Raw genomic sequence first — 70,134 nt, 5'->3', positions numbered from 1 at the left:
CATTGGACTCAAACATCAGTCTCTACAACCCTGAGACAGGAAGAAACAGATGGTGGCCAGCTATCACTACTAAATGTCCTGGAAAGGAAGGCATTGTAAAATCCTGGACAGAATAGGAGAACAATGTGAAACAGAACTCAAAATCATAAACGAGACCAGGCTTACTGCTCAGTCCATCTAGACTGCTGGGAATCCTTCAGGTCTGGAGCTGAACTGACCCCCCCCCCCCCCCCCCCCGCTAGAAGCATAAAGCAGTTAAGATCAAAAGGGCAGCATTCACCCAAGGATAGAGCAAGGGTCAGGGACAAAGGAAGGCGGGACCAGGGAACACAGGGAGGAAGTGGGATAAATGATGGCATGTTGAGGGGATTGCAAAGGATGAGCTGAGGCTGAATGTGTATGAATTGGTTAATGTGTTGGTCTGGGTACATTAGAGAAACAAATCCACAGAAACTCGTGTATTAGAGAGTGTTTTATACAAAGGTTAAGTGCGCATCAAGAAAACATCCCAACCCAGTAATGCCCAAGCCCACAAGTCCAACATTAACCCATATGTCCAATACCAATCCACAAAGTCCTCCTCCATCTCACAAAACACGGACGTAATGATGCCGACTGCAGGAGGAAAGCTGAATCAGTGAACGTGTAAACATCTCAGTGCTGGCAGGGGTCTCCACACGGCTGCTCCAGCACCCAGGGTAGGTCCATGCGGCTTCTCCTTGCGGATGTCTTATGGGAAATGAGCCTTTCCAGCTGAAGCAGGGAACTGGCTAAGGCAGCTGCACCCTGGTCAGACCATCAGAAAGCAAGAGACCCGAGAACTTGAAAGGCCAGGCTCACTGAGCCATTTATCCCTCCACCCTTCAATTAACCCCACATGTGTTTATCAGCCAGGTTGACACAATAAACTTTAACTATATCAGTTAATATATGACTCTGATCTGCCCTGTCAATCTTCACCTAATTAACAATAAGAATTTACAAAGGAAAAAAAAGCGATGGCTATTTTAGAGGGATGTTGTGTAATTAAGTGAGCAAATATTTATAAAGTGCTTTGGAATGGGATCAGTTCACTGTAGGTGTTCAATGAGTGGAATTTAGTAATAATTGTTATCGGGAAATGTGGTAGAGGCTGCAGATCAAGCGACACTGGGAAGAGACTCAAGAGTCTGGGGCAGATGACGTCTTGCTTTTGCCCTCCCTCAGCTCCCCCACTGATTGTGCACACACCAGGAATGCTTGTGTTACTTGTGGGTATGTCTAAGGCCTCTAAAATTGTGCCAAGACCCCCCACTACAGGCCAAAAAAAGAAAAATGGAATTCTCATGAAATCACATTGCTCTGGATTAGGCAACTGGGTGATTATTTTTCTATTGAAGAATCATTCCATGATTCTCCCGGGAGTTCTCAAAATCCTATTAGCAACTCACTGTTGATGTTTCCATCTGCCTCCTCTCAGGCTTTGGGCTTCATCTGGATCACAGAGAGCACAATAGAAATAAACAAAGCTCAGACATCCAGGCCCAGCAGTTGTCCCATGAGGTGCCTGGCTGTCTCTCATAAGTGGGACCCCTATCATTGGCTCTCCGCTCTCCTGCCTCATGGAAGCTCACTTCGACGTGTACTCCGATTTCTTCTCAAGTGGGATCATGTCACATCAGTAAAGGAAGGCCCTCAAAGCTCTGCTCAATCCAAGTCACCGAGGCCAACTCTACAGTTGTGCTTCTTCCAGTCAGGTTTTGAGAGACTTCCAATTCCGAAGGCTCATCTTCTGTTTCTCCGTCAGGCAATACCCTGCTCCAGAAGGTTTTCAGGGGATGAGTTTTCACCAGTGGACCACCTCTTCTCTCTTGCTTTCTGGAAATATCCACCGGGAGTTTCAAAGGCCCTGCTGGTCTTTGAAGTTCCAGTGGTGCATAGATAGCTTCCAGCATCACAGTAACATACTAGCTACCACCGTGTGACAAACTGACAGACAAGTAGCAATCCATAATCTCCGTAAACTTCTCCATCAACAACGACCAGACCGCGAAAGCAACAACAACTCAAAACCGCACTGCTGTCAGACACATTGCCAGTCCTTGCAACGGCGGATGGAGCCTTATTTGTAGCAATGTCCGTAATGCGCACACATATCTAGGGGAACAAAATGACAAAAGTATGTGAAACAGTTCTGGCAGACCCCACGCATTCACCACACATATTTTGAGACATTTCCAGACATGAATTTCCTCCTCATTCACTGTCATTCAATCGGCTGCAAACATCACTGTCTGTCCTATTGCGAAATCTAAAGGTAGAAGCCAGATTTAAGCAGCTGTGGGCCAAGTGTGATGGTATCCAGGGTGAGTTAGTCTGGGAAGACTAGAGAAATAAATTCATAAACACGCTTATGTAAATAAGGGAGAGCTTTATATACAAGAGGACTTGAACATTGAGAAAACATCCCCACCCAGTCCAGTTCATAAGTCTGATATTAGCCCATATGTCCGATACAATCTATAAAGTCCTCTTCAGACTCACGAAACACATGCAATGAAGCCAAATGCAGGACGATCACAAGCCAGTGGGTAGAAAGTCTTTGGGTTCAGTGGCGTTGTAAGCATCTCAGTGCTGGCAGGGGTCTCTCTGTGGCTTCTCCGGCTTCCAAGGTCTGGTTTCATCCACGTGGCTTATCTTCTGCAGTGTCTCCCAGGGAGTAGCACAGAGAGAGCGAGATGTCTTCCACCTCCAAGGAAGAAGCCCCAGATTTCCCAGAATTCTCAGGAGAAGGCCATGCCCACAGAAGTCTCACTGGCTATCTCCAGATTGACAGCCTAGACTCCACCCCTACACTCTTAGTGCTTAAATTGACACCAGATTAGATGACTACCCCACCAGGGCATTGGAAAATAAATAGTTGAAGGGATACTTGCTCTGGAGCACTTTACATTTTGGGCCGGAGACATTGTGTTTGATCCGTATGCAGCCACAGTGGGTACATGGGGTCAGAGTCTGGGGGACTTCAAAGGGTTCTCCGAGAAGTTTTTCATCCATGTAGACTAGAGAAACAAACCTAGGTAGACGCACATGTGTGCAAGAGAGAGCTTTATATAAAAGAGTAATTGTATATTAATAAAACATCCCAGGCCAGTCCAGATCAAGTCCATAAATCTGATATTAGTCCATATGTCCGATACCAGTCTATAAATTCCTCTTCAGACTCACGCAACACATGCAATGACACTGAATGCAGAAAGATCTCAGGCCAGCGGGTGGAAAGTTATGTGGATCCTGGGGCAGTGGAAACATCTCAGCGCTGGGAGGGGTCTCCTAGTGGCTGCTCCAGCTCCAGGGCTCTGGCTCCATCAGGCTTGCAAACAGGAATGTGAAGCACAGAGTGTGTGGGGCTTCCAGTGAGCTATTTATCTCGGTAGCACCTCCAAATGAGGTCATCAAGCGGCAAGCTGATGGACAGGCTAGACGCCACCCCTTCCTCAAGTTGACAGTAGATGATGTAACTGACCCAGAGATAGCCCTTCATCTCTATGGGATCCTGGTGCAGCCAAGCTGACATAAAACCAAAGCATGCCAAAGGACGAGGCAGAATAGGCTATGATACAAATGGGGACGGGTACAACTAATCCAATAGCTCAGTAGTCACTGTGAGTTCAGTGTTGCGCTGCTGGCTGCAAGGTCTGCCCTTCACACATTGTTTTTATTGCTGAATCACATAAGATGAGAAGGTATAACAAAGGAAACCTTCACTGAAATATCCGTTTACTTCTGGAGGGCAGAGTTCTGCATGTGGAGCTCGTGGATTAAAATATTGGGGCATTTTTCAGTCTCGCATATATACGCAGGGATTTCCCAAAGCTCACGGCAAAATGGAATTGGAAGAGACTGTAAATTTCCCGTGAACTTTTGAAAGCCCACACCCTTTGGATTGCCTGATTGCTCTCTATAATGTTTGCACCCTAAAAGCCAGGTATGTGGTTTAGTTTTAACATGTTTTCCAGTTTTGTACCAGGGAATCAATATAGTTTTAATGAACATTTCTTTAATCTTCCATAGGCATGCTGTTTTTATTATTTTTAAAAATGAGCATGAGGATTAATTTGCATTGTCCTAGGGTGCTTGTGTTTAGGACTTTTGTTTCTGGTTGTTGTAAAGATACATTGCCACTCTCTTGACAAGTGATTGTTCCGTGGGTTACAATGTCATTTTACACCGGCCGCTGGATTTTCTCCAGCCATGAAGGGATTTGAGGTCTTCCAGTAAACCCTTTCTTAGACTTTGGGGACTGTTTGTGGCCAATGGTATCCTGCAGCAGGATGCTTGTCAGAGTTGAGGCTTCAGACGACGGTTTATGCAGACCGCACACACACAGAAGTTTTTGGAGACACGGAGACAATCAGGGCTTGGTTATTCTGTCCAGTGAAATGGTTTCATGCAAAGGTTACATCCAGAGGAGGCAGGAAGAATCATAATAGATGTGAACAACATTAGGAGGCAGCATAGGATTAACAATCAAGTGATGAGGGACTCGTCCCATCTCAGCCTCCAAGTGGGCTGTGCTCTGATAAGAATAGTCATGTAGACTTTCAGCTTTATCCAATCTTTCTGTCAGACAGGACCAGAAAGAACAAGGAGTTTCCATTTTCCCAAGTGCTCTTGGTGTTCCACCTGCATCCTGCCACGTGCCTGAGGTCAATGGCACTGGCAGAAGGTCTTTTCCAGTCTGCTGTCAGCTTCTCATGGCAAAGCGTTGTTTTTCACTGCCTCGGGACTTTCTCTAATACCATTGGAGCTTGCTTGTTAGACTGGGTTCGCGAGAGAAGCACCGCCAGTGACTCTTACGTGCCTATGTAATAGAAAGAGAGTTATAGCAAGAAATGACTCCTACAGTTGTGGACAAGTGCAATCCGGTTCAAGTCAATAGGTCAGACTGAAACTGGAGGCCCCCTATGGCCTGAGTAACTATGGCAGCTGACGGACAGGAAGCAGGTAGATAAAGGATGAAGACCACAGGCTGGTAGATGCAGAGATAAATGAGTCCAAGGTGGGTAGTCCCCTGGTGGCTCCTGAGATCAAGAGACAATATGAGACTGATGAATCAGAGGTAAGACCCAGACCCAGCAGCTAAAGTGAAGACGGCTTCCATACACTTAAAAAAAAAAAAGCATTTTATTTTTTAAAACATTTTATTTTATTTTTAGGATTAACAAATTTATTTAATAAAATTTATCAAAATGCATCTTTAAGAATTATCTCTCCATTTGAGTTGTGTTCCTACTCCACTCCCAAAGATAATACAAAATTATCAGCACCCACAAACATTTACACTCAAACAAAAGTATGGGGACATTTTAAAAACATTTTATTGGGAGCTCTTGCAGATACTATTACCATCCATAGTTCTATTAGATCAAGCATAATTGTAAAATTGCTGTCATCATCATGTGGAAGATATTGGCCGACTCACTATGCCCAGATGATCAACCTCCCCCAAGCACAAGCAGGAGACCACCATATAGCCCAACTCCATCCAAAAGTCAACGTGCCAACAACAATGACCAAGACAACAGGACCTCAGAGGGAAAAGAAAGAAGCCCCCCACACAAACACAGCACACTGATAAGAAGGGAGGTAGGAAAACACACAAAACACAAGACATGGTACAATAATGAATCCACAGATTGTGATAATACCTCTGAATTCCAATGGACCCAATTCATATATTAAAAGAAAAAGACTTGAGGACTGGCTCAGAAAATGTAACCCAACAAGCTGTTGCCTGCAAGAGACACATCTTAAGCACACAGACCAAAATAAACAAGAATAAAAGGCTGGTGGAAAGTATACCAGGCAAATGGCAACTTAAAATAAACATGGGTGGCAATCCTAATCTCTGACAAACTGGACCTCAAGGTTCAAACCATAAAAAGAGACAAGGAGGGGCAGTATATAATGCTCCAATGATCAGTAAACCAGGAACTAGTTATCATATTGAATATTTTACTCTCCCACCAATGGAGCAGTGAATTTTGTCAAATGAACTATAAAAAGATGAAAAAAGAAATCACAGACTCAACAATCATAGTAGGTGACTTTAATACTCTACCATCAGAGAAAGATAGATCACTGGGAAAGAAGCTGAGCAAATAGGCTATAAGTTAAGCAATGCAATTAGGCAACTGGGCCTGAAAGACATTTATAGAGTTTTCCACCCAAACAAAAAAAGATCACATTCTTCTCAAGTCCACATGACTCATTTTCAAGAATAGGCCACATACTGAGACACAAGTCAAGCCTGCGTAAATTCAAACACATAGAAATTATTCAGATGTCTTTCTTTGATCACCATGCCACAGAGCTGGAGATTAATAAAAGGACAACCAGAAAAGCAAGGGCAAGCAATTTGAGGACGAACAACGATCTTCTTCAACATGAATGGGTAAAGGCCCAGATTAGAGAAGAGGTTAGGAAATTTTTAGAAACCAATGAGAATGGGAATACAACATATCAAACTTTATGGGATACTGCAGACAGTTATCAGGGGTAACTTGATATCAATAAATGCATACATGGAAAAAGAAGAGAGGCTTCTGACAGATATGTTATCACAAACCCTCCAACAACTAGAACAGAGTCAGCAGAACAACCCCTCCAATAGCAAGATAAAAAAAATAATAAAAATCAGGGCAGAGTTAAACCAGTGGGAAGACAAAAGAATGATGTAAAAGAAAATGCAAAAAGCTGGTTCTATGAAAGAACCAAAAGAATTGAAAGGTCACTGGTGAGCCTAACCAAGGAAAGGAAGGAGCAAACATCAATTGCCAGGATGAGGGATGAAACAGGGGAAATTACGTCAGACCTCAATGAGATTAAAAGGATAATCACAAAGTACTATGAAGGACTGTATTCTAATGAATTCAGAAATGTGGAAGACATGGATACATACTTGGAAAAACAGTCCCTCCCTAGATTATCTCAAACAAGGGTCATGAACCTCAACAAACCCATAGAGAAAGAAGAAATAGATAGGGTTATCAAGAAACTACCAACAAAAACAAGCGCCCAGACCAGATGGCTTCACAGCAGAAACCTAGCAAGCATTCAGGGAAGAGTTGACACCAATACTCCACAAAGTATTCCATAGCATAGAAAAGAATGGCAAACTCCCAAACTAATTCTACGAAGCCAGCATAACTTTGATACCAAAGCAGGGCAAAGACCCCACATGTATAGAAAATTATAGACCGATATCTCTAATGAACATAGATGCAAATATCCTTAATAAAATATTGTCCAATAGAATACAAAAGTACACAAAACATATCATCCACCACAACCGGGTAGGATTCATCCTAGGGATGCAGGAATGGTTTAACATCTGAAAATCCATCAATATTATATACCACATCGATAAGAAAAAGTAGATATGAATATAGGAATGGAGGGCAAATTCCTCAAGTTAATATAAGCTATCTATGAGAAGCCAACATCACAGTCAATGGAGAAAAGACACAAACAATCCCACTGAAAAAGGGTACAAGACAAAGATGCCCCTCTGCCCCCACTTTTATTCAAAATCATTCTGGAGGTTCTAGCTAACAACATAAGACAGCGGAAGGACATCAAAGGGATCCAAATGGGAAAGCTCTTTTCAGATGATATGATCTTGTACATTGAAAGCCCCCAAAGCTACACAACTTACAGCGATAGACCACTATGGAAGAGTGGCAGGATACAAGATCAACAAACGGAAGTCAACAGAATTGCTACATACATCGGACAGGACCATGGAAGAGAAGCTCAAGAAGGCAGTACCCGTCACAATAGCCAAGAACAAACTGAAATACCTAGGAATATATTTAACAACAACAAAAGAGACCCTAAAGACCTATACAAGGAAATTGAAAGTGACCTCCACAAATGGAAGAACATCCATGTTTGTGGATTGGAAGGTTCAACATAGTAAAGATGTTAATCTTACTCAAAACACTTTATAAGTTTAATGCTATTTTGATTCAAATACCAACAACATTTCTCAAAGAACTGGAAAAACTGACCACCAATTTTATATGGAGAGGGAAGAAGCCCAGAATTAGCAGAGAACCCCTCGAAAAGACGGGCAAAGTCGGAGGACTTGCTTTACCTGATTTTAACACCTACTACACAGCCATAGTGGTCAAACAGTGTGGTACTGGCATAATGACAGTTAATCAGACCAGTGGAAAGGAATAGAAAGCCCCCAAACGAAATCATCAGCATATAGCCAACTGATCTTCGATAAGGGGCCCAAAAGCTCCAAGTGGGAAGCAGATATCCTCTTTAACAAGTGGCGATGAAAACAATGGATATCCACATGTAGAACAATGAAACAAGATGCGTACCTCACCCCACGCACAGTAACAAACTCAAGGTGGATCAAAGACATGGAAGTAAAACCCCAAAACCATCAGGACTATCAAGGAAGGAATTGGGGTTAGCCTAAGATCATTGGCCCTGGGAATCCATAGACTCACTGCAATAGGGAAGGGTACACACACAGGTGAACTGGACATTGACAAATGGGACTTTATAAGAATAAAACATGTGTGCACCTCGAAAGACTTCACCAAGAGGGTGACAAGACAACCCACAGACTGTGAGAGGATTCCTAGTAATGACACATCAAAGGGCTTATTACTAAAATCTAGAACACCCTCATGGCCTGCAAAAAGAGGAAAACAGATAACCCCTTAAGGAAGTGGGCAAAAGAACTGAAAAGAAATTTCACTAGAGAGGAGACCCACATGGCCAACAAACACATGAGAAAGTTTCACGTTCCTTAGCCATAAGATAAATGCAAATTAAAACAACCACGAGATACCATCTAACACCCCTGAGGATCGCCCAAATCAGAAAATCAGAGAGCAACAAATGTTGGAGGGGTTGTGGTGAAACAGGAACCCTCCTCCACTGCTGGTGGTCATGTACATATGCACAGCCACTATGGAAAGCGACCTGACGATGCTTAAAAAAAATGGACATTGATCTATCTACTTTATGACCCAGTCATCCCTCTACTGGGCATATACTCAGAGGAGGTATGAAGTAAAACACGACCAGTCATCTGTGATCCAATATTTATTGTGGTGCAATTCACAATTGCAAAGACTTGGAAACAACCTAAATTTCCATCGATAGATGAGTGGATTAGTAAACTCTGGCACATACACACAATGGAGTAGTATGCAGCACTGAAAAGTACTGACGATCGCATAAAACACGTCGTTTCATGGGAAGAGTTGGAAGGAATCATGTTCAGCAAGGTAAGCCAATTTCAGGAAGACAAGTATAACATGCGTCCCCTGAGGGAAGTACAATCTGCAGAGCAAGGATAGAAGAATAGACACTTATCTCACAATATATGGTGGAAGCACAGGCAGTCGGGGGGAGGTCAGATCAAACCCAGGGAGGTACATGTGGATCCATCATAAAGAAGGGGAAAAGGGGAAGGAGGAGGAAGAATGGGGGTAGGGAGAAACTGAGATGATGACATGGGGCACTAACCCACCCAGGGAGAGAGTATTGGTTGTGTCTCCACAGAATTGGAGGGAGCATACAGACCCCACCATGGTGCGCCAATCCAGAGGGACAACGTAACACGTGGAGGAATACATGAAAAGACTGACTACAGGGCAGGCCCCAACCAGAACCAGCCTGACCCCCACCCTGGAAGTGTCTGCTGCAGAGAATAACACTAGACCTTCTGGTGGAGAAAAGGAACCGACCTATCATACCCAGATGGAAGCAAACCAGGAAGGAAAAAGAGAAAGGGGCAGTCGGCCTCGGCTCCATATAGGCACACCAAGCCCAGTGGATGAGGTCCCTGCATGGAGCTGCTAAGGCACAGAGAGGGCTGTGGGACTACCAGCAACTCAAGACATGCTGTCCCCTAATTGGAGCATACGGATACAGGGGGATAACGGGGACACACAACAGGGAGATAACGTGGGAATGGAGCATAACAGATCTGCAATTGGAGTAAAGCTGATCCACAGAGTCCCCGAGGATTCACAAGAATGGATTTTGGGCGAGGAGGGGCAGCCCTGGATCTCCCCCACGACCAGGGGGGAAGGACTCATGGGGACCAGCAAACAGACCTGGACTTATCTAGGATTTTTTTCTTTCTTTCTTTTTTCCTATCACCTTTTTTACTTTCCTTTTCTTTCTTCAACCGTATGCTTTCTTATTGTTCGGACTAGGACATTGATGGTTTGCCTAATGATATGGTTTGGACATGGGAGGGAAGCCTGGGGAAAAAGCAATGGGGCCAATGGCCCAGAAGGTAGAGTGGGGAGAAGGAGGTGGGGAGAAAGGTGTGGTGAGCAAATGGCGTCATGGACAGGGGAAGCAGAACCAGCATCTGGGAGAGGGTAGAGATACTGCGAGTATGAGAGCAACACCAAGCTAGTAGAGAGGAAGCACTAAGAAGCAGAAGAAGGGGGAAAGTGATGGCGGGGCAGGAGGAGGCAAAGGTAAACAGAGGCAAGCACTAGGAAGCAAAGGCATGGATACGGAGATTAGCAGAGGTGTGTATTTATGTAAATACATTAATCCATAACAATAGTAGTATTGGTCTTTGTACATATATTTATAAGACAATACCCTGAAGTTGTAGCAGTATGTTAGTCTGGGTACTTTAGAGAAACAAATCCACAGAAATTCATGTATAAGAGAGAGTTTTATGTAAAGGTTAAGTGCTCATCAAGAAAACATCCCAACCCAGTGCTGCCCAAGCACACAAGTCCAACATTAACACATTAACCCATATATTCAACACCAATCCACAAAGTCCTGCTCCATCTCACAAAACAGAGGCAATGTTGCCGACTGCAGGAGGAAAGCCGAGTCAGTGAACATGTAAATATTTCAGTGCTGACAGGGGTCTCCACGTGGGTGCTCTAGCACCCAGGGCTGCATCGGGGATAGGTCCATGTGGCTTCTGCTCAGGGATGCCTTACAGGAAGTCAGCCTTGCCAGCTAAAACAGGGAACTGGTCCTACCATCAGAAAGCAAGAGACCTGAGAACTAGAAAGGCAAGGCTCACTGAGCCACTTAGCCCTCTGCCCTTCAATCAACCCCACATGTGTTTATTGGCCAGATTGGCACAATAAACTAACTACCTCAATGGGCCTGTGCCTCAGCACTTTGTTCTAACAAATTGACATTCTGTGATGCTCAACCCCACACACACACGATTGCTGAAGACAAAGTGGGGGCATAAGCAGATGTGGTGAAGACAGAGGACAGTGACCAGCTATTAAAAGATAGAATGTCTGGGGTAGTAAAGGCTTGAAGTTAAACAAGCGGCCATCCAACAGTGAAGCAACAAGGCCACATGGAAAGCCCACCAGCTGGTGTGATTATGAGGTGTCATTGAAACAGGGCATCAGAAGACTCACAACAAACAGTAAACAAACAAACAAAAATGCATTGGTGAAAATGGAGGGGGGTTGGAGCGGAGACAAAAAGGCCATCTGTGGACAATGGACCATCCCTCCACAGAGGGGTTGCAGGGAGGGGATGAGTCAACCAGGGTGCAGAGCACTAATGGGTCACGCAATATACCTCTGATCCCTGGATGACCTCTCACCCCTCTGTCAGGAACTCAGTGCTGCTTCCCAATCTAGACTAGATGGGAGCATGTACATAGGTATAGGCAAGACATTAATAACCCAAAACATATGGAACCCAGGAACAGGAATGGGAATAGAGATACCAGAAGGGTAGGGGGAAGGGAGAAGAGGTGGGGAGGGAGGGGGACACCAAACTCAACGAATGCCACATAACCACACCCCCCATCCAGGGGGAAGAACAACAGAGACCAGAGGGAAGGGAGACAGTGGTAGATGAGAGATTTGAAAACAATTAACAATCTGTAATCAATCAAGGGGCCACGAGGGTTAGGGGGAGGGTAGGAGGGAAGGAAAAAAAGAGGAGCTGATCCCAAGGGCTCAGTGGAAAGTAAATGTCTTGAAAAGAATGATGGAATATATGTATGAATATGTCAGATACAATTGATGCATGGATTGTAACAAGGGTTGTAAGAGCCCCCAATAAAATGGTCTAAAAATAGAAACAATTCCAGGAAGAACTTTTAAAAAAGAAAATTTAAATTCAGTTTTGTATTTCTCCCCTTTTCATCAGGATTCTTCTATAAAATGTTTGATTAAAGTGTTCTCTAGTGGTAACTGGGCACCATTCTGTTCTGGTCTCATGGCAAACGAGGCAGTTGTTCAAGAAGCAGTTATTAACACATTCAATATCCTCCTTCTATTCTTGACACCCCTTCTTCTGTTGTTCCCAGCAAAGAGAGGCCAGTTGTTGTGCCCTGGATAGTCACTTACAAATGTTGGCGATCCCAGACATGGACTAGAAGGTAGACCAGAAGCAATACACGTTACTAGGGCGATTAATGAACTGTCCCATGAAACATTACCCTAAACACCTGAACTAAGAAATCACATCCCATGATGTATTTGTGCATAAGCAATCTCAGTACATAAAACTACTTTTTCCCCTTATTGGTGTCAATATATCTATCACAAAACTTTCCCATTTCAACTTTTGACTGGTGTACAGTTCATTGACAAGATTTACAGTAATTGTTGGGCAACTGAGATAGTTAGTTCATTAAGCCAACCTGACCAATAAACACATGTGGGATTAATTGAAGGGCGGAGAGATAAATGGCTCAGTGAGCCTCGCCTTTCTTGTCTCTTGCTCTATGTTCATCGGACCAGTGAGTAGCTGCCTTGCTTGTTCTGTGCCTCAATTTGCAAGCTACACTACCTGTGGGACACCTAACCCGTGGACTGTGTCATTGTAATTTGAGATTCCTTCAAGACCTGCTTCGCCACACTATTGGAATTTACATATCTTGAGCTGTGGATTGTCGGACCCTGTCATCTGGCTGACTGTTGGTGCCTTGCTGTTTGCTGCCTGTGCCCGGATAACCTGAATTGCTCCACAGAGGATTACCTGGCAGCCCTCAAGACTTGAAGAACTGCCAGTGCCTCACAACTGTCTCATGGGAGTGAGTTGCACTGAGCCATTTGTACTGCTTTATAATTTAATTAACTGTTTCTTTCTTATGTTATATAGCTATCTGTATAAATATATATGAAAGTATTAGCATTCTGGTTTTGTTTCTCTAGAGAACCCTGTCTAACACAGCAACCCTACCCTAAATCAATACAAGATTTCAATTACGGTTGATCATTAGCACAAGTGTTTTCCTTCCCAGACTCACTTTCCTTCATTCCTACCTTCTGCTTTTTGGGATCGTCTCCTACATAAATTAATTATCTGCACCCTAGTCCTTGTCCTAGGACATCATTAAAAGATAAACTTTTATATTTGAAACTAATTTAAAATGTACAGAACATTTGAAAACATAGTTCAGAGTTTTAGTATGAGGGGTCTCTTAGCCCGGGTTGACAGGAGAAACAAATCCAGTGGCACTTATATATGTATAAGAAGTAGCTTTCTATCAAGATTATATTTCAAGAAAGCATCCCACTCCAGTCCAACTCCAGCCATAATTCCAATACCACCCATAAGGCCCTCTTTAGACTCCCATGGCCCCATGCAATGATGTAGAATGCAGGAAGATTACGGTGCAGATCATGTGGGTCCAAGGTTGTCGTCAACCTGACTGGGCTCTGCCTGTGTCAGGGTCAGCTAGCAGGAAGAGAAAGGCAGGGAGAGAAAGGGAGGGCCCTAAGGTCCTCCTTATAATACGGCCATTCCCTCAAGGAGACAGCATCAGGCTTTGATCTGACTGACAATTGGACCCCCCACTAGGCCTTTCTATGTCTTCAAGTTGACAAAAATTTATGTAACTACCACAGGGGGGTGGGGGCATCTAAATGTGCATAGAAAAAGAGAATAAAAATTATAACGTAACTTTTCAACAACTTTGTTGACATGCTCTTATTTCCATCAGCCGTGTCCCCATGGGTAGCATCTTCTACGACAACAGCACATTGGTCACAATGGAAACCTACATAGGCACATGGGTTCAATTCCAGGCTTTATTGGGACTTCATTGGGCTGCTAATCGCAAGGTGAGTAGTTCAAAACCACCAGCCGCTCTGAAGGACTCCCATAAAGAGTTACAGCCTCAGAAACTCACAGGGACAGTTCTACCCTGTCCTACAGGGCTGTTGTGAAGTGGAATCTACTTGATGGCAGTGAGTTTGGAGCTTTTCCACTCACACCCTTTTTGTGTTTCAGAATCCAAACCAAGATTCTGCAGTGCCCCTTGGGGAGAATGATGAGGCCTGGCCTGGGTCTGCATTCGCAGTGCTGTATCACCTTGGAGAGAAGGACACGCGTGTCCGGATATGTAGAAGGCAGGTGCAGGGAGCATGAGGTGAGGCACGTGAGTGCGTAGCACAGTGAGAGCAATGCCCCCCTCGCTCTGTGGAGAGTTTGGAGATGAATGCCAACAAAGCACTTACCATTTTCTATTTCCTCGCCTGGCCTTGGATTTCTGTGTAAACATCAAAAGTCCCGAATGTGGACACTGGAAAGACTTCCACATCAGACCCAGCTGCACAGCTGCCTTTCAAGGAAGTGACCCCTCGAGGTTCTCTCTTTCTCTTCCTAGTAGCTTTCCGATGAGTAGCTTCCTAAAAAAACAACCCAAGTTCCCTGTCATGGAGCCAATACTGACTTACTTACAGTGATGCCATAAGTCGCCATGGGGTAGTAGTGCCCCTGTGCGTTTCCTAGACTATAACTCTTTATGGGAGTAGAAAACCCTATATTTATTGCTGTGACGTAATGTGCTCAATATATTCATTGACTCCTGGATCCACCTCTACCCACCTCTACCCATCTCGTCACCCATCTTGTGGGCAAAGTGCACTTCATACCCATTGCTACAGGACTTGCCACATGACTTGCTTTGGCCTAGTAGATGTGAACAGATGGTACATATCCATGTATGAGACGAAGGTAGCTGCTAACTGCTGGTGGACCATGACTTACCAGGAGAATGACATGCCCCACATGGAAGGTTGCCCCTCAGCCTGGGACCCATGCTGAAGAAGACATATGGAGTAGAAACCCTACAGCTTTTAAAAGTTATGCTTTTTCAAAAAGTAGAATGACAGCATTACGGTTAGCTGAGTGAGCGATCCACAGAACCTCTCGGGATTTCCTGCCATGCTTCTGAGTCTACAATTGGTTCAGAATGAAAAGTTGTTGCAATGAGGAAATGGAAGCATTGATTGGATTGAATTTTAAAGCCTCTTATTAAAAACAATGATGGTACATTAAGAAAATACAAGCTCGTGTACGTAGCTGCAAACATCCTCAAGAAAACGTTTTAACGTCAAAACTTGTTTTGCTACTTTGTAGCACATGCGCTAATTTCAAACAAAAAGAAATAGAAGAGAAAACGTTGCAAATTAAATTCAGCAGTCTGTCAAAAGAGTCACAATCAGTGACCTTGTGGGATTTATTCCAGGAATGCAAGGCTAGTGCAATATTCACAAATCGATTAATGCAAACACACGATGTAAGGAGCGAAAAATTTCCATGCCTGGCTGCAGAAAACTGGATCCAAATTTCTAAAAACACATAGATGGGCTTGAAAAGGAAATGCAAACAGGTTATCTGGAGCTTGAGCACATTATTATCTGGGGCATGGCCCAGCTCCATCCCCCAGACCCGCTGTCAGAGGACCTGCTGCTTCTTAAGCCACAGGGTGACGTCACACAGGTGGAGGCTCTACTCAATTTTATCTCTTGGCCTCCACTGGCATTTGAGATTTCACTGCCTGGGGATCAGCACTGCAGACTGGAGAGGTGAAGGAGAGACCTGGGAGCTGATGGACCTGTCCTCAGGGACAGTGAGGCTCACCAAAAGCTTCCCAAAAGTCAGCTGCTGATTGAATTTATCAAGGCATTTTGGGGCATGTCACTTGGGGCTTGGATGAACTCTTCGCTCTTTAGGAGCACTTGGCCTTAATCAGGGTACCTGGTCTGGCTCAGGCTGTGGAAGCAGGATCTCTTCTCTTGTCCGAAGCTCCAGTTGTCAGGATATGAAATCTGAGGAGGAACGCAGGTGCTCCTGGGTTCTGCTTGAACACACGTTTATCCCCCTTTTACTGATGGTATCTCAGAGAGCTTCTGAGCTGTCCTACAGGAAGGAGTATGTCAGTCCTTTTCTGGGATTAGAACCTAAGTGTTCTTGCCAGGCAGGGCTCTTCCCCGAACCACAAGTTGCCTGGTTTCCCACGGCACAGCGGCCACCCCATTGCACCCATGCCAAATTCTGGAAGCTCAGTACCATTCAGACTTTATTCAATAAGGCAAGTGGAAAGGCTGCTTGTGGGCCTCGATGGGTCAAATGCTTGGCAGAGATGTACCCTGAGCCTTGCAAAGTGATGGAGACCTTAGGTGAGCATTTAGGGAAAGGGGATGCTGTCCACTGAGGTGGGTGACTAGTTTCTTGGGAGTGGCATGTGGCCAAGCTCATTGGGCTCTCAGAGAGGTTGCCTGTCTAAAGCAGACGGTCAGGGAGGTTGGTGAAGAGCTTTTCTGACCTTTGGCCCCAGGTCTTTCTCCTCCAGGGACACCATTCAGCCTGTCACCCTGCCCAGCTCATTCTTCTCCCAAACTCCCTCTGGGGCTCCACTTGCTGCTCTCGCGCTCTCACCCCGAGACCCCTCCAATAGCCTACCGCTGGTTCTCACCTCTCCACGTGTGCATGAAGGGGTCAGTTACATCTCCTGAAACGTACCTCTGAGCGGACATTTCCCCCCTTGTTGGACCCAATGTTTCACCATCTCCTTTTGATCTACTCAGTGGAGAACTAACTTGCCGCCCTGACATTCAATTCCTGTAGTCTGTCTTCCTTCCTAAACCATGCCATCACAGACACAGACATACAGGGAGGGGGTGACCCCACCCCCCCCAATGGAATTTTTTTCCAAAGATATATATTTAATTTTTTTTACAAAACACCCTTATCACCTTCAAATTCCTCTCTATACACTTAAAACATTTGTCAAGTTTGTGATTCTATTCTTGGAAACATTTTTCGCAGTCATCTGTTTGGATGGTTAAAAGCACCTCCCTTGTTTTTTTCCTTCACTTCTTTTATATCTGTCAAATCACTGTTCTTTCATGCCCCCCTCTGCATTTGTGGAAACAAAACTAAGTCACACGGAGAAAGGTCAGCTGAGTAAGGTACGTGGGATAAGAGAGGCATGCTGGTTGTTTGTTTGTTTGTTTGTTTGTTTGTTTTTGCCCAAAACTGACTCACTGAGATGACTGTGTGAGCAGGTGCATTGTTGTGGTGGTAAAACCAGTCCCCTATCGGCCACAAATCAGGCCTTTTGGGCACATACTGTAATACAATCTTTTCAGAACCTCAAAATAGAAAGCTTAATTAGCAGTCCGACCTGGTAGAACAAACTTCAAATGCATTACCCCCCACCCCATATCAGAAAACAAAACAAATGAGCATCAGTTTTATTTGGGTGTCCCTCGTACACCTATGATTTGTTATTTGTTCTTTGATGTTCATGCCATTGTCAGTTCTACTCCCAGATGTTTCGTTTTTGATTTTTCACTGTTCTCTTTCTTTTTCTTAATGATTCTATAATTTTTCTAGAAAAAAATGAACACATATAGATTCAGGGTTTCATTAAGCCTCATCCTCTTTGTGAAACCTTAATCTAACCACGTGATCAATAGTCCTTAACTCTCTCTCTGATTCCCCAAGGCTTGTAGCATTTGTATTACTCCAGATTAGAAGATTAATTGAAGAGAGAGGGACTGGAAGACGATAACCCAGTTAGAAGGCAGATGAGAGAGATTATGGAAGAGCTAGTGAGCCAGATGTGGGGGCTGTGAGAGAACACAAAGGGGTGGGCTTGATGTTGAGTAACTTGGGTTTTTGAGATCTGGATGTCTGCTGTTGGGGACGGCAGGTATGATGGCGGGAAGGTGAACTGGGCTCGCTGATCTCCCCCCCGCGCTCAGAGGAGCCCATCCCATGAGAAGAGATAAGACCCCAGTGACATTCTTTTCCTTCGAGACCCCATCCTCGGAATCCGTGCTCCTCCTCCCTTATCACCCACCTTCACTCAGAACTTTTCATTCCCTTAAAGAAAACTCCAAAAGTCAAGTTTAGTAAGAGATTTATATTTGGTTAGGTAGTCATATAATGATATTAATTTCCATACAACACGTCTATATCTTAGAAATTAAAATTTTAAAAAGTCTTTGCATTAACGACACCAGCATCATTAATCCAAAATCCCCATAATGTCCCGGTAGAATCTGGGTTCACAGAGAGGAAGTAATTTAAAGAAGATGAGATCAAAACATCAGTCATATAAAGAAGACAGCATTTACTTAAGGAATCGTATTTCATATCAGTAAGCAAAATTTATATTCCACAAAATTATAACCGTATATCAGAGAATGTAAAGAAAGATGGAGAAAATGAAATTAGCCACAGGTCGTTGGATCAGAGTCAGTTAGTTCTTGGGTCGTTGTAGCTTCTTGAGCTGTGGCTTACGGCCTTGCTGGGTGAGGGTTCCTGTCAAGGGAGGCGATGGAGTCCTTGACCCACTTCAGGGTGGGGTCAGCGCAGACCGCTCTGCCCTGTACAGTCTTGAAGCTGTGGAAGTGAGAGGCCAGAGTTCAATGGAGCTCTTTTGAGGTTTCACCCTAAGAGGGTCAGCCTGTCCAACCCAACGGGCTTCCATGGGAACTGGAAGGGGAGGGGACCTGGAGTGGTTCTCCAACGACTGTCTCAGATGAGGATATTCTGACTTCAGACTGGAGAACCTGGCATGCTCTGAATGAACACCCAGAAGGGCACCACTGCCCCCTCTTGAACTCAACTCTCCCTTTGGGAATAGTTGGCCGTCCAGGAAGATGGTATAAGACTCTGACTCTCTGACTATAAGTGTGTGGGGATTGTCCCCTGCTCCCCAAGAAGAAATTTGGGCCAACTCACATGACAGCTTCTTTGGGGCAATCACTGTGGCTGGTTCTCTCATAGCTCACCAGCATCAACACAGGAATCTTCTGGCGGATAAAGGAGTAGCAACAGATGACTGGGCGGGGCGTGGGGGGGGCGGGACAAAGAAAACATTTTTAAATGGGTGAGATTTTTATCTTAGGGCAGAACAGCGAAGAGCAGGTTGAGATCATCATTATAGTGGACAATGTCTAGTCAACCCTGACTCATGGCCACCCAGGTGTGCCGCGTAGAACTGAGCCTCGTAGAGTTTTCAGGACTGTGATCTTTCAGAGGTATTTGTTGTGCTTCTCTTTGGAGGCACCTCTGGGTGTGTTCCAACTGGTCATTTTCCCTCCTCACAGTTGAATGTTTAGCCATTTGCTCCACTGGTGACTTTCAGAGTGTAGGGGTAGAACCAATGAATAGCCAATACTCTGCATATCCCCGTGGGCTCAGTGTGATCTGCGACATGTGGGCTCTGTTTTATACTCTGTAAAATGGCTTTAAAACCTTGATAAAGACTAGAGGGAACGGTAGGGAAACTTTAAAACTAGACAACATTTGAGAGTGTCTAGGAGAGAGACAAATCGCCCCAATCCCAGTACCATGAGCCAGGGAGCCCATGCAGTGTGCCTCCGTTATCTTCAAAGCAACCCTACATCGCATCCCAGGAATCCTAGTTTGGCCCTGTCTGTAAGAGGCTGCGGGATTAGTCTCCCTTCTTCATCCACCCTGAGAAATACCTGTGAGAGTGAGATTCTGGGAACCCCCTGTGCTCTGATAACCAGAATAGGGTGACGCACTTCAAAGGAAGCAGCCAGGGCTTACCTGTCCGAGCATATCCCTGGGAGGTGACGGTGGCAGCTGTGAGCAGCAGGCTGAGGAGAGCCACAGAGCCCTTCATGCTGGTGGGCGTGGAGGAGAGCATCAGTCGGAGAGCTGGCAGCTTCTGGACTTCTGGGTTGTTGGCAACCTCTTTGCTTCTCTGCCTGCCTTTTATTGAAAGCCAAGAGGGCGGAGTGCGGAAGAAAAGGCCTGACTTAGGGGAACAGTATTCCCACTAAATGAATTGGAAGAGAAATCTGCTGAGCAAGTTCAGCTCTCGGGAGGCTTCTATGAAATAACAGAAAGAAACACTGGGCACAAGCTACATCTTCTTGAGAGGAAGCCTGCATTCGTGACCAGACTGACCAGAAATGGGATCGCAGCAGGCTATTCTTTGGAATTTCGAGCGCTCTGAAGTCAAAGTTCTGCAGAAAAGGAAGGCAGCCAGGATACTGTGATCAGAAGGGAGATGACGGGATCCCAAGATGTGTCCCCAAACTGCCTTCGGGGAACAGCCCAAAAGACCTTGGCTGGGTTCCCCACCAACAGCCGAAGTCTGTGTGTTCTGAGGAATGCAAGGACAGTGGAGTCACGGAAGGCAGAACTATAATATGCTGGGCTGAAGATATAGAATTGAATCCTAAGAGCCATTGAGCTTTCTTGAAGTTTGATGATTTCAATATAAAATATTGGTACAACTTTAAAAAATAAGTGCAAAGGACCTTTGAGATTTCAGGGCCTCCAGAGTCCCACTGTCTTGCTCGGTCTTTGAGAGCCGGAGGCGTGGGGTTTCGAAATCCCTGTGTTTCCACGGGAACCTCAATTTCTACCTCCGAAGATTACCTAAAGGTAGCCGGTGTGAGTGAAATAAGGACCATGTATGCTATTGCGAAGACTGCCCAGTCGGTCGAAGTACAAGTTTTCTAATAAAGCAGGGCTACAAGATCTGAGGCAGCAGCTCCGGTGGTGTCCTGGTGACGTGTTGGACCCAGAGAGTTAGCAGTTTGAAGCCACTAGCAGAAACACGGGAGAGAGACTAGACTGTCTACTCCTGTAAACTGTTACAGCCTCAGAAACTCACGTGGGTTTGCTATGAGCCAGCATTAACTTGATGACAGTGAATCTGGAAGTTTTTGTTTTTGTGGTGGATGAAATCTGAGGTGGAACTTAGGTTCTCCTGGGTCCCATTTCTAACTCATGCTTATTCCCGTTTTATTGTTGGGACCTCAGAGAGTACCTGCCCTGACCCCCAGGATGGCGTAAATCAGTGCCTGTTCTGGGATTAGAACTCAAGTGTCCGTCTTGCCAGCCCAGGCTCTTCGCAGCACCACATGCTACCAAATGCACTGCCCACTCTACCATGACACACTGACCACCCAGATATCCCCAGGCCCAGATCTGGAAGGTGGTACCACACAGACAATATTTAATGAGGCCAGTAGAAGAATTACGTGTGGTCCTCGATGGGTCAAATGCCTGGCAGAGATGCACCCTGAGCCTTGCGGAGTGATGTAGACCTTAGGTGAGCATTTAGGGAAAGGAAATCCAGTTGGTTTAAGTGGGTGCCCTATTCTCCTGGGACTAAGATGGAGCTCAGTGATGGTGGGAGGTATTGGATCTCAGAGAAGCTGCCTGTCTAAAGCAGACGGTCAGGGAGGTTGGTGAAGAGCTTTTCTGACCTTTGGCCCCAGGTCTTTTTCCTCCAGGGACAGCATTCAGCCTGTCACCCTGCCCAGCTCATTCTTCTCCCAACTCCCTCTGGGGCTTTGCTGCTCTCGTGCTCTCACCAGCCCTCCAATAGCCTCTCACTGGTTCTCACTTCTCCACATGTACATGAAGGGGGTCAGTTACATCTCCTGAAACTCACCTCTGAGTGGACATTTCCCGCCTCGTTGGACCCAAAGTTTCACCATCTCATTTTGATCTACTCAGTGGAGGACTAAATTGCTGCCCTGACATTCAGTCCCTTTAGTCTGCCTTCCTTTTAACCACCCAACATGGACCCTGCTTAGCTCTCCCGGATGAGCCCATTCCGGAAGAAAAGACAAAAGCCCGTTCCCAAATTCATTCTGCAAAGCAGGAGCACCATTCTCTGAAACCGCGCTTCCCCTTCATCTCCCACCTTCACTCCCAGTATTTTTAACTTCCTTAAAGAAAGCTCCCAAATCAGGTTTTGTACAAAAATTTTTATTCCGTGTGATTATAGAATGATATTCACTTTCATGCAACCTGTGTATCATGCCTTGGGAATTAAAACCCAAAGTCTTTGCATTAGCAATCCTTGTAAGTATCCCCACATTGTCTCACGGGTGCAGTCAGGCTTTAAAGAGAGCATATCATTTAATGAAGATAAAGTTAAACTATCAATAACTTAAATCAGATAAATACATCATATTTCATATCAATAAATGAAATTCATCATCTATAAATTAAAATGAGAGGATATCAGAGAACTTAGGGAAAGGTGGAGGAAACGAAATCAGTTCTAGTTTGCTGCCTTATGGTGGTTTCTGGAATTGCATTTGGTTCTTGAGTTATCATCGTTTCCTAGGTGACAGTTGTTCCTTTGGTTGGGGTTGGTCCTTGAGCTGTCCTTCAAGGCTTTGATGTGAGTTTTCCTGTCAAGGGATGTTATGGAGTCCTTGACCCACTTCTGTGTGGGGTCAGCGCAGACAGACTTGTTTGCTATAGTCTTGAAACTGTGGAGGAAAGAGGCCAGAATTACATGAAGTTTCCTTTGGGATTTCATCCTACGAGGGTCAGCCCGTCCTCTCTAAAGGTCACAGTTTCTGCAGCGGTGTTCCAGGTGCAGCTATTCTGACTGCAGACCACAGAACTTGGGATGGTCGGAATGAACTGGGAAGAAGGGAGCTCCCTCCCCGCTTTGGACTCTGTCTTCCCATCAGAAGCCTTTGGGCATTGGATTCGATTGTGTGGGGCTCTTGACTCTATGGCTCTAAGTGTGTGGGGATCGTCTCTTATTTCCTGGGGAAGAACTGTGGACCAACTCACATCACAGCTTCTTTGGAGCAGTGGGCGCTGCTGACTCGCGTGTAGCTCACCAGCCTCATCACAGGGATCCTCTGCTCCATAAATGTGTAGCAACATGTGACGGGAGCATTCAGAGCATCTGGAAATAAAACCACATGGAAAAAAAGAGAAGCTTAGAATGGTGGTGGCTTTCCCCCTTTTACTTAGATCCAAAAAGCTTAATTAAGAGAAGGTAAAGAACAGAGAATAGTAGAGAAGGTAACGAATGTAGAGGTCATTATCATTGTTCGTTGGTGTCTAGCCAGTTCTGTCTCCTGGCATCCCCGGGGGTGCATGGCAGAATGGTGCTCCATGCCACTTTCTAGACTGTGACCTAGAAGATTCAGGGCCAGGTCTTTCCTTTGAAGCCCCTCTGGATATGTCCAAACTGCCAGTTTCTCGCCTAGTAATTGAGTATTCAGACACTCGTGCCGCGCAGGGGCTCCAGACCAGAGGCAGGACTGATGCAATTCCACTCCTCTGCACCCACCCCAGCGCCACAGTGTGACCTTTGGCACATGCACTCTGTCAAAATGGCCATGCAACTTTGGCAGGGGCAGATGGAACAGCTAGGAGAACTACTAGAACTTGACGACACAGACTACTGGCATGAGAGATAACCAACCCAAAATATCAGGGCTTAGGAAAAGCACGCCAGGTCTCCAGCTCCGTGCTCTTTTCCAGGTTCCGAAGCGCCCTGCGTGCCTCATATGAATTCTAGTTAGGCTGTGTGATCAGTCTCCCTTCTCGACCTCCACTGAGTTTCCCTCTCCCGAAAAAGCAGATGCTAGAGTGAGAGTCTACAGATCTCCTTTGCTCTGATAACCAGGAATAGGGCGACGCAGAAGCAGCCTTACCTGGCTGAGCAAGCACCTGGGAGGTGAAGGTGGCAGCTGTGAGCAGGAAGCTGAGGAGAACCACAGAGCCCTTCATGTTGGAGGCTGAGGAGGAGAGCGTCAGTCGTCAGTCGGAGTGTTGGCAGCTTCAGGCTTGTTCTCAGCCTCTCTGCTGCCCTGACTGCTCTGCCTGCCTTTTATTGAAAGCCAAAAGGGCGGAGCAGGGAAGAGAGGGCGTGGCTGAGGGCAATCTCATCCTTAATGAATGATGGAGTGGAAAGGGAAATTTGCTGAGCAAGTTCAGCTCCCTGGGGGATTTCAAGGAAGTAGGCCCAGGAAGCACTGAGCACATTTTCCATCTTCCGAAAAGACCAAAAGGAGTGGGGAGGAGGGGTGTACTCACGCCCAGAGTGACCACAGACAGGATCGCAGAGGGCTATTCTTAGGGATGCAGCTTTCTCTAAAGCAAAAATTCTGCAAAAAGAGAAGGAAGCCAGGACTCTGAGGTCACAAAGAAGATGATGGAATCTCAGGGTGTGTCCTCAGCCTGCCTTCAGGGGATCTTGGGCTGGGAAGGGGTTTGGATGCTCTCCCAACCAACACCTGAAGACTCTGTGTTCTTTAGGACCCGAGGATGGTGGCACCCTGGAAGCAGATCTGAAGGATGCTGGCCTTTGAGAACTGCATCCTCAAAGTGACTAGCCTTTCTTGAAGTCAATTTGATGACTTCACTATAATTGTGCACAGAGCTCATGAAGATCGATGCAAACATTCTCAAGAAAACATCGGACGGCTGGATACAATAATGTATAAACAGAATTATACTCCAGGTATACAAGACGGGTTTGCTATTCTCATATTGATTAAGCTCACTATGCAGGGATCAAAATATTCAGTGCTCAGCTGGAGATCCATGGGCTCAAGATTCTAGAAAATGAATCGATGTAGCTGGAAAAGGACATGAGAGGAGGCTATTTTCTGACTTGAGCCCATATAACTCCCCTAGACCCTCTGCCTCCCATCTACCGGGCTCCAGGGGGCCTGCTACCCACTAAGCTACAGGATGATGGTACACTGGTTGGCATCCCGTTGCCCTTTTTTTCTCCTGACCTCCGCTCCCATTTGAGATTTCACTCCTCTCTGGTGATCAGGACCGCGGACTGCTGAGGTGCAGCAGAGGCTGAGAGGCTGCGGGACCCCGAGGTTCATCAGTAGCTGCCATCAGGTTAGCTGCTGACTGAATTATCAAGGCACTTTGTGGATGTCATTTGGGGCTTGGATGGATCCTTGCTCTCTTTAGGGTGGTGGTTCTCCACCTTCCTAATGCCACGACCCTTTCATACAGGTCCTCATGTTGTGGTGACACCCCCCCCCCCCGCCTCCAACCACAACATTATTTTTCTTGCTACTTCGTCACTGACATTTTGCTACTGTTATGAATCGGGCGACCCCTGTGAAAGGGTCATTCGACCCCCAAAGGGATTGTGACCCACAGGTTGAGAACCGCTCCTTTAGGGATACTTGGCCTTAATCAGAGTACCGGGACTGGCTCAGGCATGTGGAAGCAGGATCTCTTTCCCAGCTCCACCTGGAAGAAGTGGATGTGTCCTAGGAAGCTTGGCTATGAGATCTGACAAGGATCCTAGTTTCTCCTGGGTTCCATCCGCCACACATGGTTATCTCCATTTTAGTGATGGCACCTCAGAGAGTACCTGACCTCCCTGGTGTCAGTCAGTGCCTGTTCTGGGACAAGAACCCAAGTATCCTTCTTGTCGGCAGCTCTCTTCCCAGAACCACCTGCCGCCAAATGCACAGCCTAGTCTACCATGCCACAATGGCCACCACGCTCTGCCCACACGTAGGTCTGGAAGGTTGCTACCATGCAGAGTTTACTCAATTAAGGACATGAGAGGAGCTACGTTGGGCCTCGGTGGATCAGACCTGACAGAGATGGGCACTAAGCCAGCAAAGGGATGTGGACCTTCGGTCAACATGTAGGCAAAGAAGACCCTGTCCACTTAGGTGATGGCAAGTCCCCTGCAACCGGCATGGGGCCCAGTGATGGGGGAAGTGCACTTTTGGTCTCAGAGCAGCTGCGCCCGTAAAGTAGAAGTTTGGGGGGTTGATGGAGAGCTTTTCATATCTCACGTTTTCCTCCTCCATTTACAACCTTCAGCACGTCGCGCCTCCCAGCTCATTCCTCTCCCAAGGTGCCTCGTTGATTTCAGCGTCCTCTCTCACTTGCCAAGCCTGTTGGTCGCTTCTCCTTGGTTCTCACTCCTGCATGGGTGCATGTAGTTAATGGGTGACGCCTTCGGGAACTCTCCGCTGAGCGTGCTGTTTCCCACCTCACGGGACCAGATGTCTTCAGCTTCTCCTTTTGATGGGCTCAGTGGCGCTCCAGCTCCCCACCCTGCTACTCAAACCATTTTCAAACTTCCTTTCCCCCAAGTCTACTTCAGCGCTACGCTTCCTCCTTTTGGAGCTATCTAGACCTGTGGCTCTTCTCTCTCTTTATCCAATACTTAAACTTTATCTATCCATTTATTTTGCTTTTATTTGTTTCGATGTATATTTCAATCTTTCCAGCCTTTTCCTTGTTAAAAATAACAGTTATGAAGAAAATCATACCCTCGGTGGTTGCCTAGCCCATCTCATCAAATCCAATTGATAACAGCACCCCATTAAATGCACCCTCCAATGTGTATGTGTGTGTGTGTGCGTGTGTGTTTCTTCCCTCTCTCCTTCCTTCCATCCTTTCCTGGCCCTTCCTTCTCCCAGCCCCCAGCCCTGCCCCAGCCTTATCTTTTGTTGTGAAAACCTTTTGAACTTTTCTTTACACTAATGGTGTCGTAAAATATTTTGCTAAGCATCCTGCTCTCTAATTTCCCCATGGCTTAAGGTGATGCATAATGTGCCATTGGTGAGCACATCGGTTCCTCTACAGTTGGAGTTTTTGGTTGGTTCCATCTTTTTTGCTGTTACAGGATTTGCTACAATACGTATCGGTGTGCATCTCTCTGTTTGTATTTTGTTGTTTATTTCCTTAGGGTAAATGTCAAGTAGAAAGATTGCAAGATCATGAAATATTTATTTGTATTTGCATTTGCTTAAGGATACTCCATCTTGCTTTCCATCGTGGTTGTTCAATTGTACAATCCACCAGCGATGTGTGATCGTTCCAATCTCCTCACATACTTTAGAGTATTTATTATGTTCTCTTTATTAAAAAATTCTCCTAAGAGAGTTGATGTGAGGTGGTAGCTCATTGTTCTTTTAATTTGCATTTCCCTGATTGCTAATGAACTGGAACATTTCTTCATGTAGATGTTGACCACCTGGAGATCATCCTTAGCACGTTGTCTCTTTATGTTTTGTGCCCATTTGTTGATTGGATCATTTGTATGTTTCTTCTTTGGGTGTTGCAGTTTTCTATAGATTTTAAATCAGTTGTTATCTGATATAACATTGGTAAATATGTTTTCCCACTTTTTGAGTGCTTCCCTAACTCTTTTGGTGAAATCTGTTGATGTGCATAAATGCCATGTTTTAGAAAAGGGATCAGGCGCCTATTTTTGTCTTTTATTATATGGGTATTTTCATTATGTTTGATAGTATCTTTATGCCTTATATTAGGGCCCTAAAATTTGTCCTCACTTTTTCATTGATGGTTTTTATGGCTCTAAGGTTTATACTTCGGTCTTTCACCCATCTTGAATCTGTTTTTGTACATGGCTTGAGGTCTGGGTCCCATTTCATTCTTTTGCTGTTGGAGATCCAATTTTTCCATTTATTGAAAAGGCTATCTCTTATCTATAATGCATCCTTTATCAAAGATCACGTGTCTGTAGGCACTTGGATTTTTTCCTGGGTTTTCAATTTTAGCCCATTGGTCTACATGTCTAAAGTTGCACCAGTACTAAACAATTTTGATTATTGTGCTTATTAAATAGGTTTTAAAGTCTTAGAGTGAATTTATTATTATGGTTAATGTTTTATTTATTTTGGGTTCTTTCCTTTCCAAATGACTTTTTCTATCACTTGTTTCCATTTATTTGAAGAACTGTGCTGAAATTTGGATCGCCAATTACATTACTTCTTTTTGGTAATATTGACATTTTCACTTAGTCTTCCTTTCCAGGAGCATGGAACATTGTTCCATTTGTGTAAGTCTCTTTAGGTTCATGTGGAACTGTTTCATAATTTTATTTGTATGAGCCTTCTTCAGAACTAGTCAACATTCCCTCATTTCAGGAGCAAGAACCAATGGTGCTGAAGGAAGACATTCAAGATTCACTGAAAGCATTAGTGAAGGACAAGGCTCCCGGAATTGATGGACGACTGTTTCAAGAAGCTGATGAAGCACTGGAAGCCCTTCCTGGTTTATGTGAGGAAATTTGGCAGACAGCTACTTGGCCAACTGACCAAAAGAGAACCATCGCTGTACTCATTCCAAAGAAAGGTGACCCAACAGAATCCTCCCAGATTATAGAACAATATCATCAAGATCACATACAAGGAAAAATTTCAGAAGATCATTCTACAGCCATTGCAGCAGTACATTCCAGGGTACTGCTACAGGTTCAGGCCCAATTCAGAAGAGGCTGTGGAAGAGGGGATATCATTGTTGATGCCACATGGATCTTGACTGAAAGCAGAGAATACCAGAGAGATATTTCTTTATATTTTATTGATTATGCCAAGGCATTTGATTGGATCGTAACAACCTATGGATAGCCTTGAGCAGAAAGGGACTTAGCGAGCATTGCATCGTGCTCATGCAGAACTGACACATGGATCAAAAAGCAGTTGCGTGAACAGACCAAGGGAATGCTGTGTGTTTTAAAATCAGGAAGGGAGTACTTCTGGGGTATATCCTCTCCCCACACTTATTCAGTCTGTGTGCTGACCATATCATCAGAGAAGCTGGGTTATATGAAGAAGAATTGGGCATCAGGATTGGAGGAAGGTTTATTATTCACTAGTGATAGGCAGATGACACAACCTTGCTTGCTGAAAATAAAGAGACCTTGGAGCACTTGCTGATGGAGATCAAAGATTGTGGCCTTCAGTATGGAGTATGACTCAATGTAAATAAGACTGAGATTCTTACAACTGGACCATTAGATAACATTGTGACAACTGGAGAAAAGTTTGAAGTTGACAAAGATTTTGTCTAGCCTTCAGTATGGAGTATGACTCAATGTAAATAAGATTGAGATTCTCACAACTGGACCAATAGATAACATTGTGACAAATGGAGAAAAGTTTGAAGTTGACATAGATTTTGTCTTGCTTGGATCCACAATCAATGTTAATTGAAGCATCAGTCAGGAGATCAAATGATACATTGAATTGGGTAAATCTGATGCATAAGACTATTTTAAAGTATTGAAAAGCAAGATGTTACTTTGAGGACTAAGGTGCATCTGACCCGTACCATGGTACTTTCAATTTTCTCATATGCATGTGAAAGTTGGGTATTGAATAAGGAAGACCGACGATAAAACTATGCATCTGATTGTGGTGCTGGCCAAGCATATTGAAATTATATGGACTGTTAATAGGACCGATTACTCTATCTTGGGAAAAGTATGGCCAGAGTGCTCCTTAGGGGCAAGGCTGGCAAGAGAGTTCATCTGACATACTTTGGACATGTTGCCAGGAGAGTTCAGTCCCTGGAGAAGGACATCATGATTGGTAAAGTAGAGGGACAGCAAAAGAGAGGAAGGCCTTCGCCAAGCTGGATGGACACAGGGGCTTCTACAATGAGATCGAGCATGGGGACAATTGTGAGGATGGTGCAGGCCTGGGCAGTGCTAGATTCTGCTGCGCACAGGGCCGCCGCAATGCGTCAGTGTACCTAACCACAGCAGTAATGATTGTAAATAGTATTGTTCTTTTAATTTTATCTTTAATGCCATCCTTTTTAATATAGAAAATCCCAACTGATTTCTGTATGTCGATGATATTGCCTGATGATATTGCCAATTTTTTCAAGTTTCAGTCTATTTTTTCATATCTCAGAAATAAACTTGTTTGTTGCTAAAGACTCAAAGTCCATTTCAGTTTAACATTTCCTCCTGTTTTTTTTTTTAGCCCTCAGACCAATATTTAAGGGCAAGGAATCTAGTTCCAATTATTGTTTAATTGAATCTTTTGGATTTTCTTTTCTTTTTAAAATCATTTTATTGGGTGCTCTTACAGCTAAGCTCTTACACCATTCTATGCATCAATTATATCAAGCATATTTGTACATATGTTGCCATCATCATTTTCTGAACTTTCACTTTTTATTTGAGCTCCTCTTTTTCTCTGCCCAACCTCCAGCCTCGTGCCCCCTTGATAAATTATAGATTATTATTGTCTTCAGATATTACCCTGACTGCTATCTTCCTTTATCCATGTTTCTGTGGTTCATCACCCTGAGTGGGTGGGTGGGGATTATGGGTTGATCATTGCGGTTGATTCCCCCTTCCTCCTCCCCTCTCCCTACCATCCCCTTATCCTCTTGTTATCCTTATTCCCAGTTCTGTTCCTGAGGGGGTTGTCTGATCTGGATTCTGTGTGCTGTTAGCTCTTACCTGTACCGGTGTACATTCTCTGGTCTAGCCAGAACTGAAAGGCAGGAGTGGGGTCATGATAGTGGGGGGTGAGGAAGCCTCAAAGAACCAGAGGAATATTGTGTGTTTCATCAGTGCTATACTGCACCCTGGTTGACTCATCCCTTTCTTGTGATCCTTCTGTGAGGGGATGTCCTATTATCTACAGAAGGGCTTTGGGTCTCTGCTCTGATCCCCCTCATTCTCAACAATATGTTTGTTTGTTTTTTTAAAATTTGTTTTGGGTCTTCTGGTGCCTGTTACCTGATTCTGTCAACACCTCATGAATGCACAGGCTGTGTGCTTCATCATTGTTGCTTCCCTGCTCTTTTGGGGTTTCCATCCACAGGATTGCATCATCTGTAAATAAGAGTTTGTTTTTTCTGTGACAATGTGAATGCCTTAATGTCTTTCTGATGTCTTATGGCCCTGTCTCTAAGACTTCCAGGGCCACCTTAAAGAAGAGTGACGATGAAGGGCAACCCTGGCTGGGCCCTGTTGGCAGGGGGCGAAGGTTGTAGAATGTTCTCCAGTGCGATGCTCCCTGCTGGTCTTGAACGTGACCTTCACTGTGCTGCGGAATTGGTCTTCCATTCCTTTTTATCAAGAATGGATGTTGAATCTTCGTCGTCGACTGATAGAACCACATGCTTCTTATCCCTAATTTTGCTGTTGTGGTGAATTGCATCAATTGCTTCTCTATTGTCAAACCACCCTTGTCTATCCGGTTTGGATCTCACTTGATTGCAATTCCTGTTGATGCTTTGTTGAATTAGTGTGTCTAGAAATTTGTTGAAAAAATTGGCATCTATATTCGTCAGAGATATTGGTCTAGCCCTCCTTTGTGAAATCATTCCATCATAGACACAGACAGACCTCAGCTGCCCTTGGAATGGATTTTGTTTTCTTTGCTGTCCCCGTCACTGTTTTTTATACCTCCAAATGTTTGTTTATATGGTTCTCTTTCTTAATGATTCAGTAGTTTGGGAACAACAAAGACTCACACCTCTTTACCCAGGATTACCTTAGGTTTCATCCTCTCTGTCAAAACTTAACCTCACGATGTGTTCAATGCTCCTTAAGCCTCCCTCTGATCTCCGAGGCTTGCAGCATTTGCATTACTCCAAATGCTTAATAGAAGCATCCATTGAAGATTAATTAGTTGAATAACCAGGGACTGGAAGAAGGTAGATCTCGGTTAGAAGGCAGAAGTAGTAGATTATAAAAGAGCTTCGGGGCTATGGGAAAAGGACCAGGGTAGAACTATTGCTGATTCGGTAGCTCAGGGGAACTCGGGTTTTTAGGACCTGGATGTCTGATGTAGCTAAGGGAACTTGGGTTATTGGGATCTGCGTGTCTTATAGCTCGCCAGCCTCTGCAGAGGGATCCTCCGGGGACTGCAGTCATGAAGTCCAAATGACAAACTGGGTCCTGCCTAGCGCTCCCTTACACTCAGAGAAGTCTCCCCCAGGGAAAAAGACAGCACCCATCCACATTCCCAACTTCCAAAGCAGGAATCCCATCCCTTGAGACCACGCTCTTCCCTCCTCACAAAATTTCAATCCCAGCATAATGTTTTAAAAGAAAACTCCAAAACTCAGGTTTTGTACAAAAATATATATTTCATTTCATAGTTATATAATAGCATTCACTTCCACACAACATGTTTTATAATACCTTAGGAGTTAAAACCAAAAGTCTTTGCATTATTGGTCCTGGCAAAGGTCCTCTCACTATTCCAGTGGTGGAATATAGAGTTCAGAGGGAGAACATAATTTTTTGAAGTTACAGTTAAAATATCAATAACTTAAATAAGATAAAATTACTTAAGGCGTCATATTCCATATCAATACATAGAGTTCGTGTTGTATAGCATAATAATAAAATCATATCAGAAAATATAGGGGAAGGTAGAGGAAGCTAGCCATTGTCTCCTGGATGTGGTAGCTTCTTGGGTGGTAGCCCTTTCTTGGCTCATAATCTTGTCACGGCCGTGGCGGTTTCTTGAGTGGTAGTGTAAGTCCTTGGTGTCTGGGTTTTCTTGTCAAGGGAGGCGATGGAATCCTTGACCCACTTCTGGTTGGGGTCAACACAGACCTCTTTGCCCAGTATAGTCTTGAAGCTGTGGAAGAGAGAGGCCTGCGTTAGATGGAGTTGTTTTGTGATTTCGTCCTCAGAGAGCCAACCCATCCTGCCCTAGCGGTTTCCACGGGAAGAGGAGGGCACTCGGAACCATTGCTCCAATGGAGAACTTGGGAGGCTCTGAATGGACACCTACAAGGGCACCACTTCCCCCTCTTGGACAGCGCTTCATTGGGAACCATTGAGCATGAGATCAGTTGGTGTGAGGCTCTTGACTCTATGACTCTACGTTTGTGGGGATTGTGCCCTTTTCCCGGGGGAAGGATGTAGGACCAACTCACATCACAGCTTCTTCGGGACACTTGCTGTTGACGACTCTCATGTAGCTCACCAGTCTCTGCACAGGGATCCTCCGGGGGAAAAATGAGTAGCAACAAGTGACCGGGGAATTAATTGCATCTGGAAATAAAACCACATAAAAAGGAATTTTAGAATGGGTACTATATGGACATATTTTTCATTTAGAACAGAACAGAGTAGTCAAGTGAAGGTAACGCATAGGTCAGAGTAGAGGTAGGTCATTGTTACAGTGAAAGATGTCTAGACAATCCTGACTCATGCCAACTCCCTGTGTGTGCAGAGTAGACGTGAGCGCCCCCTGGGGCTTCAAGACTGACACTGCATAGGCAGATTGGCGGGCTTTTCCTTTGAGGCACATTCGGGTGGGTTCAAACTACCAATCTTTCACCGATGCAAATTATCGAGGAAAATTAGCCTCAGCCTCAAGCTCTGGGGTACCCTTTTAGGTTCTATACAATCCTATATGGCATCCCATGAATTCCAGTTAGGCTGTGTGATCAGTCTCCCTTCTTGACCTCCACTGAGTTTCCCTCTCCCGAAAAAGCAGATGCTAGAGTGAGAGTCTACAGATCTCCTTTGCTCTGATAACCAGGAATAGGGCGACGCAGAAGCGGCCTTACCTGGCTGAGCAAGCACCTGGGAGGTGAAGGTGGCAGCTGTGAGCAGGAGGCTGAGGAGAACCACAGAGCCCTTCATGTTGGAGGCTGAGGAGGAGAGCGTCAGTCGTCAGTTGGAGTGTTGGCAGCTTCAGGCTTGTTCTCAGCCTCTCTGCTGCCCTGACTGCTCTGCCTGCCTTTTATTGAAAGCCAAAAGGGCGGAGCAGGGAAGAGAGGGCGTGGCTGAGGGCAATCTCATCCTTAATGAATGATGGAGTGGAAAGGGAAATTTGCTGAGCAAGTTCAGCTCCCTGGGGGATTTCAAGGAAGTAGGCGCAGGAAGCACTGAGCACACTTTCCATCTTCTGAAAAGACCAAAAGGAGTGGGGAGGAGGGGTGTACTCACGCCCAGAGTGACCACAGACAGGATCGCAGAGGGCTCTTCTTAGTGATGCAGCTTTCTCTAAAGCAAAAATTCTGCAAAAAGAGAAGGAAGCCAGGACTCTGAGGTCACGAGGGAGATGACGGAATCTCAGGGTGTGTCCTCAGCCTGCCTTCAGGGGACTTTGGGCTGGGAAGGGGCTTGGATGCTCTCCCAACCAGCACCTGAAGACCCCGTGTTCTTTGGGACCCAAGGATGGTGGCACCCTGGAAGCAGAACTGTGGATGGTGCATTCAATGCATCCCAGGACTCAATGGGCTGAAGTCTTGGAAGAAGCCATATAGATTATGTACATAGGCATGTGATAGCCGTGTAGTACTTACTCCGGTGGTATATTCTAAGTCCTTGTCAAGTAGCAAATCTGTAAATATCCCAGTACTATCTAGTAGGCATTGTTTAGTCCCAATTGAAAGATAAGGCAGCTGAGATACAGAGGCACTGTGTAGCCTACCTAGAGAGTAAGTTGAACAGAAATCGGGCAGTTGAGGCCCAGAATCTGTGCTGTTCACCGTCCTGCCATATATGCTCCTGGAATGAGGCTTGTACCACGTTCCCAGCTAGCTGCCCAGTCATATAGCTGGGTATTTCCTCTCTCGCTCTTCATCATTCTTCAAACCAACAGACCCTGTTCACATTCCTGAAGGCTAAGTCACCATCAGCCTGGAACCTGTGGGTAACGCACCAGACAGCAGTGGGCAAGAAGGGTGTCTCTTGTTATGGCGCCTGATCCCCTGGCTTCCTTCTTGATCCCTAAGGAGGGTGGGTGACCGAGCACCCCGTTGTTGTGGGGAATAGACAGAGGAACATAAACACACGTGGGAGTGGAATGCCTGGCTTCATTATGTGGTCTGCCCCAGATTTCTTCTTATACCACAGAATCATAGTCATAAGAACTGGAAGACCTTATAATCCATCTCAGTCAACTCTTCTGGGGCATGTCAGTGGCTGAGCCTAGAATCCACCTCTCCCGACTCCCAGCTCAGGGAATCTTCTAGAAGTCTCACTGCTCCCCGAAGATATTTACAAAAACTCAAACTAATCACCATTGGGTCAATCCTAGCTCATAGCTCTATGACCCTACAATTCATTCATCGACTGCAGCAATTGCTTGGATTTTCTCCAGCTTATCCGCGCCTGGATATTTAAACTGCTCTCCGTTCTCATCAGCGAGTCCTGGAATTCTTGAATCACAGGACCGACTGACATCGTGGGCACAAACTCCTCATGCGACACAACCAGACTGCATTCCAGGGAGGGAGATAAACTGGCCCCTGGTGGCAGTGACACGTTTCCCGGCTCTTCTGAGTGTTGGACCCCACGGTTGTACTTCCGGGAGAGCGCATCATCTCTGGAAAGTGATTGTCTCTGCATGTGTCGGTCAATGAGCACGTCAGAGACGAGAAAGCAAGACTCAGAGACGAGAAAGTGAGACTCAGAGATGAGAAAGTGAGACTCGGAGGAGCAAGTCTCCCCTTTCCACTTCTCCTTGCCAAGCCCAGTGGCCCTCCCAGCAGGAGGTCAGGCACAGTACGAGAGGAATGAGTGGAAATTCCCACTATGAGGCAGGCTTGGAAGTTCCAAGATCATGTGGAAGAGAATGAATTTGGCAGGAGCCTGCATTCCAGCTGCCGAGTCTGGAGCCAGGGAGCCTCACGTGGGGCTGTGGAGGGAGCTTTCAGCACAGTGCATGTATGCAGTGCCTGCTTGGGGTACAGAAGGGAAACGTCCCAGAATGGAGGTGGGGCAAGGAGAGGTTAGGATTTTGGTGCTCCCCAGAGCCCCCCTCCCCAGGCCCTTTGGTCCCCCACCCCATCAACCCCCAGATGAGGAACAGAACAGCTCCTCCCGGTGAATAATCCTTTCTTTCTTCCCTCCAGGGAGCTGACCCCAGCACCAGGGTCCTCCACGGGTACCTTTGTCATCACCACGGACTCCTACTCAGTGGGTAAGGGAAAGAGGAAGTGAAAGTGAACTTTCTAGAAAGATCAGAAGCCAGGGCCCAGATTCTTCTTTGGCCAGCTTATTCTTGCATTTCTGGCCCTTGGGGGTCCCTGCTGTTCTCTGGTTTCCTCCCTTCAGTGACTAGCAGAGCCCCTCTAGGCTCCAACCTACCCCCCACCCCACCCCAATCATGCAGATGGGACCCTTATGATCCATTGTGTGTAGACCGTTGGATTTTCACAAGTTGGTCACTGGGTCTTCTTCCTAGCCCATCTCTGTCCAGAAGCTTCCTTCCCTGATACCTTTTCAGTATCATAGCAACACTGCAGCCTCCAGTAACAGACAGATGGTGGCTGTGCTTGATGTGCAGAGGCAGGGCATCGATCCCAGATCTCCAACACGGGCGGCGAGAATCCTACCACCGAGCCACCAGTGCTGCCCTCAGCGGTATGACAGCAGCCTTAACAAGGCTCAGGATGGAAAATGCTGGTCAGGTGACGGGGACAATGAGTCCCTCACTTTGCCTCCTTGGATTTTTTTTCTTTCTTGCTTGCTTGCTTCTTTTGAGTCATTTTATTGGGGGGATCCTACAGCTCTTAACACAATGCATACACACATCCATCATGTCAAGCACATTTGTACATCAGTCGCCATCATCATTCTCAAAACATTTTCTTTCTACTTTGAGCCCTTGGTATCAGCTCCTCATTTCCCCCCTCCCCCCTCCCTCTCCCACCCTCCCTCCCTCATGAACCCTTGATGATTTAGAAATTATTATTATTTTTTCATGTCTTACACTGACCGATGCCTCCTTCACCCACTTTTGTGTTGTCCGTCCCCTTGGGTAGGGGGTTATATGTCGATCATGTAATTGGTTTCCTCTTTCTCCCCCTACCTTCCCCTTCCCCTCCTGGTATCGCTACTCTCCTTATTAGTCCTGAGGGGGTTATCTGTCCTGGATTCCCTGTGTTTCTAGCTCCTATCTGTACCCATGTACATGCTCTGGTCTAGCCAGATTTGTAAGGTAGATTTGGGGTGGGGAGGAGCATTTAAGAACTAGAGGAAAGTTGTATGTTTCATCATTGCTACACTGCACTCTGACTGGCTCGTCTCCTCCCCGCAACCCTTCTGTAAGGGGGTGTCCAGTTGCCTACAGATGGGCTTTGGGTCTCCACTCTGCACTCCCCATTGTTTACATCGATATGGTTGTTTGTTTTGGGTCATCCGATGCCTGATAGCTGATCCTATCAACACCTTGTGATCCCACAGGCTGGTGTGCTTCTTCCATGTTGGCTTTGTTGCTTCTCAGTTAGATGGCCGCTTGCTTATCTTCAAGCCTTTAAGACCCCAGATGCTGTACCTTTTGATAGCTGGTCACATCAGCTTTCTTCACCCCATTTGCTTATGCACCCATTTTGTCTTCAGAGATCGTATCAGGAAGGTGAGCATTCATGGAATGTCAGGTTATTAGAACAAAGTATTCTTGCATTGAGGGAGTACTTGTGTAGAGGCCCAATGTTTATCTGCTACCTTAATATTTAACCTATAAATATATGTACATAGATCTATTTCCCTATCATTATATGTAAATATATTTACATATGTACATGCCTGTATTTAGACTGCTCTAAATGGCCTTTTCCTCCTAGTTCTTTCCTCTATTTCCTTTTACTTTTCTCTTATTTCACTATCATGTTCGACCTTCATGTGGGTTTCAGTAAATCCTCTCCCTTGCATTGCCCTTGATCCAGCCCTACCAGCCCTCCTACACCCTCCTCCTCATCGATTTTAGATCACTTGTTCCCTTGTCCCTGGGTTGGTTGACACCCCTCTTCCTTTCCCCTGCCTCCCCCTCTCCCATGTTCCCCTGGAAATGTCAGTCCTGCTGTTTTGTTTCGAGAGCACGCTGGAGTTGGCCTTTGTGAGACATGCGTTTTTCTGGAGAGAGGACTCATGGTTTCCTTCCTACTAGCCAAGGAATCCCGCCTCATGTGACATGTTGCACACCTGCATTCCAACGTTCCACGAGTCTTGGGAATGTCGTGGCTTGGGTGCCCAGCTGGTAAACCCGAGTGAGGGCAGCAGGCTCCATCCACCAGCTACTCCATGGGAGAAAGGTGAGGCAGGCTGGTCTTGCAAAGATTTCCATCCTCAGAACCCCCAGGGAATGGTTCTACTCCGACCGAGAGGGTCGCAATGAGCTGGGATCTGCTCAAGGACCCTGCCCCATTGCAGCCAGCGAGAGCCACCCATGGAGCCAATACACTAGATTCAGACATCGAGCCTCCTTCTCTCCCGTTGGTTAATGGAACCTACCAGAAATGGAGTCCTAGGCCCCGCCCACGGCTTGCTGACTCACAATTCATGTGTACACCGGTCTGTATACTTTCCTATGTGTGTGCGTGGAAAAAGAACAAACAAATCGCTCTTGGAAGAAGTACAAATAGCATGCTCGGAGAAGCCAGGGTGGAGAGACTTTGTCTCATGTACTTTGGACAGGTTGTCAGGAGAGACCAGTCCTTGATCAAGTAGAGAGGCAGCAAGAAAGAGGAAGGTCCTTGCAAGATGAACTGACACCGTGGCAGCCAAACATACCAGCCTCGAGGATGGCGCAGGCCGGGCGAGGCTGCCTTCTGTGGGCCATGGGTCGCTGTGAGTCAGAGCCGACTCCTGTAACAGCAACATTGTGTAATGTGAAGCTGGGTTGCTCTAAGCTCCGGGCCAGGGGGACTCCGTCTCCTGATGGAGCTGATGATCAGTCTGTGTTTGCAGAGCGCCTGGTGCACGCTGGTTGAAGGGATGAGTATTTATTGAGAAAAGCGAGGCGAGAGACGGGAAATATTAAACCGGAGCACAGATTCCTTGGTGAGCGTCTCTCACAAGGAAGGGTGAGCTCCTCCCTCCTCGGGGGTTTGATGAGAGGAGGAAGCCCTGGTGGCGCGGTAGTGAAGCGCTCGTCTGGGGGCGTCAGTAGGACGGGGGCCCAGGCAGAAGAGAGGAAGGGTGACATCAGAGGGAGAGGGAAGGGGTGCAAGAAGATGCCAAGAGCAGGGTCATAATCCGTGGTCCCGGGAGACTGGGGTCCACTGCTCTCTAGCTGTGTGGCCTTAAAGCAAGTCACGTGACCCCTCTGGGCCTCTCCATACACGTGATTAGTAGCGTAGCTGTTTCTGATCATGTCATGCGACTCGAAGGCAAACACCAAACGTGCTTTGTAAGCACTGTCACAAGTGGTGGCAGGGTCCAGACAGCATAGTTATATGCTCCTGACCGCTCTACTCCCATAAAGGCTACCAGTCTCAGGAACGCGCAGGGACAGTCCCACCCGGCCCTGCAGGGACGCCATGAGCCAGAATGGACTCAGTGATGGTGAATTGGGAGGAGGGGGTTGGGTGGGTGGTTGTGGTTTGGCCTCCACTCTTTGTTTTCTGTGATGCAAATGTACTGGGCATCTTTGTTGTAAACTCACAGTGATTCTTTTTCCCGTGTGCCTCCCTATTCCCCCTTCTGCTGGGGGCCACAGGCGGACTTAGCGGGTCCACCAGGGCGGCACCAGAATCCAACTCAACTCTCAGCTCCTCATTCAGCGGTCCACTCCGCTGCAAGTTTGCATCCCAGAGGCCCAGACATTTCCACACAGCCAGGCCCTGTCTGCTTCATTCTCCCATGTGACCCCCCTCACCCCCCTAGTCTCACCCTCTGCTTCACGAACTTTCCACAGGCCACCCCTCCCTCAGGCATTTGCTCCAGCTGAGTCCCAGCAGTGGACAGGGCTTCTCCTAGACTAGGTTTTCAGTAAGTCCTCTCAATGATGAAACCGCCCCCAGCCTCAGCTATTTGCATTGTGGGCTGACCGAAATCAGACAATCAAATTACGGGAGAGTGAGACTTTTGCTTTCCCGAGTGCCCCACTCCTCCTGTTTGAGGAAGAGATATGGCAGGGGATAAGGGGAGAGTGGAGCGGTGGGGTGGGGGGTGTCCACCAGCAGAGGGGTCGCGTGGCTTCTGCTTTGGAGATGATATATGTCTAGCTCCCCTCACCCCACCCCCCATTGCAAAATGCTGCCTGCTGAGAAAGGGAGGCTTGCGCTGTCAGTTTCAGTTGGGGAGCCAGCCAGCCGAGTGGGTTGCGAAGCTCTGTCCTTGCGGACTTGACTGCGTGCGACTGGACCCCCGGAAAGGGACCCTGAGTGGCAGTGCAGAGGATGTTTGTCTAGTTCAAAGGGAAGCGGAGGAAACGGTTTTGCAATGCACACACCCCTCTTCTGATTTAAGAGCATGGGCTTCAAAAGAAAGCTGTGCCAAGCAACTCCCCTGGGCCGCTCCCTCCTTGCTGAGAAATGCAGCCAGCTAAGAGGCAGATGTGCGTGCCTGTGGTTCTCCTTGAAGCTGCCTCGGACGGATGGACGGGCACAGTGGAAGCTGTATGCATTCAGGGGTCAGGGCAGGGGCCGTCTGCCTCGTTCACCCCCAGCACTATCTGCACCAGGTGCCATGCCGCTGATGGCACCCAAGAGCATGCCCTGTGTGGCGAATGAAAGCACCACAGGGGGTTTCCATTGTGGCTGTTCCGTTGGGCTGCTATGATTTGTGGAGACTCAGTGGTGGTGGGTTTGTTTGGCTTGTTGTCGTCGACTCGTTCAAACTGGAGGGCCAGGCCTTTCTTCTGAGGTGGCTCTGGGTGGTCTCAAACCTTCAACCTTTCCGTTAGCAGCCCAGCTTGCTGTGTGTGCCAGTCAGGGACTCCTGGATCCAGGACGAGGTGTCCCATCGATATGTGATGAATGAGTTGAGCTAGAGAAAACTCTGAACTGGATGGTGCCGTCCAAAGCCTAGCTTTCGATAGGCTGCGTTGGCTTGGCTTGAAAATGGGGGGAAATGAAGCTGCCTGGGATTTGAGATCCTCTTCGTGCCGCAATGCGCCCCTCTGTGCGCCTGGATCTGGGCGGGCAGGCGCTGCGTGTGTGCTTGAGTGTCCATGTGTGTGTCTGGGGGCGGGGGGATTGGAGGGAGGTGCCTGAAGACGCAGAAGCTAACATGGTCCACCCAGGATCTGTCAGCTTTCGCTTCTTTTTTGACCTGGGGAAGCCACTTCTTTGGGGACATCTTCTGGAGCCAGTACAGGTAGGCAGTCTTTGCTCAGGAGGAAGGATGGAGAAGGCCTTTGGTGGCCAGAAAGACCAACCGCCCCCTCGTCACACCCTTGGCAGTACAGAGCTGGACAAGGGAGGAAAGGGACACGTTTGCTTAAGCACAAAGAGACGAAGGCCTGCTCTTTGAGTCCAGAGTCGCGAGACGTGCTCTGAGAGCCAGGAGAGGTGGCCCCTGGATGGATGGCCCGAGTTCAATGCCAGGCTGAGAAGTCAGTGGGAGTGGGGCTGCAAGATGTCGTGGCCCTGACACATGGGTGGAGGGGTTACTTGTGGGGAGCATGGTCCAAGCCTGCAGGGATGAACGGAACACAGGGCGGGCTGGGGAGCCCGGGGAAGGCTTGGCACTGTGGCCATGGCCATGGCTGGAGGCACACTGTTGCAACAACTGGGTGGTTTGGGCCCTTTCTTGTCTCCAGTCACCTCCAGGAATGGTGTCAGCAGTAGTGGCCAAGACCCCAGGCCAGGGGTCAGTGCATTGCCCTGTCCACTTCTCCCTTTGCCTGAAACTGAGCCACGGGGATTATCTGACCAGCTCCTGGATATTCCTGGGCAGTGTCAGAGCACTGAATGGGGAGGTTAGGCAGACGCTAGTAGATGTCCTCCAAGTCTGGACAAATTGAATGCAACCAACAAGCAATTGGACAATAAACGAAACCTGAGCTATGGACCTGACAAAAATGACGGCACTGGCCTCTCGCTCCTCCCTCTCTCTCTCACACATGTTCATCTATCCTGCCTAGTTCATTTCTCCAACCCACCACGTGCCCCCTTTTGCTCCCCAGTGCTCAGCGCAATCGGGATACCCTTAGATGCCGATGGTGACATGAGAGAGGGCGTTGAAACATTTGTGAAATCTTCCGTTCGTTCAATGGAAAGTTAAAGGAAGGGAAAGGTTAGGGGATGTAAATGAACTGGTAGGGAAGTCTTCCTACTTCCTCTGGATTTCTCTTCAAATGAATTCATCACCACTTCGTGCCATGCCCTGCTCGTGGCCACGCTGTGGACTTTGTCACCTTCCTGAACTTCTGCATTTCATACATTGAGATTCAGTCATCCACTTCTCTGACCACCACTTTCGACTTCCTTCCTCTCTGCTTCTTCGCACCCACTGTGTCCACTCTTACCGACCCCTAACAGCATCCTCTCATCTCCGTCGCCCCGTCTCTCCGTTCAGGGACCAATGGGAAGCTCACTTAGCTGTTAGCAGAAAGGGAGGTCCAATTCTACTTGGAGATAGGTGTCTTGAAAGAAAGGCTTGGCAGTCTAGTTCTGAAAAGTCAGCCACTGAAAACCCTTGTGGAGTACACACCTGGGGCCATCGGAGACCAGAATGAACTGGACACCAACTAGTCTTATTTCATGTTTCACCTGTGAGGCCCCAAACCGTGAGCTCCTCCCCTGTCCTCCCAGCCACAGCTGCTCCTCTGCTGTCCGACTGCTCCAAGACCTCGCTTTTCTAAGTGGCTCAGGGGGCTGCAGGGGAAGGTTCCTGGAGCCAGCAGGCTCCTTCTGGAGGTTGCCTGCAGCCACCCTGTGCCTTCTGCATACTCCATGGCGGCAGTCCAGACCTGCGCTTTCCCCTTTGCGTCTCTTCCCCCACTTCTGATCATCAGCCCTGTCAGGAGACAGCAGACTTCCCAGCGGGAAGCAGAAACCATGAGCGGTGGATGCTCCTGCTGCCCATACAAAAACTGCACGCCACGTGGGTGCTCTCAAAACCCCTATGAAGTCCCCCGTCACCTGCTGGTACATCCCTTGGTCCATCTCCTGTCGCTTTTTCCAGCGCCTGCCTCTCTCTCCACCTGTTCTAGGACTTTGTCTCCTCCGTCTCCCTGCTCTCCCTACCAATCCGCTCAGTCAGTCTTCTTCCTGGGGAAAATAACACATCCACCATAACCCTGTCTCCCCTCAAGCTGCTCCGTTATCTTTTCAGGGGGAGACTCTCGCTTGTGGTCCTTACTTTCTCACCTCTAATTCATTCCTTCACCTGCGGCCATTTACCTTCTCCATCCATCGCTGGACGGGCCTTCTTGGGATGGGAGTCTTCAGTAATGTCATTGCGACTGAATACAAAGAGCTCTTCACAGCTCTGGGTCGGCACCCCATTACTGCTGAGTTAGCACTGTTTCTCTTTCCTGCTTTCAGGGATTCTCCCCACTTTTGTGTCTGAAACTTGGCTTTCTCTTGCTATTTCTCTCTGACTCTTGGTTTGAGGTTACTTTTTCATTGTTTTCTCTGCTCTGTTTTTTTCTACTGACCTATCTGTCTAGCCACCTAGGTTTAGTTTAATCCATCCATCCATCCATCCATCCATCCATCCATCCATCCGTATTAGTCTGGGTAAACTAGAGAAACAAATCCACAAAAACTCATATGTATAAGAGAGAGTTTTATATAAAGGGTAAGTGCACATCAATAAAACATCCCAAACCAGTGTTCTTCAAGCCCACAATTCCAACATTAGCCCATATGTCCAACATCAATCCAGAAAGTCCTCCTCCATCTCACAAAACACACACAATGATGCCGACTACAGGAGGAAAGCTAAGTCAGTGAATGTGTAAGCATCTCAGTGCTGGCAGGGGTCTCCACACAGCTGCTTCAGCACCCAGGGCTGCATCGGGTAGGTCCATGCGGCTTCTTCTTGGGGTTGTCTTGCAGAAAGTGAGTCTTTCCAGCTGAAGCAGGGAACTGGCTAAGGTAGCTGCACCCTGGTTCAACCATCACAAAGCAAGAGACCTGAGAACTTGAAAGGCGAGCCTCACTAAGCCATTTATCTCTCCGCCCTTCAATTAACCCCACATGTGTTTATCGGCCAGGTTGGCACAATAAACATTAACTATTTCACCATCCATCATCTCTCTCTCTCTCTGTCTCAGTCTCTCTCTCTCTTTCTGTTACTCTGGAAAACAGCAGTTTAACATGAGTTATTACCAAAAGGCACTCTGCCATCTAGTCCACCTGCACCAGTGGCAGATTTATGTACCTAAAGCCACCAGTATAATCTCTTCAAAGACCTCAGCAGCTTTCCATTTCTTCTTGAAGGAGCTCACCTCCCTCAGCGTGGCTTCAAGAAACTCCACGTGGCCCCAGCAGACTTTTGTAGATCCCATCTTAACACCTCCTCCTGGCCATGCTCTACATGGCCCCAGTGTTCTCCTGCTTCCCAGAACATGGCCCTTGATCACATTGTTTCCTTTCCTGAAAAGGGGGCTCCTAGGATAAGTCTTCTAAACTCCCGGAGAAACCATTCTTTGCATTCACTCAACTTGCTACACTGACCTGGGTTGCAGCACTGGGCACAGCCTGTATGTTAAGGGTTCCTTTGGTGTCTGCCTTTACCAGCCAAGTGAGGCAGGATTGCCTATTCATCTTTGAATCTATCCCAGCATTCATTCATTCACCCACTACCCTGTGTATATTCTTTAATTAAGCAATAATCAACTACCTAGCCTCTATTGGACCTTGCTGACTAACTGAATGGAGAGTTTGGGGAGGGTTTGAACTCAGCTGGACAAAAGGACCAACACCTGATAATAGCCATTGTGCTTTGACCTAGCCTGAGATACACGGGACATCTGTTCAGTCGACGTGCCGCTCCCAGTGAGTCACTTTCTAACCTTGGCCAGCTGTGTGATCTTGCTGATGCAGAAGGGAAAGGCTAGATCTTCGAGTCTCTTTATCATTCAGAGATTCCATTTTCTCACGATGTGCTCATTTCCCACGCAGCTGCAAAGGGTGGACAATAGCCTAGTTCTGGAGACCCCCCCTTCGGTCAGACATTAGGCTTTCTGCCCATAGGGCCAGAGGTTGACACCCTTTCACTTCAGCCCTGTAGCTACCTTGTAAGATGGGAAAGACGGGGACTCAGATGCCATTTTGCAGGGAAGTGAAGTGACCTACCCAAGGTCATGGTACCCCTGGGTTGGCATCTAGGAGTCCATACTACTGCTTTGCCCGGTTTCCTTATAAGGAAGTGGGTCTGGTCATTGCCTGTGTCCCCGACTGTGGTTAGAAGTAAAACCTGCGGCCCCAACGGCCACATCCTTTGCATGCCGCTTTTCAGATGGATTTTGCAATCTCATTCTTCCAATCCCTGGTGCTCCGGGCCAAGCATCAGGACTCTGCTTCCCCTTTTGGTTGTCCATTCATCATCTTTTTTTAACCGTTATTTTTCCAGTTCTCTATTTTACTTTCATTGACTTTATTTTCCTATCCTTAGGGCTTGTCATCCTTCAAATCTGTAGTTTCAGTTATTTTGCGGGGGAATGACTCAGGTTTTCCCAGGGGTGGTATATTAAGTCTTAAGCCTTCTAGGAAAAAGAAAGCCAGGAAGCCTCCTCCCACGCTCCCTCCCCGCCCCATGATTGCACCCTGTAAGATGTACAGGTTTCCCAACCTGCTGGACCTGACAGGGCTCCTAAATCAGTTCTCAGTCCGGCTCCTTGCCCTTCTGGCCTGCCCACTAGAGCTCAGGGGGTCCAGTGGGGTTCTATCTTTCTGCCAGCAGGGGCACCCCTCCAAGTAAGAGGATGGGCCCCACAGGCATTGCACATCTAATTTGAGAAATGGGCATCACCAAAGGGTTCCTGGCACCCACGCTGTATTCAGCAGACTGAGGCTCTGGAAGCACGGAGAAAGCCACGGTCACTAATGGTCATCCAGCAAGGACACAGCATGGGACCGAGGTCTTCGATTCCTTGCCTTGGATCTTTTCTTTATCACAAGCTACTGGGAACAGACGAGGTCGGCGAGAAGGGATTTGCATAATCGGTGGGCATGGATTCTGGATAGGTTTCTTTCTTTCGAGGTGTTTTTTTGTCCCTGGGGTGGAAGCTTACAAAGAAAATCTGCGTTCTATGCAACAATTCATACACAGTTTGTTCCTGATGAGGGTTGCTCTCCTGACAAGGTAACAATGCTCTTCCCTTCCCTCCCTGGGTTTCCCACTGCCCTTTTTCTTTGACATCCTTTCTCACCCCCGACCCAGAGCTTGACCCCTGGGCCAATGCTGCCCTTCCGATCTCCGAGCGTTGGTGGTTCTCAGTGGCTAGCCCTCCTGCAGCTTACCCTTATTTCTTATATTTAACTGTGTAGAAATTATTCAGTGGAGCATACTTCTGGCTCCCATGCTGGTGCAAATCTTTGGGAGTTATGATCTCAGTCGCTGGGTACATGAATGAGGAAAACTGAGGGATGAGTGTGTTAATCATCTGTCATTTATTTGCCTGTCCCAAAGGTATGGACCGCACCTGCCTGAGCTCACAAGGTGGAGAACTTGCTAAGGTGCCAATCGGTCCCCCAGGAATAGCAGTCATCCACTGTCCATTATCATGATCCTGGTGTCAGTTTTCATTTCTGAGCTGTATATTAATCATTAACCAAGGTCATTTTAAATATTCTTTCATTCTTTCTGGTTCCTTCCCTACAACATGCCAGAGTGGGTTATGCCATAAGGATCCCTGGTGGCCAGTGGGTCCTGCGTAGGGTTGCTGACTGGGGGAGAAAAGTGGGGCCTTCCACTCCCATAAACAGCCACAGTCTTGGACACCCCAAGGGGCAGTTACACCTGGACTTTTAGGGTCACTTGTTGGCAGTGAGAATTTTAGAATTCCCTACAACAGCTTGCTCTAATAGGTCTTCCATACTCCCATCTTATAAATGAGGAACTGAGGCATAGAGAAGTTGGTCAAGGTCATGTCGTTAGAAAATCTCAGGGCAGAGGATTCTAATCTGGTGCTCCCCTCACCTCCACTGTATCATTCTCCCACAGCAACTCACAGTCATTAAATTTACCTGGAAGGCACCATAGCCACTTTCCCACTGCAAGCCTTTAACTCTGCTCCCCTTCAACAGCCTTCAACTCTCTAGGTCATGACAGAAACACTGCAAGTCACTCTGGGCTTGTTCAAGTCCTTCACTGATTCAGTGACTGAACTCAACCACAAATTCAGGACACAGTCTATTGGGCCCCCTCCTCTGCATCCCGTGCCAGATGCCCTTGCCCTGGTGAAATCCCCAACTGTGCTCCAGGAAGCTCTGCAGGCAGCTGACAGGGTCAGACCAGTAGTCGGCCCTACTTCCTGCCCAGAGCTTGCTCTCCCTCTCGCTCTCCCTCTTGGCATTATAAGACAAGAAGGGCTAATGAATGCTGATTTAGGCAGCATGGAAGCCTTGGAGGTGGTTGCATTCATTCACTCATTCATTCATTCATTCGCTCACCCATCTTTTGAGGAAGCTTTATCGAGGGTATATATTTTTGAGGCATTTTACTAGGTGTTGGAGCTACTCGGATTCAGGGAGCCTCACTTTGATTCAGCTCTGGTGGTGGGCTGCTAACCACAAGGGCAGCAGTTCAAAACCACTTTGTCTATAGGGGAAGAAGAGACTCCACAGCAGTGGGTATCACAGACGTTGGCCTGATTAATCTCCATTCAGTGATCGGTGAGTTTCTGTAAGCCCACTAACTACATCCATAACCTCTGGTCCCCAAAAGTGACTAACGACATCCTGTTCAGTAGTCACCGAAGAAATTCCAAGAGGAGAAGCTATTAGCCCCACTGGCTTCAGGGTAGCATGCAGAATGCAATGAACTTGGTGCACTGTCATGAGCAGCCAGACCGCTCGGAAAGGAATGTATCTGGCTTTCCGGAGAAAGAAGGCACCACCCAACGCTTATCCACGCTGTAGAGTGTAGGAACATTTGTTAGTCATTATGTCTGGAAATGCCCACATGCCATCAAATCAGATTTGGGCTCAGTTTCAAGAAATAAATAATAAAGCCACCTCACCCTCCCGTCTCAGTAGCCAGGCTCCGTCTCGCTCTGGGCACGGTCAGTATTCTAGACCTTCATCTTTCCGATCTCCCCTCTTAAGGGTAAACGGACAAAGTTGGTGCTTCAAGAACTGGGGGACCGATCTTCAACCCGAATGTTTTTGTTTGTTTGTTACAATGATATCATGCCCCTGCTCGTGTTAAAGCCTGTTGGTGTGGACAGAGGACGGCTGAGCCTCTACTGCAGTCAGGCCTGCCTTCACCTGCCCTGCAGGGAAGTGTTGGTCTCTTAACCCTGCATTTACAAAACAAAACCACAACAATTTGCAGAATGAACCAAAGGACTGAGGGAAAAGGAGTTTATCCCACGAGTACCAGATATGGTTAGAACTACGATCTTCAGGACCATCAAGACCCCAACGGCCTAGACTTTTCCTGCGAAAGAACATCCCCAATTGGCATTCTCCCCTGGAGATTGTTGACTGTCTCATAACCCCATCCTGTCGCAGACTTAATGGTTGTCTTAACAAGATGAGGCAAGGCAAAACAAAACAAAAAGCATATCAACAACTCATTGTAACAATAAATTTATTCTTAAAGAAACATTTTATAACTGCTACAAATTAGAAAGACTCGTCATGGGTGCAAAGAGTTTGTCCTCAGCAGTTCTTCCACAGGAGTAAGAGGAAGCTTTCTTCTCCTGTAAAAGGTTGCAGTCTCAGAAACCCCCCCACGAGCAGCTCTGCCTTGTCCTAAAGGGTCACTTTGAGTTGGCCTTGACTCCATGGCAGTGAGTGCTAAGGACCCATGGTGGTGTCAGAGGTTACTGGTTGGGCTGCCAACTGCAAGGTCAGCAGTTGGAAACCACCAGCTGCTCTGTTGGAGAAAGATGAGGCTTTCTGCTCCTGTAGAGTGACCGTCTCGGAAACCCACCAGGGCAGTTCTACCCTGTGCTAAAGGGTCGCTATGAATCAGAATCAATTCGGTGGCATCGCGTTGAGTTTAACCTAAAGGTCGGTGGTTGAAGTGTCTGGCAATCTCCTTGGGTAAAGGTCACAGAGGAGAAACCCCCAGGGCAGTTCTGTTCTGCAGCACACGGCTCATCAGGAGTCAGAACTGACAGTAGGATTGTTGTTTTGTTTTGTTTTCATCAGAAACAGGTCTGGCTTGCCCCAAGATGCAATAATAATAAACATCATTTCGCAGTTCTAATTTGTGGTAGCTCCCTGTTTAACAAACTGAGCCCGGGGACTTTCTCTTTTAAAGAGAGACAGAGAGAGAGAAAGAGAGAGAAAGAATTGCGGTCCTCCTGCTGTTGATGGAATTGGAAGGATTAAATGATAACGGAAAGGCCCAATTATGAGTCATAGTCTCCACTAGGAGGCCAGAAGGAATCAGTGAGGCTCGGTTGGCTACCCCTATGGGCCCCTCTGTTTGGGATCACAAGAGAAGGTCCAGGACAGAGTCAGAAAGAGAGAAAAAGAACACGCCAAAGCATCATATAAAGCAGACTCGTGGTAGCCCCCAGCCCATCGCTCAGATCCGGACTCCTAGGGCCCTGAAGCCTGGAACAGGACCCCTGGAACGCCAGCTTTCAACCACTCCGTGCTCAGCCCTTTAAAATGAGCAATAGGCCCAGTCAAGTGTATAAAACCAACTATACAAAACTATCTTATCCCCCCCCCCCAAACAAAACCCAGAAGGCAGGAAGCAACAGCAGAGAAGGCTGAGTAGAAACGGGGGCCCCAGGGCGGACGTGGGACGAAGAGGGCCCTCACCGCGAGGGGACTGTAGTCAAGGCCATGCAACAAAGTGCGTACAAATTGTTGAATGGGAAATCTTGCTTCATAAATGTTCACCCAAACCACACCCCAAATTTCACCAACCGAAAACCAAACAACAACAACCGAAATGACTTTCTCTGCTGGGGAGTCCCTGCTGCTTGACGTGTGGCCAAGGATGACAATGGGTGAGGAAAGCATGATACTTTGTCTGTTGATTACCATGGGACAGCAGACAGAGTGACCTGTTAGCACACAGAGGCAGGTGGCACGGACACCCCAGCTGGCCGTCCGTCCTACGGAGGGCAGGCGTGCAATAGCAGAAGCTGGGTTGGGGGAGGGACTTACCCGCGGGACCGTCCCAGGCAGAATTCTAGGGAAAGTGGGCTGGGGGCAGGGTGCTTGTGTAGAACCAAGGTCATGGTAACCGGTGATGGGGAAGTCTCGAGAAAGGTTGTGCCTGTGTCCTCCCTGTCCTGTGGTTCTGGGAAGAAGCTGGGGGCCTTGGCAATGGGGGAGTAGATTCCTCTTCCCTGGAAGAACTTGGGGACAGCAAAAAGCCTGCCAGCAGCCCTCTGGGTGGATGAGTCTAGAGTACTTCCTCTTAGAAGCGAAGGACAGTTCTTTTTTGGGTCTTTTTTCACAAACCAGTAGTGTCACTCCTGGAACTCCACGTGCTGATCTCAGCTGTGCTGATGGGGGACTGAGGGGAAGATGATGCTGGCAGAGCCGGAGTCAGGGTTATGGCAGGGGGACAACACTGCCCCTCCTGAAGACAATACCTGATGGGTTCAGAGGAGGCCATTGCTTATCACTAGCCCCTTCCATGCCCCTGGCTCCTGGGCACAGGTGAGTACATCGAGGCTCGGAGAAGTCAGCCACTCGGGATGATCACATGGCTGGCGAAAGGCAGAGCTAGGGTACAGACCTGGAGCTTCCAACTCCAATCCTACTCTCAAGGCCTGGTCCTCTCTCTGGAGGATGGAGGGAGTGTGAGTGAGGTCAAGCTATTGTAGTTCATCAACCAGTGTCCACTGAGCCCCCTGCTCTGCACCTGCTACCTCATTCATCTTCACCATCACCTGTGATGTCACCAACCCCCCCTGCATTTTTTTTAGGGACATGAAAGGTAAGGCTCTCAAGGTGTTTTCAGACAGTGACATCACCTTGGCCTCCCTGTCCTGCTGACAAAAGGTTGAGCAACATGGAGGGGCTCCTCCATTCGTCTGGGGTGGGGTGGATTCCCTGGGATTTTCCAAGTGATTCAAGGTCTGGCTCTCCCAATATGGGGAGGAAGAGGACTTGGCTGGCGGACTGCTCCTCTGGCAGGGCACAGCTCCAAAGCTGACCTAGAAAGAGGCCAAAGGGGTGACCTGTCATCTGAGCTCATAGGTGGGGCCTGCCAATGGGGGGTAGCATGTCTGGTGGGAATAGTCTGCATGACTCCGAAATGCCTATTTTCAAAGCATGGGAGGAAATCCCAGGCTCAGGAGCCAAATGGCATCAGGCCACTTGGAAACGGAGGCTGAAGGCAAAGGCAGGAGGGGGATGCACAGAACGTCAGGGTTTAGTGGGTAGATGCTTGGCTACTGGGTGGATGGGGCCAGGTAAGGAGCATTCAGGGACATTCCAGCCCCTGTCCCAGCTTCCCATCTCTATGCCTATGTACTCACTTGGTCAGATTGAGATTGGGCCTTTGCACAGGAGCAAAAGGAATGTTTCCCCATCAATAGCTGAGGAAGAGGTTGGGTATATACTTCTTAGTTAATTCCAGCAGCTGCAGCAGCAGCCATATCACGGCTATCACTCCCGGTGCCTCTATTTTGGCTCCTACTGTTAGCCAGGCCCTGTGCTAATCCACTGTGATCGAGTGGATCGCTACTCAACTCTGTAGGCCAGAGTAGAATGGCCCTGAGGTAGTTAGTTTATTGTGCCAACTTGGCCGATAAACACAGGTGGCATTAATTGAAGGGCGGAGGGATAAATGGCTCAGTGAGCCTCGTCTTTCGAGTTCTTGGGTCTCTTGCTTTCTGAGAGTGAGACCGAAGTGCAGCTGCCTTTGCCAGTTCCCTGCATTAGCTGGCAAGGCTTAGTTCCTGCAAGACATCCCTGAGGAGAGTCACATGGACCTACCCCGATGCAACCCTGGATGCTGGAGTACTGGTGTGGAGACCCCTGCCAGCGCTGAAATGCTTACGCAGTCACTGACTCCGCTTTCCTCCTGCAGTCGGCATCATTGCGTGTGTTTTGTGAAATGGAGGAGGACTTTGTGGATTGGTATCGGACATATGGGTTAATGTCGGGCTTGTGGGCTTGGGCAGCACTGGGTTGGGATGTTTTCTTGATGCACACTTAACCTTTATAGAAAACTCTCTCTTATACATGAGTTTCTGTGGATTTGTTTCTCTAATGTACCCAGACCCACACAGGCCCCTTTGAGTTTCTGAGGCTGTAACTCTTCACAGCATTGCAGAGCCTTGTCCTTCTCCCTTGGCTGGGCTGGCGGGTTCAGACTACTGACCTTCAGGCTAGAGGAATACTCCCTGTGCTTTCCTAAGTTCACTGCCCCGACTCACAGTGACCCCGTAGGAGAGGGTAGAACTGTTTCTGTGGGCGCCTAGGATTCTAACTCTTTACAGGACTTGGAAGCCTCATCCTTCTGCTGAGTGACTGGTGGTTTTAAACTGCTGAAACACAACTCACACATAACTCACCATCCCTCTAGGGCTCCTTGGACCCTGTGCTACGTGTTCTAGATGCTTCATTTGATCTGCACCTTAGAACAACTCTGCAAATTGCCCATTGCTTCCTGATTTGTGCTCTAGGGCAGAGCACGGGAACGCTGCCTCTAGCCTGTGTCTCAGGGGCTGAGAAATCCTTTGTTGGGTTTTCCCGTTTCTCAAGGCCTCCTAGTTTGCAGTGGTTAAGGGCTAGGTTGTCAACCAAAAGCTTGCTGGTTGTAACTCACCAGCTGCTCCTTGATAGAAAGACATGGCAGTCTGCTTCAATAATGATTACCATCTTGGAAACCCTCTTGGGCAGTTCAAGGCTGACCCGTAGGATCACTGTGAGTTTTAATCAACACTGCTGGGTTTGGGGTTTTGGGGTTGGGAAAGGCAGGGCATCCAGGGCATGGAGCAGTCTGTATCTCTGAGCTGGGACCTGCCCCCTCCCCTGTGGAACAGGGAAGGGGGGCCGGTGAGGGTCGAGGAGAAGGAGGTGGTTGGCTTTAGATGGGCATGGCTTTTTTCATTCGGATGCCTCCAGAAGCCAGCCCCACTGTGTGGAGTGGCGGAGTCCCTGGGCGTCTCCGCAGCTGTCACTGTGACTTTGTCTGACCCTGGTCAAAAGTCACTTAGCCTCGTAGTGCCGGTCAAACAAGAATGCAGGCTCACTTCGGAGAGATGTTGCGGGCTCAATTCCAGACGGCCCATTGAAGACAGGGTCAAGACAGAGTGAATCTCACACCTTGTTTCAGTTTCCTGAATAGAAAAGTTATATTTACACTAGTCTATGAAGCGTGCAATGGCAGTATGAAACAGCTTGGACTAACATGGGATCGAATAGCCACACCGTGACATACAGACAGGACGTAGGCACACACGGTGGCGCTGGCAGACTTAGCCTGAAGCAGAGCTGTCACATACCTTCAACTCGTAAAAAATGCACTATCTGCTGGGTGCAGCAAAGAGAAGAGCAATAAGGTGAAAGGGCTATGGCTGCAGTAATAGTCTTTACCTCTAGGGTTGTGATGTGGGCTAAATAAGTTAATAGCCCTTGGAGGTTACACTTATGGGCTGCTAAACCCAAGGTTAATTGTTCAAAACCACTATCACCTTCACAGGAGAAAGATGAGGCTTTCTACACCCATCGGGAGTTACAGCCTCGAAAATCCGCAGGTGCTGTTCTACCCTGTCCTGTAGGGCTTCTCTGAACTGGAACGGACTCAATGGCAGTGAGTTTGGTCTTGCTTTGGGTATAAGTTTCTTAGAACAGTGCATGGTCAGCTCACACGTGTTAGCGGTTGTTGCTATTGTCCCTACCAGTTTGGGGGGCTGTGGAAGGGCTTGCCTTCCCCCATGGGCGAATGTTGCTGTCTGAGTGGGTTAGAGTGATAAGTCAGTCTGGCCCTGGCTTTTCCTCATGTTATCTCTCTCTCCTCCCACAGAAGTCAAAGCCAAGGGAGAACTGGCTGGGGCCACCTGGATCCCAAGACTTTCCCCCGGGGGAGCAGCCTCTTAGCCTCTATGAACAGCTTCTGGGAGGGAGGAGAGCAAAACCGATCTGAAAACATAAACAGGCTGCCTTCTCCCAAGGAAACGGTCTTCTGAACGTCCCTGTGTCTTTTTGTTTCAGAGATTTTAGAGCGCCTTCTACTTGTGAGACTCGAGTAGGTACTTATGAAAGGTGAGCTGTCTGGGGTCAGGATTCCTTCAGAGGGTGGGACCCACCTCAGGATGTTCACTTCGGAAGAGCAGACTGGGTGAAGCATGGCATGAGCTGGGGACCTTCTCCGGGTCCGCAAAGGAATACCACCCAGGATACTATGACCAGATCCCAAGTCTCAGGAAGACGGAATGGCCAGGAAAAGGCATTCAGTGAGATTGGATTTAAATGGATACATTTCCATTCCATGTTCATTTGGCAAGATAGGTCATGTCTACAAGTGATCCAGGACTGTGATAGACTCTTGAAACAGGTGGGAAAGTTGGGGAAAGGGCAAAGAAAGGACAGGAAAAGTGAGTGCTGAGGGATGGTGGAAGAAGAAAGGAGAACTCGGGTCTGCTTCCCTGTGTGTCATGCTCCGTGGGAGGCATTGGGTATGGGGAGCGCATTTTACTTCTTTCTAGTATCAGTTATCAAAAAAGCACACCAGTCGCTGTCAAGTGCATGTGACTCATGGTGACTCCGTGGCTGCAGGGCAGAACCATGTGCCACAGGGTTTCGAGGCTGTGACCTTTGGGAGAGGTGCCCGGTGGTGCCATGGTCAAAGTGCTTCAGTGCAAACCACCCGCTACTGCTGAGGAGGAAGATGGGAGAGTTTGCTTGCATGACGATTTATCATCTTAGATTTATCTCTGAGTAGGAATTGAGCGGATGGCCACCGGTTTTCTTTCAAACATGATTCTCTTGCCTCGAGGGTCACGCCGAGCTGGGGTGGGTATGAGGGCTGCCAGTCTGGTTTGGTCATCAGTGTCGGTCCTTTCCTCTGAGTTCAATTGACCTCTTGGTTATCAGTATAGCACTGAGTCGTGTGTGCCAACCGCGGACAACAAGATGGATTCTGTGTTGGTGGGTGGGTCGGTTCCGACTCAGAGAGACGCTATTTACTACTGAAGGACACACTTACTGGACGTGGGCCATCCTCACAATTTTGTTCGCGCTCGCTCTTGTGCAGCCACCGTGTGAATCACCCGTTGTGTCGAGGGCTTTCTCCTCTTCTTGAACCCTCTACCTTACCAAGCACGGAGTCCTTCCCAGGGACAGGTCTCTCCCGACCGTGAAGTCCAAAGTAGATGAGAGGAGCATTCTGGCTGTCCCGCTGCCAACATACATTTATTTGTTCTTTGGGAAATCAATGGTACTTTATTCTTCGCCAGCACCACAATTCAAATGCATCCGTGTTAGCTGTCTGTGTTAGGTGTCTGCCATTATGGTCCTTATGGCACAGATGGGGGACTTGATGCCCAAAGAGGTTAAACAGCTCGCCCGAGGCAATAAAGTTAACGAGTGACCAATAGGAGGTTTGACCTTGAGAGGACTCAATAGAAAGTCATGTTTAATCCCTTCCATCGACGCTTTGCTTCCTCCTAAGACTTTCCACAAACTGTGAGCCTTCAGACTCCAGTCTGCTAGGTCATCCAGTTGCCAATTCCATTTTAATGAAAGCCATAAAGCTGTTCCTTTCAAGCCCCAGAGCCCGGCCAATCCACAAAGCATCAATAGTCGCTCTGCCAAGGTCTTTGGTCTTTGAGGTTGCGGCGTGATGGAGGTTGAGGAGGCTGAACTATGACGCGTGAAGAGTGAAGGGATGGAGACGGTCATGGGAGGAGGGACTGGGGTACTTGGTTCATGGTTGCTCTGCTTGTCATCGTCCTGCCTCAGAAATGGGGCTTCAATCAAAACCCGAGATGTTTGTTTGTTTTCTGGCTTGGGAACCCCACCCCCAAGACCGACTGCGGCAGCAACCTTGGGCTCATTGCACACCTCTGTGTATTCGCTTCTCCATTTCTTCTGAGTAGGCTGGCGTGGTTGACGGAATTCCATATGCTTCCAGCTGCTTAAAACACTCAAGTCAAAGGAGTAGATTTACCCTCACAGGAGTCCCTGGGCTTTTAGCTGCCAGTTGGAGATGTAGGCCTTCACAGCCGTGTTTCTTTGAGCCGTTTATTTGATTCCTTTGCATCTTAGCGCTAGTTCGTTGTGATTATATTGGGTCTCATGAACTGTGAGTGAAAAATGAGCACTTGACACCCATCCATTCAATCACTTGGTACTATTTTCACGGAGGGCCTCTTATGCTCTTAATGGTAGAGTGGGGATGAAGATAAAGTCCCTGCTGTTAAGGACCTCAGGGTCTGGCCAGGGCAACAGAGTGCAAACAACGGCTTCAAGTCCAGCGCGATTCCTACTCCAACAAGAGTTTGTCAGCACACAGAGCATCCAGACACACGAACCCCTCAGGGCCGACAAGGACAGTAGAGATACCGGGAGGGTGGGGGAGAAAGAGGAAGCAGATCACAAGGATCGATCTAGAACCTGCTCCCAGGGGGACGAATAATGGAAAAGTGGGTGAGGGGTGACGAAGGACGATGTAAGATATGGAAAAAATAGTCGATAACTTATCAAGGCATCATGAGGGAGGATGGGCAGGGAGGGAAGGGGAAGAAATGGGGAGCAGATTTCTGGGGCTCAAGTGGGAAGAGAATGCTTTGAAAATGATGATGGCGGCATATGTGCAAATGTGCTTGACACACTGGATGAATGTATGAATTGTGATGAGATGTAAGAACCCCCAATAAAAGCGTTTTTAAAAGAAAGGGAATAAGAAGAGTTTTTCAGCTCAGAAAATCTGGATTCTTTCAAAGGATGGCAAGTCCAAGAGTCCATATCACCTTTGCTATCTGCAGGGGGGTTGCCTTGGCATTTGGCTCTTTTGAACCCAGAAAGCTTTAGGGTCCTGGGGCACTCTTGATCCCAGATAAACTGAGTTGAGAGGAGGCCTTGGTGCCGGTGGGGTGGGGTTGGGGGGGTGGAGGGTATCCTTCTTGAGCTGAACTAGAACATCGGCTGTGGTCTCCTTTGGTTCCACAAGCTCTTTCAGTTACATCCCGCTGCCTGCTTAAACTATGAAGAGCATCTTGGGACCGGCAGGCCCCTGGTTGGCTGCAGTTTCTGATGCTGCTCTATCGGGTGTGGGCACAGGTCCATTTTTCTCTACCCTGTCCTCTCCCAGCTAGTGCCAGCTAAAGCTCATTGAGTTCTGAAGAAAGGGTGACTCGCTGTAGTGACCGTTCAGTGGTAGTGGGGAGACAATGTATGCTTCTCAGAGGTGGGGCTCCTTCCAGGCACTGTGAAATGATTCAAGAAGCAACCTTCTTCTCAACAGTGACCCTCCCAGTACCCAACTCAGCTAGGACACTGTCAGCCAAAGGCAGAGAGAAGGGAATGAATGCCCCTGGGTGGGTTTTAAGTGTGTGTGTATGTAGGTATACATCTGTGTGCACACGCATGCACACGTGTATATGTGTAGGGGTGCACACAAGTGCCTGTGCCAGAGAGAGAGCACCCATGCTGTTGTGCTGCTGGAATTCCCTCAGGAAGCAAAACTACCTGGGCCAATAGGAGGCCGGTTCTTTGGGCTGGCAGGTACCTGCTTTTAAGCACTTGCTGACAGTTGATAAAACCACACACACACACACACAAAGAGGACCTGATGCAAAGGGCTTAAGTGGAGAGCAAATGCTTTGAAAATGATTAGGGCAAAGAATGTACAGATGTGCTTTATACAATTAATGTATGTATATGTATGGATTGTGATGAGTTGTATGAGTCCCTAATAAAATGTAAAAAAAACCCCAAAAAACTTCACACACCTCCCCACCCACTTAAACAGGTATGCAGTCAAAGGCTTTCACGTGTCTTCAACCCACATAGTGCTCCAGGGCCTTGCACCTGATTCCGATGGCTTGAACAGAAATTAAGTATGAAAGTCATGAGTCATCTTCCAGTTTTGCCGTTTTGAAACATCGACTATCAGATGAGAACCCACACATTGTGGTTTCTGTTCTTCTAAGAAAAATATCACATTATGAAAATGATCTGAGATTGAGCTCACTGCTAGAAATAACCCTTTTTTCTGCCTCAGTGAAAGAGACTCTGATCAGATTATTGTAGACTTGATCACAGTGGATCAAACCACGGTGTAATGTGATACTTGATCAGTTAACCTCCCTCTTGAGCCACTTAAATTTGTTCCAGGGTTAAATATGTCTCATTCGTTCCATGCCAGAACTTTCTTCTCTGGTTTATAAAATATTGCTTATGGTCTTTTGCATTTTATTTTTATATGTATATTATTATTACTTTCTTTTTCTTCTGTCTATTTTGTTTTTTATCGTTTCTGTTAGGTTTCCCAGATTATGAAGCACGGAGTGGATGTACAGAGAGAATAACTGATGGCTTATTGGGGACAGAAGGTAGGGAGGGTGATGGTAGTTGGGAGCAAACAATCCATGGGGAAAGGGAGAGGGGGCACAAGAACTGATTGTGATGATGTATATTTGACTGTTTTAAAGTAACTTAACCATGAAAGTGTATCATATATGAATTTTATGTCAAGAGAACAAACAAATAAAAGAAAGAAAGAAACCAAAGTTGACCATGGTCCCCCATGGTCAGGAACCGGTCATCCTTTCTCTACCCTGACCTCTACCCTATGGGGGAGCAAGAAGTTTTGCTTAGGGGGCATCGAGTTTATGTTAATGGTGGTGGAAGAATTTTGAAAATGAGATCAATCATGGTTGCACAACAGGAAGAGTCTAACAATGGCACGGAGCTATACCTGTAGAAGCTGTTGAATCGGATATATTTTGACACAATAATCATAATAATAAACAACTAACCGTGAGGACAAGGAAGAAGAACATGATCTAAAACTGATTGTGGTAATGACTGTACAACTCTTCCTGATGTGATTGAACTATTGGACTGTATGACATGTGGTTGAAGTGTCAATACAACCATTGGAAAGAGAGTGGAACCAAGAGGATGCTCCCAGGCTGTGCTTAACCGCCTGCCTTTCAAGCCCTCAGAAGGGACCGGGAGAAGGTGGGCACTGTGGGAAATGAACACCCAATGGGGGGAAAAAATCCCTGCTATATGTATTTTACGTGACCCTTTGGGCCACCCAGTGACACTTTGGTTTTTCAGACTTGCGTCCAGGCTTGGCTGTTGAAGCTGGGTGTCCAGGAAGGAGTCCACTGTGACTTGTGTGGCTAAAGAACTGCCCCACAAGGTGTCCGTGTCTGCAGTCTTTACAGAAGCAGATCACACGTCTTCTCTTGTGGACTTCATGGGGGTGGGTTCAAACTGCCAACCAGCTTGCAAGGACCTTGGGCCAGAGACTTAGTCCTTATCCAGGGTCCTTGTCTCGAGTGCCCTGGCATCAATGCTGACTCACGGCGGCAGCCCCATGCATGGAGACCGAAAGTGCTCCGGACGACTTCCAAGACAGTGGCCTCTCAGAAGCCGATAGGCAGGCCTGGTTTCCGAGGGGCATCTGGGTAGGTTTAAACCACCAAACTTGCTTCTAGGAGTCCGGTGCTTAGCCATCCACACCCTCAGGGATCCCTTTGTCTATTAGGCAACAGGAAACCAATGACGCATGGCCGAGTGACCGGGCCAGACTTCTGTAAGTAGCATCATTCTGCAAGAAGCTTGAACATCCATTTGCATAGGGGATGGTGAGCCAGGAAGCGGTTAGTTTTCATTGACTACCATCTCGTGACTCCTGCTGCTGCTGCTGAGGGAACTACCCATCACTTTTCAAAGCTTCATGTACAGCCTAGGCCACCAGAGGAGCTTATTCAAGTGCAGACTGATGGAACAGGCCTGAGATGACCCCAGATGCTGCCTTCCCAAGGAGCCCTCGGGTGACACCAGCACCGCTTAGGGACCACACGAAAGAAACAAGAGCATCGTGGATGCTGACAGCGTGCAGCGAGCATCCCTCACATGCCCACCTGACCCCATGCGTAGACATTGGCACTCAGTTCTCTTGGCAGGCACGAGGCGATACCTAGTGTGTCTCTGCTTCACCGAAGAAGGAAGTGACTCTGAGAGGTTGGGAACTTGCTCCAGGTCACAGAGCTGTCTGTGGAGCGCTTCAGACCTCTGAATCCTTCAGGCCACCCAGAAGAAACCAAAATGAGGTCTGAGTGTGCACAAACGTCTCTTCTGATCTCAGTGTCCTCGCCCTGCTTCCTTTCCCCTGTAAGTCACCACCTACACTCCACAAGCAAGAATCAAACATGATTCACAGGCAGAGTGGAGGAGGAAGCAGGTTTCTCCTTCTGCTTTGTGACTGAGAGCGATTCTCCGAGGGTCGGCCTATTAGCTGGTGACCATAGGGAGGTCACAAATAATGGCCAAGCCACTTTTTCCCATGACTTCAGACACTGGCTTGCCAGCAGCCCCTTGGTGTGTACTGTGGGGGTGGACAAAAGGGTGCCTGTGGGTCCTGGTAGGCTGTAGACCGGTTGTTTCTCTGCATCCATTCTCTGTGGCTTGCCACCAAGCTTGGCAGGCAGCCCAGGCATGCTTCCTGTCCACTGTGGGGATTTCGGCGGGTGTGCAGGGAGCACTCTGGGCTGTTAAATCATCTGCCATTGCGACATCTCTTCAAGCCTGGGCTTTCCCAATCCTCCGGGCCAACTGTGAGTTTGCTGAACGAGGCAACCATTAGTCTCTGGGCTACAAATCCAAGGGCAACTGCTAGAAGTAGTGGGAATCTCCGACTACTGCACCCTTTTGTCTCCAGAGGAAGTTTGCTATCCTGATCTGGGCTAGCCTGGTGGGGAGACAGCTGGAGAGGACACGGGCAGTACCTGGGAGCCAACTTTTGAAGCTCAGGATCTAGTAGCTGTCGGTTATGTGAACCACTAAGGACAGAGCCCCTTGTACTTCTCAAAGATGCTTGAGCCTCTTTCAAGACCCACTGGGTTAGAATTTGGGGAGAGGAGATGGCTCTTCATTTTTAATAAGCCCTCCAGGTCTCCCCCCTCACCCCCATCCCCCATGCACTTTGCGGTTTGGGAGGTGGTCCAGGCAACAGCAAAGTGTACACAGCAGAAAATAGGGAGCAAAAACAAACTCCAGAGCCAGAGGTCAGGATGCTCTGGGTAAAAGGCTGTTGTGAGGACCACAGAAGACAATGGGTCCTGCAAGTGTCGACCAGGTATAGTGGGTGTTTGATAAACATTCGTGGACTCAGAGTCAGCATCTCCTGACCTCCAGCCTGGTTCCTTCTTGAAGACACCTGGGACTCTCATTTGCCTAGAAAGGGGGGAGGGGTGCAAGTGGGCAGAATTTGGATGACGGCGTCATATTTATTCCCAGTCTATTTGCAACCTATGGGTCTTGAGACGAATGAGATGCGAGAAGCAGGGCCTCAGCAGGCTGAGACACTGTGTAGACTCAAACTAGATGTTCATGAATAGGAAGACCAGAGGCCTTGACCTTGGACTCCACAGCTCAGGTGCCAATGTGAGGTCCAGGCTAGCCCCACAGTGTGAACGTGACCATGGGCTGCATTCTGAGAGGCATCAGCTCTGGAGTGAGGTACCCAAAGGCTCATTCTCCTCTTTCCGTTGCTCAAAACTCAGCCGGAAGCCCTTCCTGCACTGTGAGTGTGGTGGTGACTAGTAGACTCTTCGGGGGGTAGGAGCTGATGGAAACCAGGCATTTGAGAGTGTTATGAGGAGCTGGGGTGGTTTCGCATAAAGAAACATGGACCCAAAGCATGGTAATTACTATATTTACATGAGACAAAGGTTGAGTTGGGAAGTATGTTGAATGAACAGAATGAAGAAGCATGATTGGAAACTGCAGAGCAGGGGTCCTCAAACTACAGCCCACGGGCCACATGAGAAGACCTTTATCCGGCCTGCCGGGTATTTTTGCTCATTTTGGTTTTTAACTTCAAAATAAGATATGTGCAATGTGCATAGGAATTTGTTCATAGTTTTATTTTTAAACTATAGTCTGGTCCTCCAATGGTCTAAGGGTCAGTGAACTGGCCCCCTATTTAAAAAGTTTGAGGACCCCGCAGAGACACAGACCTCAGATCCTTGTACAGAAGAACTTCAATAAAAACAAAACTGTCACTGCCCTCTCGTGGATTTTGATTCTTAGTGACTTTCTAGGACAGCGTAGAACTGTCCCTGTGGGTTTCCGAGATTGCGTGCCAACCTCATCCTTCAGTCCCAATCTTGGTGTGGGAGGCTGTGCCCAGAGTCAAGCCAGGAGGCAGCAGCAGCACGGCAGCTTCAAGAGCTGACTTCTTGGAGCAGAATGACCATGGCATTGAATCTAGTGCTCCTCATTGCTTATTGAGCATCTTGGACCTGTCACTTGCACGCAGTTTTCAGATCACAGGGTGGGATTTTTGGGGGAACCATCCACAAGCCACACAGAATCTAGAAGGCCACATCAAAGCCAGGGGGGTTGTGCAGATTGAGCGAGTTCTTTTATGGTTCCGTGCTGCAGGATTGGGTTGAGTGTGTCCTAAGATTCAGGAAGTGAAATTTTTGGCAAGTAAGCCCAGAGGGGCTTGAAAGCAAGCCCCAGTAGGCACCCAGAGCCTTCATCAAATGCTTCCAAGGATCTGATTCAATGTCTCTAAAGATGGCAGATGCCACCTCCTGTTGAAGCTGATGAGCTCACCTTAAAATTTATATGAAAACACAAAGGACCTAGAAATTCAGATGTAGAAATAGGAACCAGCTGTAATGCCCCACCCCCCAGAGCTTCTCTTGAAAATGAGATTCCAGTATACAGCGCAGGAGTTGGGACCGACTTACAAGGTGCAACCGTCTAAACTGTCTAACGCTGGAACGGTTTAACGATCTACCGAAGACGTGTCCCTTCAAGAGATGCTGCAAGCACACTGGACAGCCACGGGTCAAAAAAAAAAAAGGTTGGATCCCTCTTCACGGGAGGACCAAAAACCAACTCCAAATTGATCCAGGGCCAAATGTCAGAGCTGACACTGCTAGGTTCTGAGAAGAAAAGACCCAAGATTAGGCAGTGGTACCTTAGATATGACATTTAAACACAATCCTAAGGAAAAATGGGACTTCACAAGAAGTCCAGCACTGTGTGATCCAAGGAAGTGAAAAAGACGATACACAGAATGGCAGGAACTATTTTAAAATAAACTATCTGACAAGGATCCAAAATCCAGATTGTGTGTGTATGTGTATACATATATGCACGTACATATATCCCAGTACCTTTTAATTCCATTGCCCCAGGATTATTTTGAAACCTGCACACACACACACACACAATCTTACAAATGAGCTACAAAAAGAGCAATAACTTAATGATAATAGGCAAAGGCTTTGAATAGCTATTTCTTGAAGAAGCGATGCAAATGTCAACAGGCACTCGGAGACACGGATGGAAGCCACCTCTACTTTATACTCATGCGGATGGGTACTACTGAAAAGATAAGCCTGGAAAACTCCAAGTGCTGGTACGGGTAAGTGGGGATATTGAAATGCTCACACAGAGCTGGTGGAGAAGCGATTCAAACTCTGGGCAAAACAATCTGGCAGTCTCTCAAAAAAGTCAGAGACGGCGTTACCACATGCCCCTGCACTTCCCAATGTCCCTCACTGGAGGAACAGGTGGGTACACAGAACCTCCATCCATTTAGCCACCAACACGGGACATACTCCGCATAAAGCCTTGTGCTAAGGGGGAGCGGTCAGACCGTAGATGTCACATTTTGCGTGGGACATGTCTGCTGTAGGCAAATCTTGAGAAACAGAAAGTAGATCAGGAGTTCCGTAAGGCTGGGAGGGGGAGCCCTGGCGGTGTGGTTCCCAGTTGGACTGCAATTGTGCTGGTCGGCAGTTCAAACCACCAGCAGCTCCTCGGGAGAAAGACTGGGCTTTCTACTCCCGTCCACTGTAACCCCAGGGGATGGCTCTGAGTCAGCATGGACCTGAGCGAAGGCAGTGAGTAGAGGGCTGGGAGGTGCGTGCCTCGTAGGACGACAAAAACACGCAGTGCAGTCACTAAGCAGCTGGAGGTGCACAGCATGGCCAAAGCAGGGGACAGCACCCCTCGAAAGGGTCTGAACCAAACCCCAGTTTCCAAAGAGGCCGGGTGGAGGACGGAGGGAAATCTCTGGCCATGACTTGCAACGTGAGCCCTACCCAAACGCCTCTCTTCTCCCCTCCTCCTCCTTGCTCTTCCGAAGATCGATCTGGAATTCTTGCCACTGGGAACGTCTACCCAGATGACGTCAGCTTCAGTGCTGGGAAATGAAGCGCATGAATGCAGTCAGTTCTCGAGTCCCTGCAGACCGGATGTCACCTTGACCTCAGACTGACTTTCGGGGCTGGGGGGAGAGATTCAGCTCCTCAAATAGGGAACTCCCCCCACCCCACCCCCCCCCCCCCGCCAGGCCCTGTGACAGTGCCCCACCCCTCACCTCTGCCAGGGCCACTGCCAGCTCCCCCCGCATGTCTGTCTTCTTCCTCCTGTCTGTCTGTGTCTTTTCCCTACCTTCCTGCCTCCCCTACCAGGATCCCTCAAAGTCTCAATGGTACGAGCAGCTGGGGCCCAGAGCTCGGGGACACAGCGAGGTCCGTGTGGAGTTAAGCTAACAGTGGACGTCAACCCAGCTCTGACTCCTGGCAGCCCCGTGTGGGTCAGAGAGGCACGGAGCCCCAGAGGGGGTGTCAATGACAGATATTTCAGGAGCGGCGTGCCAGACCTTTCTTCCAGATCATGTCTGGGTGAACTCAAGCTTCCAGCCTCTGCTGTTCACCATTTGCATCACCCTGGGAGCCCATGCGCGTTTTCGCCCCCAAAGAAGCCACACAACTAAAGAACAGGGTAGCCTTTCTCAGCTCAAGGGCTGAGCGGGGACGGCTGCTATTGCATTTGGGAGGAAACTTCCTGACCCATGTGTTCAGGAATGTCCCGTCTGCAGGACCCGGAGAGGAATACTAAGGTTATAAATAAAGAGGTTCCTGAAGATGCCTGAAAGCACACGGGAGCTTCCTTGCACCAGCATCACTTTTACTAGAAAAGTGTTTCCGTGTTCTACTCATAGGCGTAGGGGCTGGGGGAAGTGTCAGGGTGTGTTAGTCTGGTTTGACTAGAACCCCGGTTCTCAACCTGTGGGTCATGACCCCCCCGGGGTTTGAACAACCCTTTCACCAGGGCTTGCCTGATTCATAACAGCAGCAATATGACTGATGAAGTAACAACAAAAATAATTTTATAGTTGGGGGGGGTCACCACAACATGAGGAACTGTATTAGAGGGTCATGGCATTAGAAAGGTTGAGAACCATGGGACTAGAGAAACTAATCCAGAGACACTCATATGTCTATAAGAAAGAGATTTATATGGAAAGTAATTACATATTAAGAGAACATCCCAGCCCAGTCCAGATCAAGTCCACAAATCCAATAGTAGCCCATATGTCTAATACCAGTCTATAAATTCCTCTTCAGACTCATGCAACCATGCAATGAAATCAGGAAGATCACAAACCACTGGGTGGGGAATCTTGTGGATCCAGTGGTGAGGTAAGCACCTTAGCGCTGGCGTGGGCCTCTATGTGTCTCCTCCAGCTCCAGGGCTCGGGCTGCATCAGTGTAGCTCCATCAGGCTCATCATCAGGAATGTCTCACCAGGCAGTGTGTCGGTCCCACCTCCAGCGAGCTATTTATCTCCTTAGCGCCTCCAAACGAGGCCATCAAGCTGCGACCTGATTGACAGGCCAAACTTCACCCCTGTCCTCTTAATAGTCTCAAGTGGACACCAGATTATGTAACTACCACACCATGACAAGGAGATAAGATAGAAGAAGGGGCTCAGTTCTGAGATACCCCACAGCTGGGGAATCAATTCTGACCCACAGCAACCCGGTAGGACAGAGAAGAACTTCCCCGGCGGTTTCCAAGGTTGAACTTGCGTGGAGGCAGTCTGCCGCATCATTCTCCCACAAATCCCTGAGTCTGGGATTCACAGCCCAGCACTTAACCACAGCACCACCAAGGCTCCTTAGCTAGTTTCAGGGCAGGGGGGGACCTATGTCGAACATTGACCCCAAAATGAAACCTGAGATTCGATATTCAATGTTGGCTTCAGTTTTTCTGTCCTGGGTGCTGATTCCTGGGGCCTAACTTCAGGCTTCTTCTAGCCATGCTGTGGCGGATGCTGGGTGCAGGTGGGGAGGGAAGCTGGGCTCCCCTTGCTGGAGAAGCCATGTGGGAAGTGATTAAGGGAAAGAGTGTTTCAGACGGAGGAGTCCAAGGTGCCTCCTGGAGGAAACAGCCCCACGGGTGTCCTTGGGACTCTTGGAAAGTGGTGGGACCTCTTTGATCTACGCAAAGTGGGGTTCCAGTTACCATGGATGTAGAGGAGAGCAGTCCCGGGTGTCAGTCTCTTCCTGTATTTTGGCAACCTGAGCCTCAGGTGTTTTGTTCTTTTAGACACTCTGGTAAACGCTTCCTTCTGACTCCATTTTCTAATTGTTGCCAGTAGACAGAGTTACAATAGATTCTTTTTCTACACTGACCTTATATCCCGAGACCTTGCTAAATCCACCTATAAATTTTCCTATCTCTATATATTTCTTAAATGTTATATGACCTGTGAATAAACATGGTTGTAGTTAATCCTTTCTAAACTCTGTGCCTTTTCTTTCTTTATCTTGCCTTCCTGCTCTGGCTAGAACTGACAAGGAAACGCTTAACCAAAGTAGAGTGAACATCCTTGCTTTCCGCCCCAGAATATGTCAATATTGCTTCATTAAGTAATTTGCAACCTGTAAGGTTTTTTTAATCACTATGATTGCCTTTTATAATGTTAAGACTGTGTCTTTCTATGTATAGTTTACTGAGAAAATATTTTTTAAAATAATAAATTTGTACATTTACTTTTAAAAATATGGATCATTTGTGATGATTTTCACATAACCATGAGCTCCGGTAGTGAAGTGGTTAACACACTTGACTCTCCCGAATGTCATTTGGGGGCAGGGGCCCACCAACCACTCCAGAAAAAGTTGGGACATCTCTTACGGAGAGACTTATGATCTTGGAAGAAACCCAATGGGATCATTCTAGGATATCACCAATAAGTCAGGATTGACTTGATGAGCATGGATGTGCATTTTTGGAATTATATGATCTTTTTTTTTTGGTGAATGTGGTGAATTGCATTGATCAATTTCTAAATATTGTAGCATCCTTGTGTTTCTTGTGTTCCTTAGTAAGCCTCACTTGGCTCCACAGCGTGTTATCATTTTTCCTGCACATATTACTGAGGACACTGGTCTATCATGTTCTTTGCTTCTAAGATTCTTGAAGCGCTTTGAGATCAAGGGCTCATGGAATGAGCTCGGGTGTATTTCTTCCTTATTTTCTGGAAGAATTTGGGAAGTACTAGGCTCAGTCTCCGAAACCCATGGGGCGGTTCTGCCCTGTCCTCTAGGGTTGTTATGAATTAGAATCAACTGGGTGCATTTGATGACAGAATCCTAACCTTGGACAAAGAAGACTCTTTCAGTCGTATGACTTTGGACATTTAATGTAACTTCTCTAGGAGTTCGTTTTTTCTCCTCTGTTAAGTGGAGTTGATACTATCTACAGAGCATGATTATGGTGAAGAAGAGGTGAAACAATATCTAACAAAAACTGCCCAGCAGGGCAGCCAGGGGCCCCACAAGCACAGGCAGTGGCTTGCTAATTAGTACAACTATTATCATGTCTCTAAGTGGAATAGAAACCTAGGGTACCATGGTCTCCAGGGCCTTTGTTCCCATGCAATCCCCGCACGTTTTCTCCTATGAAAGGGCGTGACATTGAGCAAATGCTTCATCTTTTCAGAGCCTTAAAGGTTGTTTTTAACTTTTATCTCAAGTGATGCCAAAGCAGCCTGTGGATGTTATTGCCCTTAATCCCAGCTCTCCCACCAACAGATGAGACCTAGGTCTGTGAGGCTGGCAACTTGCCTGAGAGAGCAGGGCAGATTGGCTGCCGTCACGCATTGCCTTGTGAAGCCAGAGCTACAGATAAGGGAGAAGCGAGGGTAGGGGACGCTGCTTGATTCTTCCATCTGAGCGGTTCGCCCGGCTTCAAGAACCTTCTCACACTCTGAGGGGATCTCCCAGAAGAAGGCACTTTGAAGGGTCTCCAACAAAAAGAGTCAGGCTCTGTGACTTCAGGCAGGTTTCCTTGACTCAGGAGATCCTTCAATGTGAAAAGAATCGCTCCACCACAGCCGTCACTTGCTGAGTGTCTCCGATAAGCCAGGCCCCCCTGGCGGTGGTGGCTTGCCTGACTGCTCACTGAAAGGCCATCCATTGGAACCCCCCAGAAACGCCGTGGCAGGGGCATGAGGCGGTCTGCTTCCATGGGTCTTGGAAACACCTGGGGCAGAGCTACATTGTCTTTTAGGGTTGCTGTGAGTTGGAATTGGCTTTGATGGGAATGGGTTTTGGTGCATTTAGGACTCACCAAGGAGCTCAGCACTCCACTGCTAGCTGAAAAGTTGGCACTTCATGCCCACCCTGGGCGAAGATCACAGATACCGTGGGAAGACTCGGTGAGGTCTTGAGTTGGAATCGTCTCTCCCCAGTTACACAACAGGTACTTAGACCTCCCTTCTGCTCTGTAAGGTGAATGGATTAGCTATGGGCAAGAGACTTGGATTTCAAATAACTTACGTAAGGTCTGGAAGAGTCCACACACAGGCTTGAAACGCATGATCCATCAAATTTCCTTGTCAAAATGTATCTCACTGCTCAGTTTAAAGATGTGAAGTTCACTGTCTGTAAGTTGCCTCTCAAGTAAACTGAGTTTTTTCTCTTAAAAGCATCCAACAAAAACAGGGGAAAAGATGGGAAGAACAACAGCAACAACAAATTATATTTGACAAGTGTGAAAATTCATTTGGCTATATCCTTACCATCTGGGGATTTTACTGTACACAAAATACACCTGAATAAAGTTCTGTTTGTATTTTTTAAAAGAAATAACTAGAGCCCCCAATCACATTTCTAAAATATCAGCTGGATTTCTTACTGGTATAAAGTCACACTAGATTGCATCTAGAATATATCTTTCTCTCAATTCTTGCTCACTAAGGAAAATACATTTTTCTTATTATAAATGCAATTCATGCACAGTGTAAGAGAATCAGAAGACCCAGGTGAGCAAAAAGATAAAACACCAAAAACAGGTTTACTTCTACCATTCAGAATAAAAAAATGTTGAACTCTGATGTTTGCCTTCCCACCACTTCTCAGTGCCTACATATTTGTTTGGATGTGGAGGTAGTTAGTTTATTGTGCCAACCGGGCCGATAAACACATGTGGGGTTAATTGAAGGGCTGAGGGATAAATGGCTCAGTGAGCCTCACCTTTCTAGTTCTCGGGTCTCTTGCTTTCCGATGGTCGGACCAGGGTGCAGCTGCCTTAGCCAGTTCCCTGCTTCAGTTGGCAAGGCTCAATTCCTGCAAGACATCCCCAAGGAGAAGCCACATGGACTTACCTCGATGCAGCCCTGGGTGCTGGCGCAGCCATGTGGAGACCCCTGCCAGCGCTGAGATGCTTACATGTTACTGACTTGGCTTTCCTTGGGCAGTCGGCATCATTGTGTGTGTTTTGTGGGATGGAGGAGGACTTTGTGGATTAGTGTCGGACATATGGGTTCATGTTGGGACTTGTGGGCTTGGGCAGCACTGGGTTGGGTTTTTTTTGATGTGCACCTACCCTTTATATAAAACTCTCTCTTATACATGAATTTCTGTGAAGTTGTTTCTCTAAAGTACCCAGACTGATACAGATGTATATACAATATATGCCATATATTACATAAACATACATGACATATATGCATAATCACACATGTATGCCTATATATAAGATGTATGTATAATTATATGTGAGGAGTTTCAAAATAATGGAATCTTATCCTCGAATTTCCTTTATCTTCAACTTTAGCACTTGCTCAAACACCAGGAAATGTTTTCTGTATCCGTGGAGGTCATCCAAACTAAGAGTGCTTACATTACGTTTCATGATGCCTGGGGCCTTCTGGAAACATCATAGGGGCTTCCTGGTTGGGGGGGTGGCAGGGGCCGGGTACAGAAGGCCATGTGGAAGGCGAGGCAGCAGGGCCCTATCAGTTACTCTTACTCAACCAGAGCTGCTTTTGTTTGTTCAAAGATTTAATTTCCAGGTAAGATTTCCTTTTCAAAGGGTGTCCCTTGCCCCAAACAAAGGAAACACCGAGAAGGAAATAGTGACCTGTGCCATCAGCACTACGCATCAGGGCAATTCTCTTCTTCACAAAAAGAGCTTTGTTTTATGTTGCCCCAAACAGCAGCCACCCAGTTTTCACGATTTAAACACAAAGAAAGGTAAGAAT

At 47.4% G+C, this 70,134-nt stretch overlaps 3 protein-coding genes and 1 long non-coding RNA gene across 4 annotated transcripts; 1 reads left to right on the top strand and 3 right to left on the bottom strand.

The window, feature by feature from the left end:
* Positions 1–18,210: 18,210 nt before the first annotated feature.
* On the bottom strand, positions 18,211–19,981 carry LOC142459646 (monocyte chemotactic protein 1B-like). The gene is made up of 3 exons (XM_075561390.1): positions 19,855–19,981; positions 19,021–19,120; positions 18,211–18,678 (listed from the first exon to the last, which is right to left on the bottom strand). The coding sequence occupies exons 1-3, from the start codon at positions 19,952–19,954 to the stop codon at positions 18,573–18,575; spliced, it is 306 nt and encodes a 101-aa protein (XP_075417505.1). The 5' UTR covers positions 19,955–19,981; the 3' UTR covers positions 18,211–18,572.
* Positions 19,982–22,022: 2,041 nt separating this feature from the next.
* Positions 22,023–23,904, bottom strand: LOC142459644 (C-C motif chemokine 2-like). Its single transcript, XM_075561388.1, has 3 exons — positions 23,739–23,904; positions 22,864–22,981; positions 22,023–22,550 (listed from the first exon to the last, which is right to left on the bottom strand). The coding sequence occupies exons 1-3, from the start codon at positions 23,812–23,814 to the stop codon at positions 22,337–22,339; spliced, it is 408 nt and encodes a 135-aa protein (XP_075417503.1). The 5' UTR covers positions 23,815–23,904; the 3' UTR covers positions 22,023–22,336.
* Positions 23,905–31,921: 8,017 nt separating this feature from the next.
* On the bottom strand, positions 31,922–33,547 carry LOC142459645 (C-C motif chemokine 2-like). Its single transcript, XM_075561389.1, has 3 exons — positions 33,382–33,547; positions 32,743–32,860; positions 31,922–32,441 (listed from the first exon to the last, which is right to left on the bottom strand). The coding sequence occupies exons 1-3, from the start codon at positions 33,455–33,457 to the stop codon at positions 32,294–32,296; spliced, it is 342 nt and encodes a 113-aa protein (XP_075417504.1). The 5' UTR covers positions 33,458–33,547; the 3' UTR covers positions 31,922–32,293.
* A 2,127-nt stretch (positions 33,548–35,674) lies between these two features.
* Positions 35,675–56,218, top strand: LOC142458212 (uncharacterized). The gene is made up of 3 exons (XR_012786410.1): positions 35,675–35,744; positions 53,294–53,404; positions 53,618–56,218. It is a non-coding gene; the product is annotated as an uncharacterized LOC142458212 (long non-coding RNA).
* Positions 56,219–70,134: the final 13,916 nt, after the last annotated feature.

This window comes from Tenrec ecaudatus, chromosome 10 (assembly GCF_050624435.1).
Source record: "Tenrec ecaudatus isolate mTenEca1 chromosome 10, mTenEca1.hap1, whole genome shotgun sequence".
Lineage (NCBI taxonomy): Eukaryota > Metazoa > Chordata > Mammalia > Afrosoricida > Tenrecidae > Tenrec > Tenrec ecaudatus.
Note: the sequence above shows the minus strand (reverse complement) of the source record. Positions and strands in the feature narration are given on the sequence as shown.

What these genes read in the sequence shown, in the direction of transcription:
- LOC142459646 (XM_075561390.1), bottom strand. Translation starts at nt 19,954, where the DNA reads ATGCTCTCCTCCACGCCCACCAGCATGAAGGGCTCTGTGGCTCTCCTC. An exon ending in CCAGGGATATGCTCGGACAG is followed by an intron (nt 19,121 to 19,854) that starts GTAAGCCCTGGC and finishes CGCCCCGCCCAG; the next exon opens with TCATCTGTTGCTACTCCTTT. An exon ending in TGCCCCAAAGAAGCTGTCAT is followed by an intron (nt 18,679 to 19,020) that starts GTGAGTTGGCCC and finishes TCACTTCCACAG; the next exon opens with CTTCAAGACTGTACAGGGCA.
- LOC142459644 (XM_075561388.1), bottom strand. Translation starts at nt 23,814, where the DNA reads ATGAAGGGCTCTGTGGTTCTCCTCAGCTTCCTGCTCACAGCTGCCACC. An exon ending in CCAGGTGCTTGCTCAGCCAG is followed by an intron (nt 22,982 to 23,738) that starts GTAAGGCTGCTT and finishes TTTTATTTCCAG; the next exon opens with ATGCTCTGAATGCTCCCGTC. An exon ending in TGCTCCAAAGAAGCTGTGAT is followed by an intron (nt 22,551 to 22,863) that starts GTGAGTTGGTCC and finishes TTTCCTCCACAG; the next exon opens with TTTCAAGACTATAGCAAACA.
- LOC142459645 (XM_075561389.1), bottom strand. Translation starts at nt 33,457, where the DNA reads ATGAAGGGCTCTGTGGTTCTCCTCAGCCTCCTGCTCACAGCTGCCACC. An exon ending in CCAGGTGCTTGCTCAGCCAG is followed by an intron (nt 32,861 to 33,381) that starts GTAAGGCCGCTT and finishes TTTTATTTCCAG; the next exon opens with ATGCAATTAATTCCCCGGTC. An exon ending in TGTCCCGAAGAAGCTGTGAT is followed by an intron (nt 32,442 to 32,742) that starts GTGAGTTGGTCC and finishes TCTCTTCCACAG; the next exon opens with CTTCAAGACTATACTGGGCA.